The 72,089-nt window shown below is 39.3% G+C and overlaps 1 protein-coding gene across 1 annotated transcript; it reads left to right on the top strand.

Moving 5' to 3' along the window:
* The first annotated feature begins 3,097 nt into the window (after positions 1–3,097).
* SLC27A4 (solute carrier family 27 member 4) lies at positions 3,098–59,124 on the top strand. Its single transcript, XM_072431461.1, has 13 exons — positions 3,098–3,238; positions 19,476–19,640; positions 29,500–29,894; positions 39,942–40,100; positions 41,808–41,877; positions 41,954–42,045; positions 48,117–48,226; positions 48,327–48,536; positions 49,194–49,320; positions 55,507–55,644; positions 56,338–56,502; positions 56,629–56,775; positions 57,461–59,124. Exons 2-13 carry the CDS (start codon positions 19,480–19,482, stop codon positions 57,616–57,618), a joined length of 1,932 nt encoding a protein of 643 aa, XP_072287562.1. The 5' UTR covers positions 3,098–3,238; positions 19,476–19,479; the 3' UTR covers positions 57,619–59,124.
* The last annotated feature ends 12,965 nt before the right edge of the window (positions 59,125–72,089 follow it).

Here is a 72,089-nt window from a genome sequence, read left to right on the forward strand (position 1 = left end):
AGGGGTGTAGGTGACAGGGCGTAGCCTATGACAAAGGTTAAGAAGGAGGAGCCCATGACAAAGGTTAAAGGTGACAGGGAGGAGCCTATGATAAACGTTAGAGGTGACAGTGAGGAGCAATTGACAAAGTTTAAGGTGGAGCCTGTGACAAAGCTTAAAGGTGACAGGGAGAAGCCTATAAAAAGAGTTAAAGGTGACAAGGAGGAGCCTATGATAAGGGTTAGGGGTGACAGGGAGGAGCCTATGACAAACGTTGAAGGTGACAGGGAGGAACCTATGATAAGGGTTAGAGGTGACAGGAAGGAGTCAATGACAAGGTTAAAAGAGGATAGGGAGGAACCTATGACAAAAAAATATTGGTGACATCGAGATGACATAGACATGAGTCTATGACAAAGGATAGAAGTGACAGGGAAAAGCCTATGATAAGGGTTAGAGGTGACAGGGAGAAGCCCATGACTAAGGTTAAAGGTGACAGGGAGAAGCCTGGAAAAAGAGTTAAAGGTGACAAGGAGGAGCTTATGAAATAGATTAAAGGTGACAGGGAGGAGCCTATGATAAGAGATACAGGTGACAGGGAGGAGCCTATGATAGGGCTTAAAGGTGACAGGGAGTAGCCTATGAAAAGGGATAGAGGTGACAAGGAGGAGCCTACGACAAGAGATAACAGGGAAAGGGAGGAGCCTGTGACAAAGGTTTAATGTGACAGGAAAGAGCCTGTGATAAGCCTATGATTAGGGTTAGAGGTGACAGCCAGGAGCCTTTGACAAAGTTTAAGGATAAGCCTATGACAAAGGTTAAAGGTGACAGGGAGGAGCCTATGACAAGGGATAGAGGTGACAGGGAGAAGCATATGATAAGGGATAGAGGTGATGGGGAGAAACCTATGATAAGGGTTAAAGGTGACAGGGAAGAGCCTATGAAAAGGGATAGAGGTGACAGGGAGGAGCCTATGATAAGAGATAGAAGTGACAGGGAGGAGCCTAGGACAAAGTTTAAGGAGGAGCCTATGACAAAGGTAAAGGTGACAGGGAAAAGCATATGCAAAGGTTAAAGGTGACAGGGAGGAGCCTATGATAAGGGTTAGAGGTGACAGGGAGGAACCTATGATAAGGGTTAGAGGTGACAGGGAGGAGTCTATGACAAAGTTTAAAGAGGACAGGGAGGAACCCTTTGACAAAAGATCGAGGTGACAGGGAGGAGCCTATGACAAAGGTTTAAGGTGACAGGGACGAGCCTGTTATAAGGGTTATAGGTGACAGGGAGGAGCCCATTACAAAGGTTAAAGGTGACAGGGAGGAGCCTATGATAAGTGTTAGAAGTGAGAGTGAGGATCAACTGACAAAGTTTAAGGAGGAGCTTGTGAGAAAGCTTAAAGGTGACAGGGAGGAGCCAATAAGAGTTAAAGGTGACAGGGAAGAGCCTATGATTAGGGTTAGGGGTGACAGGGAGGAGCCTATGACAAAGGTTAAAGGTGATGGGGAGGAGCCTATGATAAGGGTTAGAGATGACAGGGAGGAGCCTATGATAAGGGTTAGAGATGACAGGGAGGAGCCTATGATAAGGGTTAGAGGTGACAGGGAGGCGTCCATGATAAGGGTTAGGGGGTGACAGGGAGGAGCCTATGACAAAGGTTAAAGGTGACAGGGAGGAGCCTATGACAAAGGCTAAAAGTGACAGGGAGGAGCCTATGATAGGGGTTAGAGGTGACAGGGAGGAACCTATGATAAGGGTTAGAAGTGACAGGAAGGAGTCAATGACAAAGTTTAAAGAGGATAGGGAGGAACCTATGACAAAAAGATATTGGTGACAGCGAGGAGCCTATGACAAAGGTTAAAAGTGACAGGGAGGAGCCTTTGACAAAGTTTAAGGAGGAGTCTATGACAAAGGATAGAAGTGACAGGGAAAAGCCTATGATAAGGGTTGGAGGTGACAGGGAGAAGCCCATGATTAGGGTTAGAGGTGACAGCGAGGAGCCTTTAAATAAAGTTTAAGGAGGCGCCTATGACTAAGGTTAAAGGTGACAGGGAGAAGCCTATAAAAAGAGTTAAAGGTGACAAGGAGGAGCCTATGACAAGGGATAGAGGAGACAGGGGGGAGCCTATGATAAGGGATAAAGGTGACCGGAAGGAACCTATGACAAGGGATAGAGGTGACAGGGAGGAGCCTATGATAAGGGTTAACAGTGACAGCAAGGAGCCTTTGACAAAGTTTAAGGAGGAGCCTATGACAACGGGTAAAGGAGACAGGGGGGAGCCTATGATAAGGGATAGAGGTGACCGGGAGTAGCCTATGACAAGTGATAGAGGTGACAGGGGGGAGTCTATGATAAGGGATAACTGTGACAGGGAGGAGCCTATGACAAAGGATAGAGGAGACAGGGAGGAGCCTATGACAAGGGATAGAGATAGGGGGGAGCCTATGATAAGGGATAGAGGTGACAGGGAGGAGCCTATTATAAGTGATAGGGATGACAGGGAGGAGCCTATGATAAGGGATAGAGGTGACAGGGAGGAGCCTATGATAAGGGATAGAGGTGACAGGGAGGAGCCTATTATAAGTGATAGAAGTGACAGCGAGTAGCTTATAGCAAGGGTTAGGGGTGACAGGGAGGAGCCTATGACAAAGTTTAAAGTGGACAGGGAGGAGACTATGACAAAAGATAGAGGTGACAGAGAGTGGAGCCTATGATTAGGTTCAAATGTGACTGGGCGGAACCTATTGCTATTTGCAGGAGAAAGCTTCTAATGGCACAAATCATAGGATAATTGGTAGCACATGGTAGGGAACAAAATGTAGAAATAGATGGGCATAAACACTATGTAGGAAAAGTGGTCCACACACTATTGTTTTGCATACTCCATTCTGTCACACAATAGCTTCCATAATGAGAGGCCTCACACTACTTTGCTGACACTGCTGGATGACACGCAACAGTACAGACCCAGTCACGTGACTGACATTGTACTCCACCGGGCTAATATGTAAATAGCAACATAACGACTTCTCAGCAGCGTCTCCCAGCGGTCTTCGGAAGCATTACGACTAAATGGTGGTGGAGTAGCTGCCGTCTACATTCCCCGAGAGTCCTCTGTGCTGCGCACACAGACAGGAGGGGGAGGGGCTTTTCAGCTGTAGACTTTCCGGGCGCTCCCGGAAAGTCTACACATCAGGGTTAGCGGAGCCAAAGCAGCCTGCCGGAGGAAAGACGAAGAAAGCAGCTGCAGGAGAGGGTCAGGTTAGTGTGGGCGTTTATGTGACAGCTCAGAGCAGCATGAAAGTACCTGTGGTCTGCCTATAGAATAGCATGTACTGTGTGTCCTTCCATCAATGTGTGCATCATACAGGGCAATCACCGGGGAGAGGGACCCCTAAGGTATAGCAGTGCCTGAATTACTGATCATATAAATCATTTTATACCAATTATATGTATATATAGGATCCACACTGACATATATACACATCTCATTCATCAGCGTCTTTATCTATGTCTATATAATAAATTATTCACATATCCTACATATCATTCTTTAGATGTTCAATTGTATGTATGTATTGCTCCCCATTGCCAGATATAAAGAAACCATTGGATAGGGTCAGAGCCCCTCCCCCTATCTACTTAAATAGATAGAGAGAGATAGTGGTAGAACTTAATAAATGGTATCTGCATATCTGTCTGTACAAATAGCATGTATGGAATTAATATTGTATACATATGACTGTGGATCATCATTTGCTTTTAGTGTACATTTAGGAGCACATCGCATATTATAACAATATCCTTAATATATCACAGCACCTGCCAAATTTGCTGGTGTTCAATAGGTTTCTGTCAGTTATTAATGTAATTTATTAGCTTATTTCAACAGTCTCTGATGATGTAGAAGACAGTCAGAACTTGGAGCAGATAGGATTATGACAATGGCAGGTCAACAAAACAGTAGGCAGTAAAAGCTTTGGTAGATAATTTGCATCATGATATACCCTTGAGACACCCTGACACACCCTTAGTACAGACCCCCCTTCAGTGGCACACAACTTCAGTACAGACCCTTCTTCGTGACACACACCCCCAGTACAGACCCTTCTTTAGTGACACACACCCTCAGTACAGACCTTGCTTCAGTGACACACACCCTCAGTACAGAACCCCCTTATATATTCTGTATTACATTGTTTAGTACAGTGTGTGTGTATGTATAAAACAGCTGTACTTTCTGTAACTTCAGCTTCAACAATTCTAATTACTGGGTTTCTTTCATGAAGCCTATATACCTCTTAGGCTGGGTCTACATGAACGGTTTTAAAAACGCATATAAACGTTCCTACTACGTTTATATGCGTTTTTATGCACTTTTACAAGCGTTTTAAAGCTTAACTTTAAAACGCTAAAAAACTTTTTTAAACCCCCTATGACGCGGTTTACCGCGATTGTACATAAGCGTTTATAAAAGTTTTACTTTTAACCCTTTCAGGGAATGAATACAGAGGTACAAAGAACCCCTTAGTCATTCCCTGAAAGGGTTAAAATATGTGTAAAAAATTGGACGTTTTAGAGGAGCTATGACGTGTTCTGTATCTGTAACACATACTTCAGCTTCTCTAGGTCTGCAGGAGTAATCAGGGGAGCAGAGCTGTCAGCATAGCAGAGCTCCACTGATTGCTCTGCTCCCTGATTGGCTGAGGAAAGGGAAATCCTGATGACGCTTGAGCTGTCATCAGGGTTTCCTATTTCTCAGCCAATCACAGAACACTAGAGATGAATGGGCACAAGGCTCCCCTTTCAAGTCTAATGCTGAATGGCTGAGAAACATAAAACCTCAGCCAATCACAGAGCACTAGAGGTGAATGGAGAGCCTTGTCCTCATTTAACCCCTAGTGCCCTGCGATCCCTCATTATCAGGAGGAGTCCCAGGGCTGTGCTCATGTCATGATTGAAGCCCTGGGAATCATCCTGTCATTGGCATAACCTATAAAAAAATTTTTGTTACACAAACACACACATTTAATAAAATAATTGAACATTAAAGCCTCATTTGATTTTCTACACATATTTTAACCCTTTCAGGGAATGAGTAAGAGGTTTTATGTACCCCTCTACTCATTCCCCAGGGTGGGATGGTGGAGATCTGCGAGTCTCCTTATTAAAGAGGGCTTCCAGATTCCGAAGACCTAAAAACGTTTTTAAAAGCCCCCATTGTTTTCAGTGGAAGCTTTCATAAAAAGCTTAAAAATGCTTGTACAAGCTTCCATTGAGATCAATGGGAGTGTTTTCAAGCGTTTTCATTTTTTAAACGTTTTAGATAAAGCTCAAAAACGTGCCTGAAGGAAACGTCCTGGTGTAGATTAGCCCATTGGAATGCATGAGGATTTCAAACATGGGCTTTAAAAGCCTCAGGTTAAACGCTGGGGATATTGCACATGAATATACAACCCAGTTGCAGTAGGATTAGACAATGATGTTATTGTAAGGAAGAGTAGTGCTAGGAGACACTGCCTTATGCTTTGGGTGTACAGCTCCCCTCAAGACTTGTTAACCTGCAGTGTTACATGGGGCCCAAAGATATATAAAAGCCTAAAACCTCCAGACGGGTGTTGGTCATTTTATATCTGTTGATAGCATTGGTGTCAGAAATACATTTACATGCTGAGTCAGGCTGAAAAAAGACACAACGAGTCAATTGAGTTTAACCATGAGAAAAATAAACATGTTTGAAAACATGCATATTCCGGACATAAACCTATACTCGGTTAAACATTTAGATCCAGAGGAAAGTGAAGAAATATGTTTGTGTTTTCCATCTATTTTTGCATTTTTTTGGTTTAACATTTACTTTCTACATGTTGTGGCTTGTAGTAGAGATGTCACGCTACACCTAACCGAAACCTTTGTTATGAGACCTTTGGTTTGCCCTGCAGTTACCACTATACTAGAATGAAGTCATTTTTGGATGGACAGGCCTGGACATTTACTCATGTGATCCATATTGACAGTTCCATAAATTTACATACTTCAGATTTTGGAGACTTCATTTTGCAGATATGGTTCATTTTTTTTGTCATTATATGAGTGTACCCCATACAATACTTTTATCATTATTAACACTACATTTTTACATTTGATTGGAGAAACATATTGCCTATTTCTAACTGCTGGTGAAAGTGGAAACATGGTAAGTAAACAAAAAAATTGCTGGCAGTTAGATTTTGTGAATTATTGTCATGAAACAATTTTTGTTGTATTTTTGTTGACCACTCATGTACAGTGCATTATACATTCTCTTTACAAACATTCCTCAGGTTGCCTTCTGAAAATGTTATGTTTTTGAAGAAAGATAACATTTAGTTGCTGTGGGTTAGTGGGTCTTGCCCCTTTTATGAAAGAGAATGTTGTTTAAAACCACACTACTTGTTTATTACTGATGAATGCCGTATGTCCAGGATTAGGCTGTCATAGGACAGCTGATATCTTGAGAAAGGGAGAGAGACTTGCTAAAGCAGAACAAAAAACAGGATACTCACCTGCCCCCATTCTTTTGAAGGTTACCACTATCTTTGTCTTTCTCTTCCTCTAAACAATTTTTTGGCCATACTTTTGTGACCACAATGACCTACCTGACTTGTACACGGCAGTTCATTTATTCCTGTCACGGGATTGACGGGCGTCTATGGGATTGAACACTGAACTGTGCATGTCTGATTGCCAATTGTTCATAGTGGGACTTTAGCTTTACTTTATAGTGGGACTTAAGTTTTACTTTACTAGGTCCTATTATCACAAACAATAATTGTTATCTTATTTTCAAGTAACAGCAAAAGCTGCTTTGTCCTTTAAACTATTAACATTAAAGTCAAGCTAATGACTCACAGAACTGTAAAATCTGGTCTGATATGAAAGGGATTTTTTATGTGGATCCTGAAGCTATTAAAGGGTCTGGTTTTTGGTTTCAATAGTTTTTTTTTATTCATTTTAACAAGTTTTTTATAACAAGAACAAATGAATATAATAATGTAAAAAAGGTCATATCCACATAGATAACAAGTGCAATAATCAGTTGTACAAACTAGAAAAACAACACAGAAAGGGATGACACCTGTAGTCATGACAAAACAGTTACAATGAAAAGAAAAAAGAAAGAACAAAACAAGGGGGAATACAAGGGCTATTTAGGTAAATAGGGGAAGGGATAAACGGATAAGACCGCATGTTCTGTGTTAAATAATCATAAGAAACCTGAGACAAAAGGGACTGATTTCAGCGACCCTCATATAAACAGAAGACAAAATTAGTTACCCAAGACCCACATTCGGCAAAGAGTATTGCTGCCAAGGTTACCATACAGTACAACAGTTTATCAGTTGGGATACTGGAAAGTTTTTCGTTAAGAAATGTATTATCAACCCGCTTTGAAACCTCAGAAAACGGTAATGCTTGGGTTTTCCAGTGTTTCGCTATATGTTTAACAGCAATCAGAATATAGACGCACAGTTTAAATTCAGCCTTGGTAAATCCATGCGGTTGAAAATGTAGCAATGCTACCCAGGGGTCCCTGCTAACTGGTTTAGAAATAACCGCACTCAGCATACAAAATACTCTCCCCCAAAATCTAATAGCAGATGGACATGCCCACCAGATATGATAGTCTGTGCCTAGGTCCTGAAGGGTCTGGTTTTGAGCTGGTGAACACTGGTGCATTTGGTCACCTGATTTTTTGATATCTGTGGGGATTCTTGTGGTGGAAGTCTGAATGTTCACTGACCGTGGATCCCCATCCTGCAGCTGGAAAAGTGTGCCATTTTATTTGGCCTGTTAAAAATGCATCATGAATCCCTGGCTTTCCATGGCACCTTGCCCAACCAGGATGTGTCTTGTCCACAGCAAACCTCTCTATGTTCCAGTGACAATTGGAATTGGATTTTTTTTGTGATCGTGGTTTGTCTTCCTTTTTCTGTTTGTCTGTCAGTCCACAATTTCCATATGCAGTTTTGAGCTAAGCAATGATAATTTCATTCCTGATTAATGACAGATGTATCCAGATTGCTTTATATCTGCAGTATGTTATTCCACCTCAGCGAACTAAAGTCCACAAACTACTAAAGTCCATAGATTTGTACTTGCATAATCTCTTTGTAAAGCCTTAGCTCCACTTTCTTTATATAGGAGTTGTATAGTGTCTGAAAAATAAGGCTAATTGGCACCAGAGATTGATTGTGCTGCCCACCATTTTGTAATCTAACAAACCTATTTACACATGCTTTCTTCTCTTGCTTGGCACAAGCTTAGTTGAAGATGTTTGTGATAAGTGAACACAACTCTGCCTGCATAGAGCACTGGTGTCGTAGAACAGAAAATGTACTTCCACTAAGAAACCTACAAAATACTGGTGTCACAGTCCCTTCCGTGACTGAAGTTAGAGGATCTGTCAGACAAGCAGCATGTGAGATTATCTGACAGTCTCTTTGTTTTTACTTGTTCCTGTGTTGTGGTTTGTAATGACCACTCCCCTTGTGTCAGGTGCAGCTGGTGGTCATTACTGCTCCTCCATTTAGTCTGGCCTCACATTTCATGCTATGCGGTTGATATTCACTGCTGGGATGTGAAGAGCTGGTGTGTTGTGCCATCCTGAGTTCCTGCTTATATATCTGCTATTAACCTCCCGACCGTTAAGCCCAACCTTCGTACGGGCTAAAAAAAGTTGCTGTTTTGGTTAACACCGAGATTTTCCGTACATTAAAATCCCCACTTACCTGGTCCCGCTGTGCTCATCCAGCGTCGTGTTGTGTTCCAGCGTCGTCCTCCGTCGATCGTCGTCTGTCGATCGTCGTCCGTCGATCTCCCTCTCCAGCGTTGGGTGCCTTCTCCTATACCAGTGGGACCAGTAAGTAGCCAGCCGGCGGAACACAAGATGCCGGCCAGCTTCTTACCTGGTCCCGCTGATCGTCCCGCGTCGTTCTCCGTCCAGCGCCGGGTGCCTTCTGAAACGAGAAGCCGCCGGCGGAGAAAAAAAAGCCGCTCGGCTTCTCCCTGCGTGCGTGATGACGTCGGCGCGTGTGTGGGAAGTTCAAATTCATTCATTTTGTATTGGATTCAATACAAACTCCTGTATCCAATCCAATACAAAATAATTAAAATAAATACAAAGTGTGTAATTGGTAAATTCAAACTCTCATTTTGTATTGGATTGAATACAAACTCCTGTATCCAATCCAATACAAAATAATACAAAATAAATACAAAGTATATAACTGGTAAATTCAAATTCTGTATTGGATTGGATACAAACTTGTGTATCCAATCCAATACAAAATAATATAAAATTAATACAAAGTACATAACTGGTAAATTCAAACGCTCATTTTGTATTGGATTGAATACAAACTCCCGTATCCAATCCAATACAAAAAAATAAAATAAAAGTAAATAACTTGGAAATTCAAATTCATATTTTGCACTGGATTGGATACAAACTCCCGTATCCAATCAAATACAAAATAATTCAAAACAAACTCCAATAAATACACAATCAAAGTTTTAAAAATTGCCACACTAGGGAGGTGTTTTAGAATAATATACTACTTTACAATATACAGAGTTATTGCTTTTTCAGTATTTTCAGTATTTTTGATTTGTTTATATAGTCATGTTTAAGCTGATTTTTGTGTTTTTCCTTTAATTTTATTAAGTATTTTTTTTTTTTTTTACATGATTGTGTCTTTCAAACATTTTTTATATTCATATTATCTACTAGACCCTTGTTCGGACATATTTCTGTAAGTTACAGGTCTACAATTTAAAAAAAAAATTTCATGAAAAACAGTGGAACACTTTTGGTACAGAAATCTAGACCTCAGTGTAACGCTCAGGTGGTTAAGATAAGTTGAATTACTTTAGGTGTTTTGTTGTTCTTCTGTTGTTTACTAGGCCTCAGGGAGATACTGGGTCTTTCATAAGGGAAGGAACCAGTAGTCTCAAGCCAGTCACTACTCCTAGGACTATGCAGGGCTAGTAGGGCCTAGGTTCCAGTGAATGAGTATTCCCACCATCAGGGGATACTCATACTGTTAGGAGTTAGGGCTAGGTTAGGGTGTCTGCAAGGGGTGACCATTCCCTTTTCCCTAGCCATTGGAGGCCTGGTACTGAGTTTAACCTTTCTGTTTCCCTCCTCTCCCTGTTATCCGTGACAACTGGCCATCTAGTTTACCCTGGAGATGATCTGCATTAGTGTTTGTGTAAATGAGAATACTCAAAGGGGTACTACATCTAGCAAAATTACTTCCTTCAAGTTCTTTGATAAAAGCTGTCATTGGTCATCTCCCTGGCAATATCTGTTTCTTGAAAGTATTCTGTATCAGATGCTCTGCTATGAAACTTGCATGCAGCTTCTAAATCTAAAAAAACATGTAGTGTATTGCATGAAAGGCAGTTCCACACTGGTGTTTAACTTGATGACAGCTTTAAGCCTTCATTTCAAAATACAGTGGTACCACGGTATAAGTACTTATACCGTTCCAGATCCTTGGACTTATACCAAACTGGACTTAATACCAAAAATATTTTTCCCATAAGAAATAAAAGGAAAATGAATAATTTGTTCCAATGAAAAATACATTGATGGGGTTGTATAAAATATTTTAAACACTGATTAATACTAAAATACAAAAAAATTTACCCTCACTTTACCTTGCTGGGAAGAGTCGCGTGCCTAATAGGATTGTGCTGAGCAGGGAGGAGGAGCAGATATTCTGTAACTCAGAGAGTTATAGTGCGGGTTGTTCACTGAATAGTACCAACTAGCGTACTGACGCTTGTGGGCAGTCGTGGCTTTGTCTCTAGAAAGGTAAACAAGGGTAGAGCGCGGTGTTTTTATTCATTTTGACCCATACAAGTTGTAGCACACAAGTCTTATTCCAAACAAAGGTTGTAAATCAAGCAAAATTTTACGTGTCCAAACAGGACATGTACCAAGTTGGACCTATTCCAAAGTGGACTTATACTGAGGTACCACTGTTTAGACAAATGTAATATAGGCTGCACAGTATGACACAAGCAATGGACAGGCGGATGTTCGTTTGGCAGATGACAGGTTTTAGACTTCTAAAGGCTTTGTACCAATTAGATCCTAAAGTGTTATGCATGCATTCCTAAAGGTACCTACTATTTGAGACTCTAGATCAGGGGTGTCAAACGCTGGCCCGGGGCCAAATCTGGCCTGCAACATCCTTTTTTTTTGGCTCCCAAAGGAATCCTAAAAATGAATTGCAGCAGGCCCTCCACTGCATTGAAAAAGCACTGCTACTACAATTGCCGGCATCACTCACGTCTAAAGACCAGCGAGCTCTCTGCTTATGCGTGGCCCCGCGTTGGACTGTTTTATAGATGCAAGTAATGCTGGGAATTGTAGTAGCGGAGCTATTTCAATGAAGAGGGAGTTCCAGCGGTGGGCCACTCATAGGATTTAGCCCTGTATTGGCTGCATCTGGCATTTTCAGCATTCCCCCTCAGCTACACGTGGGAGGTGCCAGGAGGCTTTTGGAGTTACAGGGGCTTCTTGGCGACCCACGGCTTTGTGTCATATAGCGGTGTCTCAGGATGTGCGTAGTCTGCTGTTATCCAAGTGTAGGACGCTGTGGGCACTGCACAATTTCCACGTTACATCCCTGACACAATGCCCCAGCTCTGTACCCAAGCTGCTCAACTGCTCTTTATGTTTGGCAGCACATATCTGTGCGAGCAACTATTCTACAAGATGAACATGAACAAAACATCACACAGAAGTAGGCCTACTGAAGAACACCCTCACTCAATCCTGAGCCTGAACATTGATGAACTAACATCCAAGAAGAGATGCCAGGTATTGTTATTAATGTGAGCCTGTGCAAAAAGGTTACCATTAAAATTTAACTCAGAAGGCTTCAAACAGAGAAAGGTATAAGATTTTTTCTTAAATAAAATTAAAAAAATCTTATGCCTGGTTCTTAATCATAGTCTTGTTCCAGATTGAATGTTAAGCAAAACCTCTTTGTTTTCATATGAAAAGGTTGTATATCTAATGAGAAAGAAAACTTCCTCAATTTTTTCAATACATTACAAGGTTGGACCACTGTGTATTTGAATTTGACACCCCTGTTCTAGATCATTCTTTCTTTTTAACATAGAGGAACCCTTGAAATAAGTTTGTCTTGTGGACCTCCACTAATAATTACCACAGCTCACATTATATTAACATGGGGGTCAGTAAGAGTAATCCTTTTTAGGCTTAGTCTACATGGACTGTTTCCCCAGCGTTTAACCTGAGGCTTTTAAAGCCCATGTTTGAAATCCCCATGCATTCCAATGGGCTTGTGTTGACATGTGTTCTGTATCTGTAGCACATACTACAGCTCCTCAAGGGCTGCAGGAGTAATCAGGGGAGCGGAGCTGTCAGCATAACAGAGCTCCGCTGATTGCTCTGCTCCCTGATTGGCTGAGGAAATGGAAATCCTGATGATGCTTGAGCTGTCATCAGGGTTTCCTATTTCTCAGCCAATCACAGAACACTAGAGATGTATGGGGACAAGTCTCCCCATTCAAGTCTAGTGCTGAATGGCTAAAAAACAGAAAACCTCAGCCAATCACAAAGCACTAGAGGTGAATGGGGAGCCTTGTCCTCATTTAACCCCTCTCAGGAGGTGTCCCATGGCTGTGCTTATGCCATGATTGCAGCCGTGGGAATTATCCTGTTATTGGGATAACCTGTAAAAAACAAAAAAAAACAAACACACACACATTTTTATAAAATAATTAACCATTAAAGCCTCGTCCCAAGTTTTTACACATATTTTAACCCCTTCAGGGAATGAGTAAGGGGTTTTATGTACCCCTGTACTCATTCCCTGAAAGGGTTAAAAGTAAACCTTTTATAAACGATAATGTAAAATTGTGGTAAAATGCATCTTAGGTGTTTAAAGTCAAGCTTTAAATCACTTGTAAAAGTGCAAAAAACAAGATAGGAACGTTTATATGCATTTTTAAAACCGTCCATGTAGACCCAGCCTTAAGCTGCGTACACACTTGCAATTTTTGTCGTTGGAAAGGATCTTTCACGATCCTTTCCAACGACAAGGGACTGCACGATGCATGAACGGTGCTGTACATACAGCACCGTTCATGCTCTATGGAGAGGGGAGGGGGAGAGCGACGGAGCGGCACCCTGCTGCGCGCTCTCCCCCATCCCTTTCATTAGGATCGGTTGTCGTCCATCGTCCGTGGATCCGGCAGGACGGTCGTTCTGACGATGGACGACACCGACTGTACACACGGCAGATTTTCGCCCGATATTTGGCTGATGCCGATTATCGGGCGATAAAAATCTGCCGTGTGTACGTAGCTTAACATTGGTATTAGTTATGGCTGTTCGTTATACTGGTTAATGGATGTCTACCCAGGTAAATGATTGTTATTTATTGTGTACTGGAGTTGTGTACAAGCATTAAATGTTTCTAAAGTTTGTCCTGCAGTGACCTTGTTAGCTGAGTGAGTCTTTTTTCATGTGCATCCTCCTCCTGTTCATGTTTCATGATATTACCTTTCCCCTTGTTCCCTGAAGTGACAGCTTGTTACAGTGTGACCCACAGCTCTGATTCATTAACCTCCATCTGCAGATTTTGTAATTTTGTCACACAGCACAAAGCCACAATGAACCTTCACCTAGTTTTTGAGAAACAGCTCGGGGTCATCTGCAGCACTGGCTAAAAATAGTGTGAAGTGTTTACCAGTTCTAACATGTATATTTAATCAGTTCTATTAGAGATTTATATTCACTGAAATAGACTTCACAAGTATTTTTGAACCCTTTATGTAGCCAATACATTCCCCAAGCAAGGCAAATTTACCACCCATATTCATTCATTGTTTTAAAAGCACTTATTTCCTCAAAATGTTTAGTCTTAGCAGACTAGAGAAGAAAGTAATTGCCTAGAGACCGCTTCCTTCATGCTAATAGTGTGTAACACATGTTGGCATAAGCAATAAACCAAAAAAGTCCAAGTGTACCCCTAACCCCCCTCCCAATGTCCCTTGCAAATCACATACAGTACATGCCTATTGCCACTAAGCTAAGATCTCAGTTGGGTGGCCTAAAAAGCATGACAAAACTTGTTCAAAATCCTTCTTCAGGCTCTGTATCCCCTGCATAGGTGCCATGATCTTCGATTATTAGAATAAAAAGCCAATAGACCACATCAGAGCCCAGATTCTGCAGATACACTGCATCACCAGACCCCCAGGTTCAGGGATTTGCTAAAGCTTTGAGTCCCATACTTGAAGTTGGGAGATCTGCTGGTGGAGTGGAACTGGTTTTGTTACCTAACTCCTCTTAATTCCTTATGACTAAACATTCTGGTTCCCCAGATTCTAGTGTCACTTTTGCTTAAGGGACTTATTTTCTGTTGTATTCTGCCAAGGAATGGAGTTGCTCATTCCTTGTCAGTTTATCTACTAGTTATCTTCTTCACCAGTCGTTTATTTGCAAGGGTTACACGTCCATTTGTTGATATTGGGTCATATTTTAAGACGCTTAATCATGTCATGACATTACTTTTAAAAGGGGGCTGGTTCTCTCTATTGAGGCATCAATAAAAAAAGACTTTCACTTACTATATAGATTGGGAACTGTGCTCTGAGATGAGCACTCCCAAGTTTCTTACAAGTTAGAAAGTTTGTTAAATTGGAGTTTACTGGTGACCACCTGCATGATATCCTGACTCCCTTTGTAATGGTCTAAAGCTCACAGAGGAACCTGTTAACCACTGGGACCTAAAAGCAGAATCTGGGTAGCTACTAAATAAGGTGGGGTTCACCTTGCAAAAAAAATGGCACAATAGAACACTATATTTACTTTAAATGCCCAAAAACCCACCCCCTATTAGCCAGAGCAAATACAGTTCTAAAATTCGATCTCTGGAATGGCTGATAGAGGATACTGTTAAGTTAATGTTTTAGCATTTACCAAACACTGAGATCCCTGGTTGTGGAGAAAATCTGCTGGAGCTAGGCGTCATTGATAAAAGCAGCATCCATCACCCCCCAAGTGTTTGCACTGCACAAATAACCCTTTTGAAGAGAAGGTGACAAATAATGCATTGACTTTAAAATGGGACACAGTGCTATGATGTAACAAAGACAAAACCATATTGTCATTTTTCTGGTCCTTGCTGGACAGTGGCCCTCTGTACACAAAGCCCACAATGATTTCTGCTGGCCGTGATGTGTTCAGGACCGTGCAGTGATGATGTGCAGAGAGGACAGTGACCTACAGTTACCCTTTATGGTATCAATATAAAGTCCATTTGAAAATTACATCTTTGTATCTTTACATTCTGCAGGCAATATTGATTTTTGCTTCTACAGCTGTGTCCTAGATACATATGACTTCTGGTGATCTCAAATCACCCTTAAGCTGCGTACACACGGCAAATTTTTCTCGCCCGATAATCGGTATCGGCCAATTATCGGGCGAAAATCTGCCGTGTGTACAGTCGTCGTTCATGCATCTTGCAGTCTTTTCTCGTTGGAAAGGATCGTGAAAGATCCTTTCCAACGAGAAAAATTGCAGGTGTGTACGCAGCTTTAGACATAAACATTCCTATGTAACAGACAGATCAGGAAGGATGGCATATCTTGGTGATACCCCAATCTGATCCCTTCAGGGAAGGGAATTTTTTTTTTCAGGCATTCATTTCTGTTCCTCCAAAAAAAAAAAAAGTTTTCACTTTAGATTCAGGGTACGATATGAATTCTTGGCTAATGTGACCATATGTGTTTATACCTTATTGTTCTACATTAATGCAGCATTCAGATGGTGAAAATCTGTTGAGGAAAAAAAGAGGCAGTAGTCGAACCCTGATTGGGATTCTAACTCTTTTCCTACACTCTTCCTAAAGAAAAAAACTTTAGAAAATATGCCAGGATAAGTATATAGATTGGATTTTTGCAATAATCCAGAATTTCCTTATTTCAATGCTTGTTCTGGGTGAGCATGTATGTAAACCCTAATGTTCAATTTCTCTTTGGCTGCACTATTATACTTCATGTTTCTTCCCAAAATCCAGTGAGCTTCTGCGTGTGCTGCTATGTAATCTTTACATTGTTTTTGACTGATTATATGGACTTTAAAACACTGTTTCTGTATATGGCGTGGCGAAAACAAGAGATGGTGAAAGGTAGATGTTCTGTAGTCCAAACACATTTACTCTTTCAGCTTGACAACACAACACTTCCACAGATAGAGTACATTGATTGAGCATTGTAGCTCTGACACTACTGTTACTATCGGGGTCACCAGGTGAAAAAAAAATATGGGGGTGGGGGAGACTGAAACTAGAAAAATAAAGCAGCCACCATATTTAAATTCTAGCAAGCTATGACAATTTTTTGTGAGTTTAGATATGACTTTCTCTGGGTTATAAAGTTTTTATGTACCAAGCCGTGTAAGGGTTGTTAGCTCATAAATCAGGAATTTGCCCTTCAGATATGGAGACTTTTTTAACAATCATCTATCAACTGTATTTGAAAAACTACCTTGAAACTTTGAGGCGTATGTGAAGGTCAGGAATCTGTCTCCCCACCCATGAAAGGACTTAATTAGCTGCCACTTAGGAACACCACCCTGGTGACAGTTGTTCACGTGGCTGTGTCAATGGCCAGAATAGAGTGGTGTGTTGTGTCTGGTGCACATGCTGTGCATTTAGGTATTGATTGCACATTGTGCTCTTCCTGCTCTTTGTACTGTTTCAGTGAAGGAAACATTGTCAAGAAGTGAATTTCAGGCAGCATATCCAGCCCAGATGAAAATGTCCTTTGATTCACTGCATACAATCAGAAATTATCCTGTTCTGAAATGACCAGCATAACCTGGAGAAATTTGTCCCTTAAAGATGAACTAATTTTAAAAGTCCCCCAAAACAAAAAAATACACTTACTTTCAATCATCACAATCAATCACATTGTCCCGGCATCTGTCTTCAGGCCGTTGCTCCGGGTGCCGCCATCTTCTCCTCTTCTTCCGGGTTCTTCTTCCTATGTCACCCAACCCAGGCGCAAGATCAGGTAACATAGATAGGGAAAAACTTGCTGATCTCACTGTGCATTCATGAGATCGGAAATTTTTTTCCTCCTTGATGAAAACATGCGCAGAGTGAGCATCCAAGAGCCCCCCGGGATGCGTGACGTAGGTATCCCAGGAGGCACTGTGCTCTCATTCACGCCTAGGCGATCGAGAATTAGGGTGCCGTGGTGCACTTTTACTTTTAAAAAGAAAATAAAGGGCGTTGCACTAAAAAAAACAAAACCAAAAAAAAAACAGAACTTTTACCTTACATAAAAGGGTTTCTGAGTTTATGTATGCTTTAAAGTAAGTACAGTATATATTATGGTTTGTCCTAAATATAAAGGGAAAAATTCACTCATTGGCTTGTGGACAAGTCTGTTCCTACTATTCTGAAAGCACACTTTCGCATCCAGTTTATTATAGATTGTTGTCTGTCCATTAAAAAAGATGTTATTTCAGTTTTCGATAGACACTCATTCTGTTTGTTATACTTCTGGGGGCTTTGATGTAAAGATCTTTAGTCAGCTGCACTAGCCAGCACTTTTCAGTAACCACCCGGCTGTTTTTAGGTGGATACTAAAAATTATTCAGGAGCTGCCACCCGCCTACAGCTTCTTCCCATCCAGCCTAAAAAAATTTTTGGGGGAAAATACTGTTTTAGTATGAAGAAGAACAGGATAAATAGACCTGTGTGGAGACACTTCCACTGTAGTAAAAATAGTAAGGATAGAAAAAAGTAAACTTTTTTTTTTTTAATTTTAATTAAAGGTGCTGCTGTGGAATAATTTTAAGTAAGGAAGAAAGAGCAGCTCACACTGCTGTACTTCCTGTTTGCCCCAGGAAAGTACGTGAACGCAGTTATTATGAATCTCCCCTCGATTGAAGACATCACTGTGTACTGGTACGGATATCAAAAAGTTAAAAGGACCCTCTGCATTTTCTGTTTGAGGGGTAGCTATGTAGGAGTGGTGAGATTAGAGTTAGTCTTGAATCGATAAGATAAGTTGCTCCTTTAGGAAACAATGTTTTTATTTGTCATATTCTATACCTGTCATTTTTGCAGTCTGTTCTTCTCCTGTGGTGATGTACATTCTATTCTTTTGAGCACTACTCTATATTGGTGACATGCGAGCTGTCCAGAACTGAAGCAAGGCCAGTTTGATAAAGTTCCCCCAGGGGCTTATCCATGATGGCTTAGGTTTATTGTGCAAACCTGAAGGTGGGCTTTTAAAACAAATACAGCACACTTTCAATGGAGCTGCTTGCTGACTTGTTCTTGGTGCAAGCTGTACTGTGTATATACAGTTAGGTCCATAAATATTTGGACAGAAGTTTTTCTAATTTTGGTTCTGTACATTGCCACAATTGTTTTAAATGAAACAATTCAGATGCAGTTGAACTGCAGACTTTCAGCTTTAATTCAGTGGGTTGAACAAAAAGATTGTGTTAAAAAAAGGCTTTAGCTCCTCACATTTTATGCAATCACTTCATTTCAGGGGCTCAAAAGTAATTATACAATTAACTCAAAGGCTATTTCAAGGGCTGGTGTGGGTAATTTGTTTGTTATGTCATTACCAATTAGGCAGGTAAAAGGCCTGGAGTTGAGTTGGGGGGGGGTTGCTTGTATGTGGAAGATTCAGTTTGGTACATAATGAGAAAGAAACAAAGCACTGGTGAACTCAGCAGCGCCGAAAGACCTGGGCGTTCACAGTCCACAGAAAAAAGTTTTTATTTATGGACCTAACTGTATGTACGGATCTGGTCTCCTATCACTTGAGTTCCTGCAGACTAGTTTTGGTTTATTCTCTCAGTAGACACACAAAGATGACCACATTAACAATTGCAGTTTCATTTTTTTTAATATTTGTAATATTTTGATAGGTAATAAATCTATTCTTTATCTCCCGTTAATATCTATACAACCATGTAGGTATGGAGCCCAGCTTCATGTAGTTGATGGTCTGGTATTAGGGAGCAGGTCCACCCATCATCTGCGGTCTATGTACTGGCATGCTAGATAGGAAGTGGCTGGAGGAACCTGTACAAGTGCAAAAAACATTGTATTCCCATAACTGTTTGTAAGTAATGCATGTGAACATTGTGTTCAGTTATTGCATTTTTCCTACATGTCCTATGTTAACACTCTCCAGACCAAGCTGTCCAGCAAGTTACAATTAGAACAAACCATAGCATGACCTTTTTTTAATTTAAAACTTTGGAAGTAAATGTTGACAAGTATAAGCACCTTTGTCATATTTGTAAACGTTGAGCTTTGCTCTGTATGTGGAATTGCTTTGAGGGACTCATCTGTGGGAGTGTCTAAATGACTGTCAGTATAAAGGTTTCTAGCTCCTAACTGCATGACCATGCATGTGTCTTCTCTTGCAGGAGGATGCTGCGGGGGGTGTCATGTATGTCTTTGCTGCTGCTGTTCAAGACGGTGGTTGGCCTACCCTGGTTCCAAACCATCAGTGCTGCCCTGGTGTTCTATATAGGCTGCGGAGGATGGAAATTCCTGAAAGTTTTCTACAAGACCGTAGGACGGGATGTGAGGTGAGAGGGAATTGTTTATCATAATGTCTGAAATTAAAGTGGCCCTGTCATTGTACTCTCAAAAAAAAAAAAAAAAAAAACAAGTAAGAAGATACACTTACAAAAAAAAAGATCCTTCTATAGAAATTGCTGCAAGGGGATAGGCTTTTTATATTCAGATACCTTTATGAAGAAAGCAATTTGTTGGACATTAAAACCCCATTGATTCACCTGGAATGCAATTGGCTGAATAAAACACAATGCTTTAGTTATTTCTGGAAAATCCAAAATAATTTAATGTACATGAAAATGTAATGTTTACACCTGCTGCTCCTGAAAGTTCAGTTGGAACATCAATGGCTGTGGTAATGATCGCAGGTAAAGTCCAAAATCCAGGGCATCCTCTGGCATCTTTCTGGGTGTGTATGCACTCGGCCCCTGCCAAGAACAACAAAGAGTACATGCAAGGGTTCACTGTGAATGTCCTCCACTAAAAGCATCTGCACCATCTCCATATCTTTTTCCTGCCTGTGGTATTTTCACCTAATTAGCTGTGCCTCTGCCAGTCACAGTTGATTTAAGGACAGAATGAATTTTGTAGAACTGTAACAAGACATAAGCCAATCAGATTTAAGTCAGCAGTGACACTCTCTGTGAATTAACAAATGTTTGTCCTGCAACAAACATATTTGTCTTTTATTTCAGATTCTTTGATAAATGAGTCCCCATGTTATGGTTTGGCTAGAGCAGGCATGGCAAAGAAAACTAATACAACTACACAATTTTCCTTTGTTCTAGTATTTTAAAAATTTCAATCTGCAGTCCAGTAGGTAGAGAGGAGGTATAGGTGTTCTTTAAGAAATATCAGCCCCCACACTATTGCTATTTGTGAATATGGCATGGGCCCTGAGCCAGACACATGAATTATTCTAATTTAAATTGATAAATAATGTTTGTTGTACTCCACCCAGTCTGCAACCTGTTTAATCTCATGCAAGCATTTAACTGTATGCATCTCATCTAAATACCTGTCTTGTCATTATGCCTATAAAAACTGGAGAACCTTATCATATGTGTTATTTGTACTCAAGGTATTTCAAAGGTGTTCATTATATTGTGAGTGCTTGCAAACTGTAGGGAACATAAATAATAAATGCAGCACCAAGGTATTCATTAGAAATAGCATTTAGTGTATTTTTTAACTGTAACGTTTAGGAACTAAACCCAAAAAAAAAAAAAAAAAAAAAACACACCTAAATTTTAATCCCGCAGATCTGTTGATACCTCAGGAGGTTTCTTTCATTTGGTCCCACATATCACGTTCCGATATCAGTCTTCGGCCCGGTGCAGAGGAACCGCTGGCTGCCAACATAATATTCTGTATTCTTCCTGTATGACCTGATCTCAAACTGCGCAGGCCCGAGATTTGGTGACATTAATTGGGGAAAAAATATTGCTGATCTCACTGCGTATGCGGCAGTTTGATTTTCCATTGATGAGGGCATGTGCAGAAGAAGCAGCTAAGAGCCTCTCTGGATGCATTATGTAGGTATCCCGGGAGGCTTTGCACTCCATTCTGCCTTGATCGTCGCTGCGTGTTGCACTTACAAAAAAAAAAAAAAACATTTTTACTTTGAATATAAGGGTTGTCTGAGTTTAGGTACGCTTTGATGTGGATCTGCTGTACTTTTGTTTCCAAATAGGTCATTATCTTGAGTCAATGGGATGTTGTGTGTGCACATGTACTGACATGAGAAAAGAGCAGAGTGATGATCATTCTGCCTGATACTGCTCAATCAATGTTCATTCATAATCTCTGTTCATAGCTGTCTGACTGGAAGTTAGCTTAAGCTTTTTGAATAAGGAAAATAAGTCTTGTGCTGTTCTCAAACTCTAGCCTTTTGCTATGGAAAGTGGATTCAATTACAGAAAAAATGCCCTGATTGTGTACAGCCTGCATTAAAACAAATCCTTGTTTCCCGTAATAACCAAATGCTGTATTAACAGAAACTATCACTTTAGTATGGATGTGCACCAAAAAATGACAATTGCACACTTCCAGTTGGCCAAATAAGCAGTGGGGTCTTTTAGTAGCTGTAATTACCAAATGAATCTCCAAGGCAATATACATATAGAAATATTATTCTCATTATAGAAGCCATTTACTAGATGTATAAGATAACTAATAACAATAGGCCCCAATGGCTGGCTATCTGTAGCAACCTCTCAGCCATACAACCCTTTGTACCTTTTGATTGTGTTATTTTGTTCAACGTCCCTGGACTTGATTTTTCCAATGGTGATTTGACCAAGGCAGAGCTGGACTATGGTCCCTGCACTGACTTTGAGCAATAGCTCAACACTAGAAAGACAAGAGACATAAAATAATATAGCTTGAGAGGCGCATGCGCGTAGCCTACCGGATGGTTACTTCCTAGTTAGGCTCCGTTCGACTTCGGGCTACTAGCAAGAAACACAGCGTGTCACGCGGACTCCGCAGCAATTCTCACGCTCCCTCAATCAGATAGTATCCCCGGGAAGAGATTGAGATGGGTCCGTTGTCCAAATCAAAGCGTCCCGCGGCGCTGCAGAACTCATCCGTCGGTGCGGCCTCCAAATCCAAGATGGCGCCGGCGTCCTCAGCTTCTTCCCCACCGCATCAATCGGCAGATAGCATGGATGCTACGCCTAGTCTTCTGAAGGAGACTGCCCCAAATGAAGATTCAGCCTTCCTACAAAATATGAGAGCTATGATCCGTGAGGAGCTATCCCACGCTATAACAGCAATAACTTCGGAGTTACGCCCGGGATATCCGCGAGATTGGTCACTGTACCGCTATTCTGGAAATCAGAATGGACGACGCCACGACAGTATTGGAAAGCCTAGATCATGATCTGGACGCAGCGAGAGATTCTTCTCTTAAAGGATCAATTGGAGGACTATGAGAACCGGTTGCACCACAGCAACCTAAGGATCAGAGGTATCCCTGAAACTGTTAAAGATTAACATGGCTATGTTACTGCCCTGTTCCAAGAATTGGCACCAGAGCTTCCACTCGAACGTCTTGAGTTAGATGGGGTTCATCGTTCCCTAGGCCCCAAGAAACAGAATGGCCGACCTAGAGACATTGTGGTGAAATTTAATTTTTTCCGTACTAAAGATGCTCTCCTGTTGAAAGCTCGGAATAGCACTTGCCTACAGTTCCAAGGCACTGAATACAGTCTGTATGCAGATTTGGCCTCCTCTACATTGGCAAATCGCCCATTCCTTCACACCCTCTCAGCTAATGGCATAAAATATCGTTGGGGATACCCTTTCAGGCTGCTGTTCCAGATGGAAGGAGGCCAATACCAGTTCACCACCCCGGAGGAAGCGCAAACCTCTCTTATGCAACTTTGTCTTTTGCACCCACCTGCATCTACCTCGCATCCAAGTCTCCAGAAAACAGGTATGTCGTGCCCGGCTTCACCTTGCCCCTCTAGTACACCTCAGCGTGGCCTCGAGCAACGTTCTCAAGTTCTAACCCGACTTGTCTCAAGTTTTTTCAACTAAGTCACCGGGATGACTTTTCGCTGGCAACACGGGATAATTAGAAACGCATATACAGGATATTCCAATATTTTTTGGCTTTTATTTTTATTTTTAGTTTAATCTCCGCTAACACTTTTCTTATTCTTATAGCCCGTCTGTTTGATACATGTCACCCTTCTGGATTACTTCGGATTCCCATGTTTGGATTGTGGGAACGGGTGATCCTGTTTACGGTTTGAAATTAAGGATTCCTCGAGCCATTTTGGCTCTTATGATCTTATTTTGTTCCCAATTATGGGTATTATTAGTTTGTTATTTTTGTGTTTTTATCTTTGTCTTTTGTTATGTATATTATGTCTGGTTGTACTCGAATGCCGATTTTTGAGCCTTTCATATTGTATCAGGTTTATTTACAATAGCTTTTCTCTACAACTGTCTCCATGATGACTTTACGCATAATGTCAGTTAATGCTAAGGGTCTCAACTCACCGGCAAAGAGGAAAACAGTGTTCAAATATTGTCATTCATCAGGCATAGATGTAGCATGTATGCAAGAGACACATTTTTCTGTGACTTCAGCTCCTAAGTTTATGCATATTCCTTATCCTCAGGTTTATTATGCTTCAGCTGCCACAAAACATAAAGGAGTGCTTATAGATTTTCATCAACACATGCCATTTAAGTGCACGCACCAAGTAGCTGATCCAGATGGCCGCTATCTGATTTTGTGTAGTAATTTGCAGAATACAGAGGTTACTTTTTTGGTATATTATGCCCCGAACTCTCCTCTGGTTTCCTTTTTTTGGCGGATGCTTGAGGAGACTCGGTCATGTATGAAGGGGACTTTGATTTGCTGTGGTGATTCTAATATTGTATTTAACAGTAAGCTAGATAAATGCACTAAGTCCTCCACTACCTCCTTATCTGAGAGTAAAACTATTCAGGACTGTTTTCGGAATTTGGGTTTGCTTGAAATCTGGCGTGAACTTCACCTTCTGTCCCGTGATTATACATTGTATTCCGCTTCACATGATTCTTACTCAAGAATTGACCATATTTGGGTTCCCAGAGCCTTGTTACCTGGTATACTGAAAGCCAGTATACCTGCTGTGCCGTGGTCAGACCATGACCCAGTGGTGATCACTTGTTCGTCATTGGTGACTCGGTCTTGTGCCAGACAGTGGTCAATTAATGATTCTCTACTAACATGTTCAGATATGGTGCAGAAATTGACAGATCTCACCAAACAATTTTTTGCCTTAATCACTGGTTCAGTAACTTCTCCCAAAATATTGTGGGAGGCTTTTAAGTCTGTGATACGTGGCCACCTTATCCAACTAGCCGCAGCCAAAAAACGGAAACGTACCTAAGCCCAGATTCAGTTGGAGTCCGCCTACTCGAGGCAAGTTCATTTACACAAACTGAACCCTTCTATAGGTACTTCAATAGCCTTACGCAAAGCTTGCACTGAATTAAATCTCTGGTTATCAAATCAACAGTATGCCAACTACAGCGCACTAGACATAAGTTTTATCACTGCGGCAATAAGCCGGGTACATTGCTAGCAAGAAGGTTGCGTCTATTAACACCGTAGTATACTCCGATTTCCCTTCGTAAGCACTCCACTAGCAATCCCTTGGATATTGTCCAGAAGTTTCAAACTAGATTGTCGGATCTTTATTCAACGCCTCCTGTTTTGGACTCCTGTAGAGCTGATCGATTTTTGCAAATATTGATTTACCCAATATTAACAGTTCAGATCTGGAGGGGTTACAGGGAGATATCTGGGATTTTGAAATCACAACAGCTATTAAGTCCCTAAAAACTGGCAAACGCCCTGGTCCCGATGGTTTCTCCCCATTGTTTTACAAAAAAACCGTCGGAGGTTTTAACGCCCCAACTGCATGTTATGTCCAATTTTCCCCCAGAATCCTTGAAATCATCTATTGCCATGATACCAAAACCGTTGACTGATCACACATCTTGGGCCAACTACCGACTTATTTCACTTTTAAATGTGGATTTGAAAATCCTGGCAAAAATTTTGGCTATGAGGCTGAATAAATTTCTAAGTAGCTTAATACATGGAGACCAGGTAGGTTTTGTCCCTCGGCATCAAGCTGGAGACAATGTTCGTAGGGTCCTCCAGCTTTTATATCTAGCACAGTCCAAATCAATCGAATGTATGATGCTCTCGTTGGATGTGCGGAAGGCCTTCGATTCTATATCATGGCATTATCTGTTTTATGCCCTCAAAAGATGGGGTTTTGGCACTCATTTTTGCATTGGATAGAGGCATTGTATGCTTCTCCCTCTGCTACTGTGAAATATATGGGTTATGTCTCGGCCCCGTTTCCGATATTGCGGGGCACCAGGCAGGGCTGCCCTCTCTCCCCTCTATTGTTCATATTAGCCCTTGAACCATTAGCAGCTGCTATTCGCACTAATCAAGATATAGCGAGTATCGAAGTATTTACCAGGGTACATAAAATCATGCTCTTTGCAGATGATATACTGTTGACATTAACGACTCCAACTACGACAATCTACTTACCCAATTTTCGGAGATCTCAGGTTTAGTAGTGAATAATGAAAAATCTAAAGCGCTAAATGTCTCCTTGCTAATATCGGTAGTTGAAGCATTGCAACCTCATTTTGCCTACAAGTGGTTAAGAGTTATCCCTTTGGGTATTAAGATTACTCCTTGTTTATCATCCTTGTATCAAGCTAATTACCCATCATTGTTCTGCGAGCTTTCTATCTTGCGTTCCAGATAGCAAAGTCTCCCATTGTCCTGGATAGGCAGGATACATGCAATTAAAATGACATTATCTTCTGAAATTATTGTACCTGTTTCGGACTCTCCCTGTTCCGGTTCCCATGCAAGTACTTAGGGCTGAGCAGAGGAAGGTGCTGCGGTTTATCTGGCACCCAGAGAGACCACGGGTGCCGGATAAAGTGTTGTATCGCCCTAGGCTGAAAGGGGGACTTTCAGTTCCTAATTTTTGTAAATATATGCAGGCGGCCCAATTAGCTTCTTTAGTGGCACTTCATCGTTTACAGGATCTCCCAATCTGGGCTCATATCTATGCAGAAGAGCTACCTACGGTACAAATACATATTCTTCTCTGGTTGTCCCCCTCAAAGCGGCCTCTTGTGGCAGATCCTACACTGTCTTATGCATTGGGAATCTGGGACTGGGTTAAGGGTCCGGCTGGTTTGATGTCTGTACATGCACCCTTAACTGGTATTATTACCTGCCCTTCTTTTCAACTGGCAAAAGAGAACCCGGCAGCTTTTCGCTGGTGGGCTCTGAGACCTGTTCGATACACCTATGATTTGTTCTCGTTTTCTGGGATCAGGTCCTTTGTGTATTTGCAGGAGCACTGGGCATTGCCCTCAGGTGAAATTTTTAGACATATGCAAATTAGACATTATTTAACTGATCTTCTTAGACATACGGCGGATTCTCCGCTTAAGCTTACGAGTTTTGAATCCTGTTGTTATCAAGGTTCTGGCTCTGCTGGCCTGGTGTCTTTGATTTATGATTTATTAATAAACGTGGACACCCGCCATCTTCCATATGTAGCCAGATGGGAAGTGGACCTGGGCACTGTAATGGATGCAGATGAGTGGCAGGAGATATGGCGAGCTATTGCTAGCTGCTCTCCAAATGTAATAATGCAGGAAAATGCGTATAAAGTGTTGTTTCGGTGGTATTTAACACCAGTTAGAATTTGCCAAATTTGTTGCTGGGAGCAATCCGCAATGTTTTAGAGGTTGTAATGTCCTCGGTGGCCAAAAAACTCTGGATACGGGTTTTCAATTATATACGATCAGTTCTGCATGTCATTATCAGGAGGGACCCTTGGACTGCTCTGCTACATAAATTGGATCCTACTTTTTCTAAAAGTAAGTGCAAACTGATTTTTTATTTTTCTAGAGACAGGTCATGGGGTTGGCGGTAGCTTGGAGGAAAGCCTCTCTCAGTTTTCAGGCAGTAATGTCTAGGTTGGCGGATACAATGGTTCTAGAAAAAATGTCTGCTGTGGCTAACGATTCTATATATAAATTCTATAAAGTATGGACACCATGGTTAGATCATCATGCCACCCCTGATATAGACCGTAGGCTCTTTAAATTATGATACCTGATTGTTCTTTTCCAATTGCACTGTAAGCTTCGAGTACATTTATTGGTATTGTTTTTTTTCTGTTAGTCTTTGGTTATTTGTCTTGGTATTTTATGTTTTGTCTAATATGAATACTATTGGCTTTGTTTTTTTGTTTTTTCTCTGTTTTTTAGTTCTTGAGTATTTTAAAAAAAAAAAAAAAAAAAAAAAATATATAGCTTTGTATTCGTTAATGAATCCGTAAACCTATTTTTACATGCATTATGGTAAGTACCTGAATTTATCTTGGCATCTTTATATTTCTGTCCTTGCTCAGCAGAACATAGACTAAGTAGGCAGCTCCAGGAATAAATCAAATGCACTGTGTATCCAGTGTCCCAACCAGTGGTCAGCCAGAAAACTTTCCCGACCCCGCGGTGGGGGTGGGGAGGGGGCACACCGGCACACCCGCCAGAGCTGCAAAGCATGTCTCCCATACGGATCAGAGCCTCAGCGCGATGGGCTGGTTGGGACCCACTGTTCTATCGCAGGCTCAGACCTGTGATGGGAGAGTGGAGGGGGGGGGGTCTGGCATCATGGTGCCACTATTGAGTGACACCTGGCTCCCTGTCTATGCATGGGCCGGAGCCTGTAAGTTTAGTGATCCGTAATTGATAATATTTTAAGCCTGTTTGCAGGCTTATTTATTTGTAGCTGAAAGTGTCCTTGTGTATGTATAGAGAAGGCTGGCAAATGTTTAGACAAAGGTCAGCAAGCTTCTGGAGGTAGGTATTTTGAATTTTAAACTGTTCAGAAACATATGTACTATAAGGGTCTAGTGGAAAAATATAGAGAATAAGGTAACCAAGGAAACTTTTAACTGCTAATATTATGGTTGCAAAGCCTATATATCATATATATTGATAAAAGAGATGAGCCAAAGAAAAGAAGTATCAAGGAGAAGGTTTTTTTGACAACAAACATATAGCATTTACTTATATGGACAAATTGTTGGATTGACTAAGAGATCAACTACGGTCATATAGAATAAATACAAAAGTATACCAAATGTATAATGACTATCTGACTACATATTTCTGCAGTTTCATAGTAATTGTCTGTGTATGCCCGACGCATTTCGCCAATATGGCTTCCTCTGGGGATTTGAAGAGACCAGCTATTTCAACATAAGGAAGAGGAAAAAAGAATATATATATATATATATAATTTTTTTTTTTCACCATGTAACTGTTGAGACAATATAGTTTATAAGACATCTATTTTTAGTAAATTCTTGCCTAAATAATTTAGCCAAAATGATGTTTCACTAACCGTTATTGCTTGTTAGAATCGTTTAAACATAATGATTACATAATGAGTTTTATGAAATTCTAACATCATTGTAGTACCCAAAAAATCCATATAATCAAACATCCTAAGGAATGGTGAAATACTCATATAATAGGATATCAAGCTGCTATTTACTCTTCTGTGGATCAGATAATATTTGGTGACCCAATTATTCCATGAAGGGGATTATTCCATGAAATGTGTAGGTAGCGGGGAGATGTAGAATGACTTCAAATGCAATAGTAAATTGATACTACTTTTCTTTGGCTCTTCTTTTTTATCAATAGAGTGGCAAATTGCAGGAGGTGCAACAAGGTAAGAAACAAGGATGAACCATGCAGAAAAAAAAATACAGAAATTATTAACAGATTAATTGTAATATAGCTTGAGTCAAACCTTTTCCACTTGGAGGCTTCCAGGCATGTTTGTTATGCTTTTTTATTTTTACTGAAATTGGTGACGCATGGGATACTCTTCCATTTTTGTCTTTCCTCGGCTGTCCTCTGATGCAGAGATTTGGGATGACGTGTATAACACACTGGGGTCCCTTGTGGGTGGGCCAATGACACTCCACACTCGCAGAATTTCCTTCTTAAATACATTGAACCTGTCAAACAAAAGTATTTTAGTTTAATTAGGGGACAGTGCTGGTGATTTTACAAGTATTGAAGTCAAAGCTGTTTTTTGTTGTTTAAACCCTCTGAGGAAACCTTTTGAGAAAAAATTATCTCTGCGAGTATTGTTTTATGTTAAACTGTTACTCCTTCATTGCAAACGGTACTCTCCTGGTTTTTTTTTTGTTTTTGTTTTTTTTATACATATATAGCATCTTGCTGGTCGACTTGATTCTATTTAAATCTTAATTTTTTTGTTTTTGGATTTTCTAGGGGTGCTATAACACTGGTCCGTGTGAAGTTGCAAGTTAAACGTCACCTTAGAGAGAAGAATACCGTCCCTATGATTTTCAAGGAATGTGTCAAGCGCCATCCACACAAAACCGCATTGATCTTTGAGGGGACAGGGGCTTTGTGGACTTTTAAAGAATTAGATGAATACTCCAATGCTGTTGCCAACTTTCTGTATGCAGAAGGCTTCCGATCCGGGGACGTTGTTGCTCTATTCATGGAGAACTGCAATGAGTATGTGGGCCTATGGCTCGGCATGGCAAAAATCGGAGTGGAAGCAGCTCTGATTAACTTCAACCTTCGGCTTGATGCTCTAGAGCATTGCTTCAGTGTGTCCAACTCCAAGGCTGTGGTGTTTGGTCAGGAAATGTCCCAAGGTAAGGGGAAAATGACTGGATTCAGCTGCCGGGCAGTAATGGTAATAAGGGAGGGGTGCATAAAGGTTGATGGAAAAAGTACAGTACTGTATAATATGACAAGTGCCCGTAGGGTGCAAGAGAAGTGTGTTTTTTTTAGTCAAAGTAGAAACAGATCAAAAAAGTAAATTGCAGCTATAAAGAGTAACTAGCAAGAGCTGAAAAGAAAAAAATGTAATTTATTGCTGCTTACTAGTCATTAAATGTGGCGGTTGCATTGTTGTTTAATTAGGCTAAGAACATTTTCAGTACAGAAAATACCTAATAGTGTTTGCCAGAAATTCAGTGTGCTTGTCACTTTTTGTAAGCCCAAAAAAACACAAATAACCTTATATTTCTTGTTTTCTATAACCCTATATTTCTTATATTTACAGGACCATAAAAGCTGGTCCTGTAAATCTGCCATGTAATGGTGATGGACAATAGCAGCTGAATTCAAAGTCCAGCCTGTGTGACAACTATGGCTCTCTCTATAGATGAAATAGGGAAATGAGTGTAGGCACAAAAGGCAGAAAGTGTCTTATCCACTGCATTACCAGGTAAAAGAAGGTGAGTGTAGATATGCACAACTTCCAAAAACTTCTTCCACTGCACATAGAAATAAAACTGAAAAACAGAAAAAACAAAAAACAGTAGTCATAGAGGCAAATTTTTCTACCACAGTGTGTCTATAGACAGCGAAAAAACATGCATGTTTCCCATACAAGACAATGGCCAGTAATAATATCCAGTATTTAAGGGTATAGGACCACATTAGGTGTAGCAGTGGAAAAAAGGAAATGTGAGTAGGTTCTGCTTTTGGGAAAGGAGAATTATTAAAGTGAACCTTTTTCCTGCATGAGAAAATCACAGGTTCTTATAAAGAATTAATTGCAGGTAATAGGAAGATGCTGTCAGCTGTTCAACTTTGGAGATCTTCTGGCTACGATGCTAATGTTGAAGAAAACTAATAGGGAAGGAAGGAAAAGGGGGCGGGTAAGAGAGAGGAGGCTTTTTATGGCACTAAATTGATACAGATAAAAAAATTACTTTTATTTCTTATCAAATAACTATAGATACAATTACTTACAAATGAAGAAAAATGATATAAAAATATCTTATAGCAGTTAGGATTAATGCAAGGTCAAATCAAGAACTACTCTTGACTTGTGTATCCATTTTGCTGTCCAAGTAGGAAGTTCACTATTTTTAATCAACACATATGATCCATTGGTGTTCATGATAACAAAGCTTTTGTAAGACCATTTTGATATTTTCATATTCTTCTTTAAGTTTTGTTGAGTGACCAATTGGAATTGAAGCATAGCAGTTGCAATTATGCAGTAAAACCAATTTCAAACTTTGAGTGGAACGGTCTATGAAAAGCTGCCAGTCTTCTCGGTATTCTGGTACTCCCATATAGGCTAGTAGTCCAGGGATGTTACAACCAGGGCTGTTGAGTCGGTAGAGAAATCCTCCGACTCCTCAGTTTCTGGTACTCCAACTCTGACTCTCCGACTCCTCTGTATTTACAGGGTTTCTCATTTTATCTTCACACTTTTGCAACCAAACTTCACAAAAAAATTTCGACCCCCTAATTATTCATAAATCAAAAAATTGTATTATAAAATATATATAACACAATATTTTTGCCATAAAAGATTTTCTGAAGAAACATTATTAAAAAGATCTGAAAATAAATTGATGAATTGTAATTAATATGTCTTTTTACTTTTATGTAATTTTAAAATGAAATATCTTTAATCCAGGGATTTATACTAAGTTTTAAGATAATAATATTATTCATCTTTTTATCTTCAAAATTATTAGCTTTATATTTAGTATTGCACTTACCCTTATGGCCAGAGAATTAGGTAATGCAGAACGTCGAATTGAAGTGATGCTTCCTAGATAGCAATGGTTTTGGGTTGTAATCGTACAACCATAACCAAAATTATTAGGACACATGAATCTTCCGGTAGAGTGGAAAAATTACCAAGAGGAGGTCTGAGAAATTCAAAGTTGGTTGAAGTACATAAGGAGGAGTTATGCAAGTTAATGACTGAAGATTGCCAAATAAGCCACAGGAAAATGAAGGATCAATTATTTGCCAAATTTGGAATTAATGTATCCTTTTCAACAATAGATAGATTAATTGATAAATTCCAATAGTCATTAAAAAGTGTGCTAAAAAGGCAACCTCAGCTTTTACTCCAGTCAGGTGCATGGGTCCCTCCAGAAAAGCGCCCAACTGGCAGCCGCATCTAGTTATTTCTGTCTTCTGATGACATTGTCATTAGGCTGCGGCGGAAATACACTGGCCGCAAAAGCCGGAAAGATGGCGGCTACACACCGTAACTCTGGTGCCAAATTTAAAAGTACACAAAACGTAAGAAAAACCCACTTACCTTGTTCCGTTGTCGTCCCCCGGCGTCCTGCTGGTCCCCGCAGCTCCTCTGGACGCGTCTTCTTCTGTCTTCAGCCGCCCAATGCAGAGACGATCTCTGGGGTTTCCCGGTGACGTCTGTGCATGCGTTGGTGTGGGCAGGAGGAGTGGCGTGAAATTCAAATTATTTTGTATTGGATTCAATACAAAATAGCTGTATTGAGTCCAATACAAAGATATATATATATATATATATATATATATATATATATATATATATTATGCTACTGAACATTTATTTTACATGTTTAATTATGTTTTTACTAACAGATTTTTGTGTTTTTATTTAAAGTTCATTATTAAATTTATTAAATATTGAACATATTTTGGTGAGCTATGCCTAAGAATTATTGGCCTACAATGTAAAATAAATTTCCATGCAAAAAAATGTAACGCTTTTTGCAAAAAAATACAGAGAGAATTAGAACGCTAGGGGGGCTACAGTGGTTGAATGCAGTACTGCTTTCTACCGCTTTCAGGCACTTATTCCGGACATCATTCTGCCAGGGAGGTTAAAGAGAATTTAGTGGTTAGGTATGGTAAGTAGCATACCTACCAAACCACTAAATTCTCACTATGGTATTTGTTTACCGTAGTATGGCTGTAATGGCCTTATTTTGCAATTTTATTGGTATTTATTTTGAATATTGAAACCACCTTCGGCTTATACTCGAGTCAGTCAGTTTTTCCTATTTTCCAAGGTAAAAATAGGTGCCTCCGCTTATACTCGGATTGACTTATACTCAAGTATATACGGTAGCTATGCTAACAAAATCCTTGATCTCATTGCTAAGAAAGATGGAAAAAACATCTACTTTCTTGATGAAGTAGGTTTTAACATCTCAGTTAGAACCAAAAGGGGAAGATCTCCTATTGGGAAAGGGGCGGTGCATGTTGTGGCTGGAGTGCGTTCCAGAAATTTTTTTAATTTGTTTTGTGAGGAATAAAAATGGGACCCTCCACTTTAAGTCACAAGCACGAGCATTTAATCAAGAACCATTCCTCAGTTTTTTTTATGAGGTTTTGAATGTTTCTAGTGAAAAAGAGTGTTCAGCATTATTATTATTATTATTATTAAACAGGATTTATATAGCGCCAACATATTACGCAGCGCTGTACAATAAGCATGCCATCCTAATTATGGATAATGTCCCCTTTCATAAAAAGGGACATTATCTAGCCAGGTAAAGAGCTTGGTTGAAAGTAAGGGACACCCAACTCTTATTTTTACCACTATACTCTCCATTTCTTAATCCTGTTGAGAACATATTCTCTAAAAGGAAAGAAATATTAAGAAGAAATAGGCAAATTAATTCTGGTACTTTTATTAGATAGCATCAATAGTGTATTTTTAACAATAGGCGAGCAGGATTGCTCAAAATATTATACAACAATGTTTATCTTTTTGCCTAAATACTTATGAGAAGAAAGCATTAATGAATTAATAAAGTCTAAATTTTTTTGTGAAGTTTGGTTGCAAAAGTGTGAAGTTTAAATGCAAAGGAATTTTTTGACAAGGGTGAAATTTTTTTTTGTGAAGTTTGGTTATAAAAGTGTGATGTTTGAATAGAAAAGTGTGAAGATAAAATGAGAAACCCTGTAATATGCTATTGTTTTTTTCACGGAAGGCAACATACACGCCATTTAACCACAGAACTACTGGCTAGGAAGCTGACACTCTACTGTATTTGCCAGTTTAAAAAAAAAGAAAACAGAAACTAAAACAATAAGGGTTTTATTTATTGTTTTTATCAAGTGGCTATAAAGTAGTAGCATAGCATGGATAAAATCAGGAACAGGAACTTTACCAGTTTAAAAATATGAACTACATTCTTTGGTAGTTTAAAAAAAATAAACAAAGCTTAACTACATGAACAAAAACAAAAGCTAGAAAACCTAAAACAGTTTATATATTAAACTTGGAATATAGTTGTAGAGTAGAATAGCTGTTTAATGCAGATCAAAACTAACTCAATGTTATGTTGTTCTAAGAAACAGAATTTCTTCTGCCAGATCCTTTTTCATAAAAGCTCTAAAATCTGACTTGATTATTTTTAGAGCTAAAAAAAATCTTTCAACACTGACTTGGGTGGGTGGCATTGCTGTTACGGTTCCAGCCACATCACTAATAATCTCAGGATAAACAAGGATGGCTTCTTCTACAGTCAGTTTCGATGAGCGATCATACTTTTCCACTTCTTTTAAATCTTAAAAAAAACTCCTGCTGGAAATCTCTTTATTTGGACATTTCCTGGTTGTTTATCTTTCACGTATATGCAACGTCGCTTTACTGTTAAAAGTTCAATTTTGTCCAAGTAGGAATCAAAGTCTAATTCTTCATTTGAAGAGGATGATCCTGTTACCAGTACTTAAAGCCTCATCCAGTGGTGGTGTTTCAGGTAGTAATCCCCTCATGCGAACTGGTACATCATAGAGGCCTTTTTTGCAGTATTAGTCTGGTTATCGCTCAACAAAATTCGTCTCATTGGATCAACATAAATAGCAGATAACAAGATTTGATTATCCAGTAAGAGATTCTCTCTTTTCTTCATTGAAGATACAATGTTCAGGCAATATATCAAGCTCTTCCATTTCAAGAAGAATTTACCAGGTGTTAAGTCTTCAGATTGCAAATTCTTGGTGACAGTAAAGGGATTAGAAAGTAGATTTCCCAGGGCTTTTACTTGGGTCCACTGGCTTTCAGTTAATAAAACATTTTCTTTGTCAAGTTCTTCAAGAAAGTCTTTTAGTTCAAGCAAACGCTTTACCATCAAATAAGTGCCTCCCCAGCGTGTTGTTTGATCCAAAATGGCTCCCTTTCCTGCACTTCTTTTCAAAATGGCATCTGTTTTAAGGGCCATGGCTGCAACAGTTACTTGCATCAATTTGCCAATTAGAGTAGCTGCATGACAATCTTTGAATCCATCTCCTATTGCAAGTTGCAGAGTATGAACAGCACAACGCATGTGTTGAATAGTAGTACGCTTAGATGCTTCTTCAACGTTATCCAAAAGGTCACTATTCTCTTCGCTTTCGCTTTCACTTTCTCCATTACTTGCAGAACTGTCCTCCTTTAATATCTGTCTGTCAATTTCTTCATCTACTTTATTAATTTCCTCAATTGTGCTCAACATATTAGAAGCATTATCTGTCACAATAAATAGAATCTATCCCTTTTTAATTTCAAAATCTTCTAGAACATCCTCCACTAACTTCTAAAGATAGTCACTGGTGTGATGTGCCTCGGTGTCCTTTACTCCCAAGGTTTACGTTATTGTTTTTAATATTTTCATCAACAAATCTAATATTGATAGCAATATAATTAACTCGGTGACATGTGCATGCATCCATTTTTATGAAGACAAAATGTCCCTTCAGACCTTTTCATAGTTCTTCCTTTTTACATTTGGCCTCTTCAATTATAAGTTTCCTTTACTTTCTCTTTCCAGAGAAAAACCAAGTTTTTTGGCCATTTCCCCATTTAGGCCTAAAAAGGCTGGCTGTGAAAAGTATAGTGGTACACTATTCTTTAGTACCATTTCAATAATGTTTTTGAATTGTTATGGTAACTTTGTCGGATATAAAAATCTTCTTAGTTGTGTTTGGTCTCCAGTAGATTTCTTAACATTTTTTTATCCGAGAAGTAGATGGAATATTTTCATTGATATCTTTCTCATTCACAACTTCTAACAGTTTAGGATAAAAACGCTGCAAGTGTCTTTTCAAGTTTGATGCTCTTGTAGGTGCATTTTTGTTAGACCCACTGAAACTCCCAATTTTTGCATCACATTTATTTTCACCATCATCTTCAAGAATACATTGGCACACGTAATGTTTCCCATCACTTGATAATGTAAAGTGCTCATAAACCGCAGACTTTTATCGTGTTTGTTTACAGACTTTTTGCCATTGTAAATAGGGTGCCACTTTCACTAAAAAATATAAAATGTTATACTAACTAGCATATTCTTTGATTTAAATACAGACGAACACATAGTCCTGCACTATTGCAAACATACATACACCACGGCACTATACACACAAATAGGCTAAACCCCTGCACTAAACTTAGACATAATTTATCCTATACGAAAAACATGCACTAACATATATACTATACACACAACAGAGGGCCCTACATTTTACTCAGAAACATACACACAATGTGCACTATACACAAACATTCATACATTCCTGCACCATACACACAAACATTCATACATTCCTGCACCATACACACAAACATTCATACATTCCTGCACCATACACACAAACATACACAAAGCCCTGCAGTTTTATCCAGAAACATGCACACAGCTTTCCATCATAGTACACACAAGCAGCCATGCAGTTTTAAAATAAACATGAACACTTACAGTTGAATCCAAAAAGCTGCTCCTCCAAGTTCTTCTAGGCTCTTTTAGCAGACAAAGGAAATTTAGCAGATGCTGTTTCCTTTATCTTTGATTGTTGATTTTCTGCTGAAGACAGGGCAGTGGGAGGCTCCAAGGCCAGAGGGGCCACTTAACTTACTTCCTAGTATTAGGTGGTGTGCAAAATGATCTTAAAGTTCAGCCCTGGATGGGAGCATATATGGGGAGTGCAGACAGGACACCTGAACACATATCAGGCCATAGCACTCACCTACACCTATATCATTACACTTGTTCACACAAATTAACTTGTTAAACTTATTATTTCTGAAATAAAATAAAACACTTTTTGTAATGTACATAATCCAGATTACAATAATGTGAATGTCAGGTTGTATAATAGCTCAGCTGAACTTCACACTAGTAGAAATACAACTATGCACTGGGCTTTATTCCTACATCAGAAAAGTACTTAATTATGACTATTGTTTGTGAATATCAGGAGCACATTTTTATCGACTTCGAATCCAGGTACCCAAAACTGTCCCTGATTTCGACTCCAACTCTGTCTCCACAGCCCTGGTTACAACAGTACACAAAGTCTCCATCTTTACTGAAATATGGTAGGAGTGTCACCTCTCTTGTCCTGTAAAATGTTATTTTAACTTCCGGTCTCTGACTGTTCTTTTCTTTTAGCCTGGATGCTAAGAGTTCAGATACTTGTTTTGACGGACTTAGGTCACGTATTAAATCATTGAGTTCTTCTTGGGAGAACTGCTGGTTTGATGAAACACTTCCTTCATATTCACTTCCACTTCTAACCCCTGGATTACACTCCAAACCCTGTATATCATCCATGTCAGATACAGGAATATCAGGGAGTGTACTGTACACTGGTATGGTAACATCAGCACCATGCTGCACAGGTCGTCTTGCCGATTGCAAATCAGGGTACTCCCACTTGTTTTCTTGTAATAATTGAAACCTTTTACATTCACAGCACAAAAATAACACGCATTATGATGATTTTTGGGCTCTCACCATACCATAGGTACATCAAATTTCAAACTTTTTAAGTTTTCCATTTTTCCACTGACGTAGACACTCCACACAAGTTTTGCATACCATATAGGCAGCCCAATACTTATCTTGGTCCAAAGATTGCTTGTTTCAAAAATTCTGTAATGTTTCTTCTCTGTTTTTGCTGAGAATATTCACCACAAATGTAGCAAAATACATTAGGGTCATTTAAACAACTTCTTGAAGAACTCATATTTCTGTAAAAAAAGAAAATATATGAGTAAAAAGAAGGCAAATGAAAATTTCATGAAATTAATGCTACATTTAACATATAAAATGCAAAACATCGGTGTAAATAAAGATTGATAATAATATGCTGTGTTAACATTTGTTGTTGGTAAAATCGTCTATTCTGATTCCTGTATCACAAGAGCTAGAGCCAATCCAATTAAACGGATGTAATTTCTGGATTCATCAGACCTGAAATACACTAAATATATCCTTCGCAAATGAATTTTTTTTTTTTTTTTTTGATGAGCTGTGTTATGTTTGTAGGATATGGCTTTCAAATATATACGTAAATCTGTTATTTAATTTGTTTGCTGTTACATGGTTTTTAGTGTATATTGCTTTATGAGGACTTTCAGTTATGTGTCCGGTGTTCTTGTATGATAAAATCGATGGAGGAATATCAGAATGGTAACCTGTACTAGCTGCGTTACTGTAACATCTAGTGGAGAGATGTTTATAAGGTGGTAAAACTGAATAAAACATCTTAAAGAGGAGAGACAGAGCTTACTTCCACTTGGGGGAATCAGAAAATTGGTCATTTCTTTACTTGTTGGGGTGTTCAATAACCCAAAGATGATACTAAGGTCCAAAGGTTGAATGTTATGCCCAGATGTTTTAGTGTTTTTTGTTGGAAATAAATAGGGAAAAGCTATGAAGTGGAGAGAGAGACATAAATAATTTAGGTAGTTAGCATCTAGAAAATCAGATTTGGGGTTATTTCAAATTTGGGTTATAAGTAGATCTTATACCTCCAGTTCTTTTCAATATCTTCAATTTAGTTAATATCAGTTATCCTATAAATTACCCAAATACTCTCAAGTAAAGGATTGATTTACTATGGCTTCATCCTGCAGTTAAAAGATAACAAGATAGTTAGAATGTTGACCATAATTATGCATTGCGGTGTTCAATAAAGCAACCTGTAGTTACATAAATCTCATTGGGTACATAAGGCCTATTGTTGCTTAGAGAATAAAGAATGAAGGGAAGCAAGAAAATAAGAGTGGAGTGAGCAAAATAAGATTCTAAAGGTGCGTACACACTTCCAATTTTTATCGTTCCAATCGAACGACGAACGATCGATTGGGCAAAAAATCGTTCGTAAAAAATATACGATCGTTCGTAGATATCGTGCAGGATCGTTCGTCGTTCGTTTTCCAACGATAATAATTGGAAGTGTGTACGTAGCTTAAGGGGAACTAAAATAATTAGTTTTAGTGGTGGGTTGTAAATAAATATTAGCTTAAACACAAAGATTATATGTCCGTATCAAATAGAGCATCCTTTAAATAGATATATCAAATAGAGCATCTTATCTAAATTAGACTTATCTTTACTTTGGTGATAAGTGGGAAGAACAGTGTGTCCGCAACAAGCCACCAGGGGTCTGAGGTTGCGGGGAGGCTGCTCCTATAAATTGTGGGAAAATTATTGGAGAAATTATTAGCAACATATACCATTGCAGTTGGTGCTTGTTTGCAGAGACTATTATCTAGCAAAGAAAATGCACTTATGTTGGCTGGGCCACTCATTTACAAGTACATCTTTTTGCAAAAATTCTGCATTTCATAGTATTTCACTTGGAAGGGCCAAACCCAATTTAGGAAGATGCCTTTAGATTCTGCAGCATTAGGTGCTTTTCTTCACACTGACCAAAACCAATCCACTAAATAGAGTAAACCTACTCTGACTGTAGTGGGGGCTGATGGAGATTGTTCCGTGGTTACTGGCCTTGTATGTACCCTGGTACCTTCAGTTCAAAATAGATTTATCTTTTTTGGAGGAGATAATGTATTATGGAAGAACATGCTGTTGGCCATTTGTGTCATAATGTTGTTAAGCATAACGTTGTGTCTGATGAAAAAAGGTAATTCTTTTTTGTCCTTTTTGTGCTCTCAGCCATGAATGATGTGTACTCTATGATGGGAAAATACATTCGCCTCTATTGCTTGAGCGACTGTGACCCCTTAACAATTCCCCCTGGAACAGAATTCCTGTCTCCGTTACTGCAGAGTGCTTCCCGCCTTCCTCCCAAAGATCCTGGGAGGGGATTCACAGGTACTGGTCAATTATGACACTGGAAAATGCACACTTTTTTTTTTTAGTATTATTAGTTATTTTAATTAGTAATTATATTAGTAATTATATGGTAATTATTAGTAATTATATATTTATTCATCAGTCGTTCTTGATTGGTCCTTCAATCTGCCATGTCGAATTTATCAACAACATTGGGGGACCACTGTATACTTGTCATATTTTCACCCAAAGATCAACAAAGATGTTCATCTCAGTCAAGATTCATCTGGTTATGTATAGCCTAATTCATGGGAAAACATCTGCAAAGCTAGAGCTTTTCTTTAAAAAACGTCCCAACCAGGTCCTTTTTTTTAGTATACATATGTCAGTGTAATGTATTTCTACAGGAAAGCTGTATTTATAGCATCTTCTAGCAGACCACCTTTTTTTTTCTTTATTTTTTCCTCAACCTAAATGTAGGTTTGCTGACTTTGTAAGTTTAAAATGCATTTGCATTGCTTACATTTTCAGTAAAATTGTCCTGTACTGTTCCCATCCGCACCATCACTTCATCCACTTCAGGGATGACAGGATTTGGTGATATAAAGACGAATTTATGTACCTTTTTTCTGATTTGAATTTAAAAAATGCATCTAATTGTTTTGAAAGGATTAACACAACTGCTTTAAATGGTGTTTCCATTCCCCAAATCTCATGAGCAGAAGCAACAGAGGTATCATATAGCGGTGATATAAATAATGAGGCCATGTACACATAGGTTGTAGAAAGATGTTAGCTCACCATACACACACCAGATAGTAAAGATAAAAAGACAGTTACATAAAAGTGAAGTAACTTTTCATATCTTGTACTAAGGGGGTAAAGCAAAGATTAACCCATCTGTGATCTGAGGCACAGGTCAAATTTAGCAGCATCCTCTTATGTCCTACCTGAATAATTTTAATATATGTCTTGGGATTCCTTAGGACATTTAATACTGTTTTAATATAAAAAAAAAAACTTCTGATTTTAGGATACTGTAGCTTCCTGCAGTGCAAGTTATTTGCATCCCTACTTGCACCTTAAAGGGCCTTAAAAAAAGAAAAGCCACCTTCCCTTTCCCAAATAATTCAAAAAGTGTGTGTGTGTGTCTCTCTCCAGTGAGACACCTGAAGCCAGGGACACTGGAAGTGCTTTTTACTTTCTGTCTTTGTAACGAAGATTATCAGGGCAAAAAAGGACACAGACGGCAATAAAAATCTAACAGAAGGTCTTCTCTTTACCCACTTTATCCAGAACTTAAATATTGCCCTTTACATACATTTTAATAAAGCTAAAATCAGTTTGCTAGGGCCACCAGAACAAATCCCACCAGTATATTGGCACATATACCAAGTAACATTCTTTTACAGGGTTAGACGAATAAAAGATTTTTAAAGCCTTCCTAGCCTCTGTTGTGTTCTCAGGGTCATGGTATCTGGGAACAAGACCTTATTTTTTCACCTATAGGGCTACAAATCAAAGTTCCCCTTTTATAATGCTTCTAAAAATGTATAATTCAGGTAATGAACTATTTTGATACTGACACTAATGCATAGGAATAAAATGATCCTTCTTTACTTCTGTAAACATGATGTATGCTTTTGGTAAATATTTGTGTCCTCTTGGATTTTTACCTGATTAATGATAGAATTCAGAATTAAACCATTGATACTGTCAACTAAAACATTTTTTTGCCTTTTATAGATAAATTATTTTATATCTACACTTCTGGAACAACTGGACTCCCCAAAGCTGCAATAGTAGTGCATAGCAGGTAAAGATATGTTTTTTATCACTTCGCTCAGCCATTAAGGCCTAAAGTCCAAACAGTAACATGCCTTTGTTTTCAGATATTTCCGCATGGCTGCCTTGGTGCATTATGGGTTTGGTATGCAATCTGATGATGTGATTTATGACTGCCTACCCCTCTACCACTCTGCAGGTAACCTTCCCATGTGACCATGCCTTTCAGGCTGTTAGTTGTGCCTTCATTTTGATTATTATTCTTAAGGATGTATACAAGCCCACCATGTGTGGTTACATAGCAGAATGCCTGTTTTTTCAGTTTCATTCTTGGTATATGGATATTCTAGAGAATAGAATGAGATCCCAAGAAGTGTTCCAATTTTATATTCTAAGTTAGTAACTGTTGCCAAGTCTTATGTGTAGAAAACATATAAATTCAAGAAGAACAGAATGGCTCTTTATGGCAACAAAAGTAGTATAGAAATCATTAAATTTTAACACCGTAAATTTTTCAGTCCATTCATAGCTCACTTTGTTATTTATAAGCACATATTATTATCTCAGTTAATTGCATAAACATAGGTAAGTCTCTTCCTGACATATTTCGCTGTTTGGCTTCCTCAGGGGATTCAGAAAGACTTATACTGAATAACGGAGCATAAAAAAGAAAATATTTACAATCTAATTTGCATACATTTATATCGTTCACAAATCAAAAACATCTACTATAGTATAACAGTATGTTTAAAATTATTAAACAAGTAATCAATGAAAAAAATAGTTAAACAGTTGTAAAATCTCTTTCCATATCTGCATAAGGTATGTAGGGATCAGTACATGTATATAATAGATAAAAGATAATAATTCACTTTAAATAGTATTGATTAATGAAATGGTAGCTAAAAGGATGAAAATATTCATTCAGATTGGTGCACAGGATATAGCAGAAAATATGTAGTGTGCTATAGTAGTCAATGGTATAGTCCTAGTGACCTTGATTTGAATAAAGGTACATGAAAGAGTGTATCTAAATGGGATAGAAGTCAATACAATATGGAGAATATTAATATCATATAGAGACTTAGAAAGGTATTGTAAGTTTTCAAAATAAATAAACAGGAATAGTTTGTGGATAAAAGTAAATACTCACTTTTACTTCCATAGGTAAAGATAGAGAAAAGAGGGGAGGGGGTTTAAGGGAAGAAAAGGGTTGATTCAAGGAGGGATACCAATTTGATTTCTGTCACGGATGGTGTTTAATTTCTTTTAGACCTAAGAAGTAATTTAAAAAGGGTTTGTAAAAAAAAGTTGTGTAAATATTTACAATAATGGTAAAGGTATTCTTTTTAGGGTATATCATATAGGAACTTACTGTTGTAGTTATCAGAAATAGGATCTCCTGCAGGAGCTGTTCTGCATGTCTCCTGCTTGTTATGGCACTTGCCAGGGTCTTGACAGCTGTGTTGCACATGTGCGGGTGTTGCACATGCGCAGTAGTTAATATGAAGTCTATAGCCGCCCTATCTCGGCTCATAGCCAATAGTTGTATTAAGGGGGTACTGAACTGAATGGGAGGACGGGGAAGGGTATGAATCCTGCCCCGCTCCTCCCATAGGCGGTGAATCGGGCAATAGAGCTTCTTCCTCCAACACACTCCAGCCAGTATAACATCACATACACTCTCTCAACATTCTCATATAATTCATCATACTAAAGTACTCCCTTATGTCCACTTTCAGCTTATATTCCCACCATTCATAACATATCTTACAGTCTTCCCCCCCCCTTAGTACCACCCTTCACAAACATTCAATTCTCTCTCTCTCTCACCTGCCTAGTGATGAGGAACACGCGCACATGCGCCACATCATGACGCTGGCAAAGTACCATAAAAAGAGGGAGACCTGCGGGACAGCCCCTGCAGGAGATCCTATCTTTGATAACCACAAACGTAAGTTCCTACGATAGGGAAGACTGGAAACCGGGGACTCCCCAATGTCCATATTGTTGGCAATCCATTGTTTCTACAGAACATAACTAATACAAAACATTCCAATTTCTCAGCCCAAAAGGCGATTTCATGCTACTGCGCTCCAAGAAAAACACCAGGTCCCAGAGTCCTTCCACCTGCTGCAAATTGCCAACTTTATAAGTACTAAACTAAGACACTCAACCCCAGGGTGCTCCCTATCTCCCTTCAAATGAATTTGTGCTCAAAATCCTTTAGCAAAAGGAATGGTTTCACTCCTCTATCATTTATTAGTGATGGCTTATATCTCAGCGTCACTACCCTATGTGCCACGTTAGAAGGGGGGGCTGAATCTGGCTGTGTCCCTGGGGCAGGAGGAGTGGGAACAGATATGAGATACCACGGCACACTGCAGCATCAATGCATTCGCTGTAGAAGTGAATTATAAGCTATTGTTGAGATGGTACATGGTCCTGATGATACTGGCGAAAATAAAACCTGACCAGTCATAGGTGTTTCCGTGGCAGCGACTCGCCGGTCACCCTGTACCATATTTGCTGGGGGTGTCCCAAGCTGTGAAGATTCTGGACGCCGGTATACCAAATAGCTTTTACTGTGACTAGAAGGGCCTTCCCCAAACACCCTGCGGAAGCCCTCCTTAATTTACAACCTGCAATGAGTACCTCAACACAGTTTCGTTTGCTGACGCACTTATTCACAGCTGCTAAAATGGCAATAGCGAGAAACTGGTGATCCGCCACCCCTATTATAGCGCAAATCAAACATAAGATGTCATGGTTTTTGGTGAATTAAAAACTGAGGGCTATTCTCACTGACACTGTTCCATGTTTCCAGAGAGTATGGTCACCTTGGATCAAATATATGCCGGTGGGCTGGGATCCTACATCCCTGACGCTTTAAGGAAGTTATATTGACTATGCCATTTATAGGTTACAAGGCATATAGTTTTTATGATATGGGTTGACCCGCTTAATTTCCCTTCCCCTAAATGTACCCTCTTATGGACTTTCTCCATTCCCTCCACTTCTTAAATCTCTTTTCCTCCTTTTTTTTCAGTTTTGTACATTCCACTGACGGGCAATTTTCATTTAGTGCAACTGTTGGAGCCGTATTTGCCCTACCTCATTTGACTGGTACACTTTTTGTTTTTGTTGAATCACCATTTTGGAATGTACTGTATTGTTCCTGTTACTTTCTTTGTAAACTTAATAAAAAATGTATTAAAAAAAAAAAAGTAACTTCCTGTATGATATATCCCTAAATAATACCTTTAACATTATAGTAAATATTTACCCAACTTTTTAAAAAACTGTTTTCCCTTTTTACATTACTTATTAGGTCTAAAATGAATTAAACACCATCCTTGACAGAAATCAAATTGGTATCCCTCCTTGAATCAACCATTTTACTCCCTCCCCTCCTCCCTTTCTTTGCCTATGGAAGTAAAAGTATTTGCTTTTATCCACAAACTAATATTGTTTATTTATAACTTACAATACCATTTATATACACATATATATTTATATTCCTGGACCCAACAATACTTGGGATCTTTCCCTATTACTACCAAGTCTTGCACCTAGGAAATACCAATTATTTAGCCTCGGCAGCTTTAAACATCTTTTCTCCTCACGAACACTTTAGAAGTAAGTGTCCATATGGCAGTGATGGTGAACCTTTTAGAGACCGAGTTCCCAAACTGCAACCTAAAACCCACTTGTTTATCGCAAAGTGCCAACACGGCAATTTACCTGAATACTGAGGTTTTAGTTTAGGAAAAACAACCTATACATTAACATCTATTATTTCCCTTTACCTAAAATAGCTAATACTAAAGAAACTAATAATCCCTAAATCAACAATCTACGGCAGTGATTCTCAGCTTAGGTACCTTTTGAATTTGCTGACCACCAGCGCAGGGGGGCAATGTTCACTGACCACCAGCTTTTGGCCTGCTCTGAAAAAGGCATCTTAGTGCATTTCCTACATTTGGTTCACCTCCACTGTACATGTGTTGGACCTGCTTTTTAGGGAATCTGCATTAGTAAGATGAAGTGGAGGTGAAGCACACATTTCCCATACACAAGAGGCGTGCAAACTTCTATCATCCAAACAAGCTCTTATTTTCCCATTAGCTGGAGCCCAGGTTGGTTCCTATGGACAGCAGCCACTACAAAGTTCCCCCTGACAATCCCAGTACAATGAGTGCCTTGTCTGTCCTGTCCTCCGATATAGGACACACATAGGCCATGGAGAGCTGAACCCTGCACACCAACCTATCCCAGCACACCGAGCATTACACGGGTCATGTGATGTCAGGTAAATGTAACCTGCCGCTATGCAATGACATTGTAACCTTTCATGTTTTGGACGCACAGAACAGATGTCAATAAGTGTGGATGTCATTCATGCAATGTACAGCAATCGCTCCCTATAACAGAACCAATCCATAAACCAACACCAGCAATGGGCACCAACCTGATAAGACTGATAACCTCAGTTATAGGAGCATAGGAAGAACCAGCTGGATCAGGCCAATGGCCTATCTAGGCCAGCCCCTGTATCTCACAGTGGCCCACATCTATAATAAAAAGGTAGGACATACCCATCAGGGCTAGTAACCCGTGATTAACTTTTTCTCCAGAAATGTGTCCAATCTCCTCTTAAAGGCATCTAGGCTAGATGCCATAACAACAGTGCAGATTTACCACCTTAATTTATTTCAGTAAGACATTGTCATTAACCCCCCTAGCGGTAATCCCCAGTGTGACTCGGGGTAGATTTAAGCTAAGAAAAACCCCACTTGCCTTCCTTCGTTGTCGTCCTTCTGGTCCCTGCAGGTCCTGGGGACACGTCTTCTCCATCCAATCTCAAGTCGCGAAGTGAAGAGCCGAGATCTACGGAGTTTCCCATGACGTCGGTGCTGGTTCATGCGGGTGGAGTGGCGGGAAATTCAAGTCATTTTGTATTGGATTCAATACAAAATAGCTGTATTGCATCCAATACAAAGAAATCTTCATATAATATAATATATTTATATATATTTTATATATGCTACTGTACCATTATATTACATTTTTAACAGAAGTTTATTATTAAATTTATTAACTATTGGACATATTTTGGGGAGTTATGCCTAAGAATTATAGCCTACAATGTAAAATACATTTCCATGCAAAAAAAATTTGTATTGCTTTTTGCATGGAAATTTGGGCAGAATTAGACCGCTAGGGGGGGTTAAGACAAAAAATGATTAACAGTAGGGTGCAGTCAGCAAAAATATTAATAATGTTAATAATAAATATTATTTATATCTCCCATTACAGGAATGCAGGGAGTTTTACTAAACGCATGCCAATTGCATAGCAATGCATTGCATTTTTTTTTAAAGCACTGGACAGCAACACACAATTACAGGGTTCCCATTCCATTCAACAGACACTTACCTTCTACCACAAGCTTTGTATTCACCCAGTTCTCACTGGGTAGAGCAGACTGGTACTCTTGTCTCTGGGCATACTGTATTTCCTTAAACTAGGACAGGGCAAAACAAGATCCCCCCTCATGTCTGACTACCCCTCCCTCTCCCCTCTGTACTTTCACCCCTTCAATACTGGATGAAGACAGATCAGCTTCAATACACAGGAGTTGCCTCTCCTCCCCACAGCCTGGTATTCTGAATGTTAACTGATGACTCCAGAGAAGGGAAATTCAGCAGACAGCAGGGTTGACAGAGTAACAATAGCACAGCCAATGGGAGGCCAGTGAGATGGGGAGCATGTGCCCACAGAGAGGCCTCTGAGTGCCCCCTCTGGCACACGTGCCATATGTTCGCCACCACGGCTATATGGTAATAATATTCTCCATATTCTAATATATTCTGTCCCATTGATTTAGATACACTCTTTCATATGCCTTTATTCCTATAAAGGTTACCAGGACTATACTATTGACAACAATAGCAATCTACATACTTTCTGCTATATCCTGTGCACCGATCTGGATGAATATTTTCCTCCTTTCAGCTACCATTTCATCAATCAATACTTGGTCCATTTAAAGTGAGTTATTATCTTTTATCTATTTTTTACATGTACTGATCACTACATACCTACTCTATTAATTAATTAGTTAACTAATACTACTCAATCCTTGAGTACTGGAAGCCAAGGCTGCCTGATTATGTTCTACTATGAAGTGGGTCCTTGACAGCATGGGTTTACAAAAGTGAGTTGAAGAAATGTTTAAATAGATATAATTTTTTTTGTTTTTATCAGGGAACATTGTTGGACTGGGTCAGTGTATAGTCCTTGGACTGACAGTTGTTATCAAGAAGAAATTCTCAGCATCACGATTTTGGGATGACTGCATTAAATACAACTGCACTGTAAGAAAACTTTTTTAAACTATAGCACAGGCCAATAGAAATGGTCTGCTATATTTGTTTTTTTGTTATATGCTAAAGTGTTCTATTTTTATCCCTTCAGATTGTCCAGTATATTGGAGAGATTTGTAGGTATCTTCTGAACCAGCCAGTGCGAGATGCAGAAGCCCAGCACCATGTGCGCATGGCATTGGGCAATGGACTCCGTCCCGCCATTTGGAAAGAGTTTATGACACGGTTCAGGATCCCTCAGATTGCAGAGTTTTATGGAGCCACTGAGTGTAACTGCAGCTTGGGCAACTTTGACAACAATGTGAGTGTGTTATGTGTGTTGACATTTTGTTGTTGTGGCAATAGGATTCTATTAGCCAAGATTAAAATTGTTTACCTATAATGTTTTTTCTGTCCATTCCACATTTTCTCAGTTATATTTGACATCCTGCTTCATCTTTTCATGAACTGCTAGCTGTCATAGGTACTCTACACAGATACCTTTCAACGATGTACAGTGACTATTGCCTTTTGGCAGAATTAAACAGCTATCCTTAATAATTAAAAATAGGCTTCTAGAAGTGTTTTCTGTTATGTGCAAATATACCCAGTGTATTGTTATGCCAGACTTACCTGCTGAAGCAAATCTCCCCAGCAGTGCAATGTCATCACTCCCTTTGCTTTCACATTCATCCTGGTCTTCTCCCTGGTTTGGAGTCCTCAGGCTCATCATTGTCCAGGATGAGATACTGTAACTTCAGCACATGTACACATATAGAAATATTAGAATCTCTCTTTTCTCCTAAAAGAGACAGAAAAGAAATCTGACAGGTAGACAGATTTTGGGCAAGAGACATTTTGTCTTAAAGTATAATTTCAAGCACAGCACCAAAGGAATTCCTGCTCATATTATGTGATTAGTGAAGCTACTTAGTTCACTTTTATTAATTAATATGTAATGGTATGGTTGTGTTTTTAGGTGGGATCCTGTGGATTTAACAGTCGCATCCTGCCCTTTGTTTACCCGATTCGGCTAGTGAAGGTAAATGAAGACACAATGGAGCTAATCCGCAATCCTGATGGTCTCTGCATACCCTGCCAGCCAGGTAAGTTCAGTGTGATACAATGGGGTTCTTGTCTGTAACAATAAAGGAGACCTGCAGGCAAAACGATAAATATACAGTTTAATGAGTAAATTGTATTGTAAATACCAAATTAAATTGTATGTAAATACCAAATATGTGTAAATGTGTTCTGCTCACTCAACAACATATTTTATAGCCTGCTACATTTGTGATTTCAATTCAGTTATTACAAATATTTTTATTTGATAGTATTTTCCCTCTACTTGTGCCATCACAAGATTTTTTGCATTAAATAGCTTCAGTGCTATCATAACATAGTGTCATCACAGAAGGAATTTATAGCATGCTGCTATATTTACTATGGTGGTATGTTTGTAAGGATAGGATATTAAGTACAGGGATCTCTATCTGTATCTGAACTGACAGAAGGCTCTGGCATTATAGCTCTTAATCTGGAAATGCTCTTGTAGTGCTTGCAGGTTTAGAGTGAAGAATATAAGTGATCAGTGTGGGGCGATCAGAAAGCAATGTTTTGGAAGATCCATGAGAGTGACATCCATGTAGAGGTTGGAGAGAACTGCATGGGGATGCAACATCAGTGTGGAGGACAATAAAGCTTGGGTTGGTGAATGTGAAGACAGTATAGGGGATAAGAGAGCAGAGCTTTGGTTTGTGAAATCGGTGAAAGGGATAAAAGAGCAGTATTTGGGGAAGTGACATTGGTGTGGAGAGATAGTTCAGCAGTTTTTGGGGATGTGACATGCATACGTAAGAGGGATTTTAGAGAGCATTATTTGGGATTTACCATCAGTTTGTGGATTTAGAATGCAGAGTTTTGGGGATGTGATATAAGAGCAGTATTTGAGGATGTGAAAATAGTGTGGGTAACTAGTTTAGCAGTGATTGGGGATGTTATATAGGTGTAGGCAGTGTTCTCCCCAGAAATTTTCTCAGCTGGGTGGAAGGAAGCTGTAGTTGGGTTGTTTAAAAAATGGGCTGGGCTAGACACAGCAAATTTAGCTCTCCCCGTTATTTATGCCACAGGTATCCAGTAACCCCTATTATAATGTCAGTGTTCTACCTACCCCCTATATCTTGTTCCAACTTTCTAATGCCTGGCTTGTTAAAATGTCTAATTTTTTCTTTTAGTGGGGGGGGCGGGGCGGGAGTGTCTGGAAGCGGATGGTTGCTTTTGCTTGAGGGTCCACAGCTCTAAGTCATAGTAAACCACATACTTATTGCAGCACAAATGTCCATAGTTAATATATGGAACCACTCTTTTTCAACAAAATTGTCAGAACTACTACAGAAAATTCATTCAATTTATCATTATGAACAAATGTTGGCATATAGCAGATTTGCTTATAATAAATTCTATGACAACTGGAAAAATTGGGAGAAGTACTTATCACCACTAAGTGATTTATATGTTAATCTTGCTGATATTAGTGATTCATCACTTGTAAATTGATATTGAAGTTTGATAGTTATGCCATTGTATTTTCCTTTGTTTTTGTCCTACATTCAAAACTTCAAATGCAATTTGTATCAAAGTATGCACATTTTCCATTTCTTTTTTCAAAAATTTGTGTGCGGTGTATTTTTCAACTCCCTAATGTTTAATGGTGGTGTAACAAGCTAGGCGTAGTTCACATTAGCAGTAAAAAAGTGACTGAGTGACTACTTGGCAACTGCTAGACACCTGAGTTTGGTAACAGATGGTGACTGCTGGGCTTTTTCAAGCCTAGCAGTTTTTCGAGCATCAGTGGTTTCTGGTGAGAGGAAAGTGAGGGGTAAACGCAGCAAATGCAACCTTACTGCCAATGTGAATTCAGCCTAACTTCAGATGTCCCTAAATGAAATTAAATAAAATGATAAATTTATCCACCCGCAGTGTGATAGCTGTGTGTGTGTGTAATGTCTGCTTGTCATATTCTTCAGCATTACAATTCACCGTGTTCAGTCTTTCAGATCTCCTAAATTGTTGGTTGTAATTACTTGAGAATTTTAGGGTACACAGGGAAATCTCATAGCTAATAACCAAAATTTCTTTAAAGATTTTCAAGATATGGGGATCACCAGTTTAAAAACTTGTGGAAATTGACCATTTGGGTTGCTGTTTTATAAGAAGCAGAGTGCACCTAACAGCCCAAAATGTAAAATGCAAATTAAGAACCACTGGGACCACTTACATAGCAAGGAGCTTTGGGGTGGGGCCCCTAAATGTTTTACCAACCTTTCACAAAACTATAATTTTAATACTAATGCTAACCTTTCTGCTTCTGTTTTTTGAACCCCAATTTATCTGAAGAGGGGAGGAGCAGAAAACTGAAAATGTAGGTGCAAGTGGGGAACAGCTGTATAAACTCACCTAAAATATAAAAAACCTCTGCCCATCAAACTGTCTGCTTCCCTACCTTGAACCCTAATTTCTCTAAGACAGAGAGGTGCAGGTAAACAAACATTTAGGTGCAAGTGGGGACACTTGTGGCTAACACCCCCTAAATTTTTATCACCATGGCATCATTACAACATAAAAAAAACCTCTGCCCACATGCCTTACACATTACTGTACCCCACCAGTACCTGAACCCTGATTTCGTTTAGATGGTTATTTATGAGGTATAATAGTAATTTATGTTCTAATAATGCCATAGTGAATAAATTTTGGGGGTGTTAGCCCCAGACAATCCCCACACATTTTCAGTTTCCAACACCTCCCTATTCCAGAGAAATTGGGGTTCAGCTATTAGAAGTGCGCAGTAATGTGTAACAGGGCAGTGTGTTTGCCATAGTATTTCAATTTTAGTTGGGGGGGGGTTAGCCAAAGGTGTCCTCCCACTACATTTTAGGTTTTGTACACCCCACCCTTCTAGGGAAATTGGGATTCAAAGAGAAGCAAAAAGTAACATATGACAGTTTTTAGATTTGTCACATGTAGGTATCAATTTTAGCCACTCCCCCCCCCCATCCCAATGGTTCTTTCTATGTAAGTGACCTCAGGGGTCCCTAGTTTGCATTTTCAATTAAAGACTCCTAGGCACAGTTGCTTTTGAAACAGCAACCCCAATGCTGTATTTTCACAAGTTTCTACAATTGTGATCCCCATATCTTGAAAGTTTTAAAAGCTGGGGTGCTTAATTTTTTTACTGTTAACTATAAGTGTTCCCTGTGCACCCTGAAAATTTCAATTTATTACAAAATTTGGTTTAGGAGATATGAAGGTTTATACACAGAGAGTTGTAAGACTGCAGAATATACCATGCAGTTACACACGTGTTTTTTTTTTTTTTTTCAAAAGAAGACTCTACACAACTATCCCCATTTCATCCTAACTGTGCTTTTCTCTTCCCGCCCGTACCTATCAGCAGCTGGATTAGAGTTGCGGATGAGAGCCGGGCGGAGGGAGCACGGCAGCTGGGCGGCCCGCCCACCAAAGGGGGGCTGGGTAGAGAACTTTGAGTGTAGGGAATAACTGAGCACTGTCTTGTGATGTGACCTCAATGTGAAGGATCAGAAAACAGTGGTTGTATATATGACAGCAGTGTGTGGAGATGGAACTTGTTTGGACTGTTTTAGGGGGATGTGCCATTAGTGTTTACTAGTTGGTAACTGGAGTTCAGTGTATAGGGATGTAATATTAGTATGCATAATAAGAAAGCAGTGTCTGGGGATGTGACCTTAATTTTGTTAATATGTTATAAATCAGAGAGCAGTGTTTTGAAGATGAGATTTGTGTGGGAAACTGGTTCAGCATTGTGAATGAGTTTATAGAGCAGTATGTGGGGATGTGACATAGATGCAAGGAGATGATTCAGCATTGTGTATTGGTTTGGAAAGTTCAATAGAATGGGTTTTTTAAGGGACAATTTGTGGAAAAGTGTGTTCATAAAGCATGTATTCCCTTAAGCGGGAAGTTTGACAACCTTGAAATATGGTATATATACACAAATACAATCGACAGGCAGGGCAAAAGCTATTTTGTATTAAACATAATTTTTACATATTGTAGGTCAAACAATATTTGCTTGCGTAGACAGTGTTACTTGGTACTACCTTATTCCTTAAAGCTAAGTACCTGTTTTGCTGGACAGGGATCACCTACTTGGTAGTTGTCATTTTTCATCAATAACATGTAGCATTGAGCAAACTGATATGTGCAAAGAACATGAGTTGTAGCATTGAGCAAACTGATATGTGCAAAGAACATGAGTTGTAGGAGTGTTCATACGTAGCCTTATACCCGTCGCGTTTTGCCCGGCTTGAGCTTCCTCAGGGGTGGTACGCTTAACGATGTTGAGTACACACGCTTGTAATTTGTAAATTTGCAAGGTAAACACATTCGCCAGCATTTTCCCCGTCTTGTTACCAAATCTATGAAATTTTAACTGCCACATGTTTTCATTTATATTGTTCGAACTTGTCTAACCACCCATCAAAATCTTTTTTTGCCTCATTCCATTTATTTTTAGCCGATATTGAGAGGTTGGCATTTAGTTCTTGTTGTGCTGTTCTCAAAACTTTTAAAGTCTGGAAATAATTATCTTGTTTTTTTTACGTTTAGCCATGAAAGCCAATATTGTCCCCCTAAGATAAGCATTTCCCGCTTCCCAGTACAGTATGGGATCATTTTGATACCCTTTATTGTGAGTTTTCTGTCCAGGCTGGATGTACTACCATCCACATTTCTGGGTCTTGGTGCAAGTGGGATGGGAATCTCCAAATACATGCTTCACCCCTTGGGAGATTATTTAACACACTTAACAATATTGGGGCATGATCTGAGGTTACCAAAGTCCCTATCTATGGGGAATCGACCATAGAACTCAATTGGGTAACGTTCCCTCCATACATCGTGAAGATGCATTGATTCTACAAAATCAGTTAAGTGGGTCGTCACTTTTTTTGGTGGGTGCATAAAGTTGGATTCAATAAAAATTCACCCTCTCCTGATTTCCTGTCTTCTGAATGATTCATGACCGTATTGAAATCTCCCCTAATATCTGATAAATATTATCATCCTGCGACATGTATCTAGTCAAGGTTTGGAAAAAATTGACAGTTGGGGAATTTGGATTTAAGCAACCTTCCCTCCAGATCCGCAGTATAGACCACTGTCTTACTTCATTACCCATTAATCATTACCCCAGCTTTTCTAGTAACGGCTGGTGACCCATATACTTCTCCCACCCACATTTTTGGCATCCTAAAGAAATCTGATGTATCTAAATGGGTTTCTTGTAACAGTGCTATATCAGTTTTCAGTCTCTTTAACTGTCTCAATACAGCCATTCTTTTGTGGGGTGATCTTAGGCCCTTAATATTCTAAGAAACAGTTTTTATTGACATTGTACATCCATAATTGGCTCCAATCTCCTGTCCCACTGACAGCTTTCTAAACACATTACTGTATCGGCTCTAATAATAATAGGCGAGTTATTGAAGGTCCTCATATTAATCAGGGTCTGTGTTCTTCCCATCACTTTAGGGATTAAAAACTCATTCGGTTTCATTTCCGTTTTTGGTTTGTAACTCCAGGAACAGGTATTACCACTTGTTCGCCTACACTGCACTAACACATAATGGGTATGCACATAAGACATATAAAACAATTTTTAACAGGTTGATCAGATTCCAGCTTTACTACGGTAATTTTGAAGTGGTAGAATGTAGCTTATCCTCCAGTGATGAGATGTGGGATTTTGTAGTAATTCTGGATGACTGTGCCTTTCACTCCTGCCTTAATGATTGTATTCCCTTCCCAATTGCTTCATCAATTGTCTTGCAATGTAGGGGTTAATATATCCGCCACTGCATCTGCTAATTTTGAGCAGTCCAGTCCTGCAGTACAGGTCTCCTCATCTGAGGGAAGGGGAGATTGCCTACCCGCTTGTGAGTATTTAATTCCAGACGTCATCTTGGATTCTGTCAGCTGTTTCTGTTGGGGTACAGGAAAGTCTCTGCTACTCCTGGCTTCCCATGAGGTGCCAGAACCAGATGTTCAAGGTCCACTTTTAATATCTAAAGTATTAAAAATTACTTTTGTATTTCAGTTAGCAACAACATAGACAAAAATTATGAATGTTTCATAATTGCTGGTATTGTCAATGGATGTATCAAAAGTTGACAGTGTTTTATAAGATGTCTTTCTACTGTGATTGACTGAAAATTAGACTTTACCAACATATCCATCTTTCTCTTGCATAGGAGAGCCTGGTCAGCTGGTTGGTCGTATCATTCAGTCAGACCCGCTGCGACGATTTGACGGCTATGTGAATGAGTCTGCAACTAACAAGAAAATAGCAAAAAATGTCTTCAAACAGGGTGACATGGCATATCTTTCCGGTAAGATTTAGTGTGGAATCTGAGAAGATAAAACATTGTCAGTGAGCCACCACAAGGCATATACATGTATGTCTGGGAAAATAAAATATTTCAGTACATCTATGTATTATATGTATATTTCATAATGTTTTGACTTCTCAAAATTCTCCAAATGTACTAAAATACTATTCAGTCCGCCAAATTCAGTGAGTTGACAATACTCTGGTACTCTATTGAAATTCTAGTAATCCTAGTCCTGTTCTGCTAGTTTGCTGCCCCCTCCCCACCTTTTTTTTTTTGTTTTGTTATATAGATGAGGAAGATGGTGGTGTTCTCCAATCTACTATAGGAGGACTCAGGCAGGGCTGACAATGTTGGTAAGGATTTCAGTGCAACATCAACCCCATTGTCAGCTTAAACAGAAAGTTAAGAGCTCACCTAATTTCTGACCATCTCTAGGTATTTTCTGTACTTGCAGCAGTTCCAAAACGTGAAAATAGGCACGTGCTGTAGAGATTTGCTGAACATGTTTTTACAGTCATACACTTTAATGTTCTCTTTTTATTTATTTGTTTAAAAGGAAAATTAAGTTTTTGATTGTTTTCAAAGGTTAAATTTGCTTATAATTCTGCTAATGCAATTAAATGGAACTCCAGATATTTCTCAGAGCTAGTACTCAAACATTTTAACCCAGGTTTGTCTTCTCTGACATAGGTGATGTTCTGGTCATGGATGAATACGGTTACATGTATTTCCGGGATCGAGCGGGAGATACATTCCGGTGGAAAGGAGAGAATGTGTCAACCACAGAGGTGGAAGGAATACTCAGCAGACTCCTTGGGCAAGCTGATGTTGTTGTCTATGGAGTAGGGGTGCCAGGTAAGACTGAGGTGATCTTCTGCTAGCATGGCCTACCTACATTTAACCCTTTTGTTTTTACAAAATAAAATCTGTATACAATGCCTTTCCTATTCTAATATTTATTGAACTCCTTGCTTTTTCTAGGAACAGAAGGGAGAGCTGGAATGGCAGCTGTTGCTGACCCTGATCATAAATGTGACTTACAAAAGTTTGTTCAGGACCTTAAAAAGTCTCTGCCTGGATATGCACACCCTGTGTTTCTCAGACTGTTGCCAGAGGTGAACAAAACTGGTATGAAGGAAAGACTTCTGTGAGACTTGCCTCAAAGTTAGCTTATCTGAAAAGGTTTAAATTTAAGTCCCTAACTGCATAATATTATCACTTACCCTGCATGTTATAGCCTAACTGCAGCCGCCCCAATGTTTTGATTGTGGATTTATTAATTTCTTCTCTGCTTCTAGCTGTAAAACTGGGTTGCCCCCGATGGTCAAAGGTCTCTAGTAACATTTGGGTACCACTCACCATGATTCCCAGTCTTGTTATCGCTAACAACCAATTATTGTTTTCAATTGTACCTTGGAGGTTTGTTGGTGAAGATTAATACCTTTATCCTGGAATTTAGTACTGTAATTTACAAAAAAATTACTGGTTACAAAATATTGTCCAATTGTTAGTCTTTCATTATTAAAAAAAGTGTGTTAATAATCAAACTAGTGTAATAGTGCCTTTATATTGCTTTACTTAGAAAACTGTTTGAAATTGTTTTGAGTAGGCCAATTAGCCATACTTTATGTCAAATATAAATGCTCAACACATGCTTAAGCTTCTAAAATTGGTTTGGGCATTGAGTCTAGAATGAATGGCCTTTGATCATAATGATCATAAAGAGTTAAATGTTCCTCATGCTTCTTAGCTAGAGGGGGCTTATTGTGTAGATACACCAACCTAACTTTTCTCTCTGCTTTTATCCAAACAGGGACTTACAAATTCCAAAAGACTGAGATGAGGAAAGAAAGCTTTGACCCGAATGTGGTAAAAGATTCCTTGTACGTTTTAGATTCAATACAAGGCAAATACATCCCATTGGACCATGAGGTGTATCAAAGGATCCAGTCTGGAAAGTTCAAGCTGTAGTCTCCCCCCTCTGTGCTGGGTACTTTGACTTCATCAATGAAGCTTTGAATCGCACACCAAAGTATTACAGCTGGAATACAAACTGGGATAACAAATGTGGCTTGTCAGGGAAATTAGGTTTGTGCCCTACTGTTTAAAAGGGACATTTTTAAATTTGTTTTTCTAATTTATTTTTTAATCCACCAGGAGAGAGTGAAATTTTTTTAGTTCTCACAAAACTTGTTTCATCATGTCATCTCTTTGAAAACACTTCAATGTTTTGACGTGGATGAGACCAGTTCTACTTTCTATTCATATGGGCAATCACAACTAGGAAACCACTTTCATGATTGTGACCTAAAGAGGGAACTGAGCCATGCCATACTGATTCCATCCTGAAAATCACAAAAGGGTATCAATATGTAGCACGTTTTAAATATCATATATCACTTGTTCAGCTTTCCCTAAAGCTTAAAATGTAAACATTAATGAACCAAGAGGACCTAAAGTACGTCAGCTATACTGTGTTCCATGTGCTGCCTTCTACAGTGCTAAAACTGTGCTTCATCTGTTAATTGTGTCTTTCGGTGCTGATCCCAGGGAGTGCCAAATGGCAGGTGAAAAAGACAGCAAACCATCAAATCAATGGCAATATGTTTGTTATTAACTGATGGGAAAGGAGAGCTCTGTGTTTGAGTACTGTATGCTATTTGTTTTTGCTAGCTTTTGTTTGGTCATCTTTATTATCAATCCAAATGTCATGCTATTGCTTCAACTATTGGCAATAACACACAGTAACTCAAATATGGTGTCAATCTGTGGCCTATAGCAGAGAATCCTGTGAGGAGCAGGAAAGGACTTTATGCACATATCATTGGCTAATATGTATAGTCTACATAACAGGACAGATATGAAGAATAGCTGTGGTGTGATACAAATTACAGATAGACATTTCCTGATGCTGTTGTGCTATATGTTAGGAGTTTCTGCAAGGATGGCGTGGTAAGAGTACAAGTGGTCAGAACCTGTTGGACCTGACATTGCTTCAGATGAGTTTGACTGACAACATTTCACAAAAAGCCTTGTCAAGTGGCTAAATACTTTGTTGAAATGAATATATATTGGAATTTGTAGTTCAGCAACATTTGCAATTCAAAAAAATGCCAACCTACAGCCGGTAAGATGACTTTTTTTTATTTAAGCTCTATATCTGTCACCCCCTGCCCGCTGATTGTATGTAAAGGTGCCAATTCATTGTCCACTGAGCAGGCCTAAGGTAGAGCGTAGACACCAGAAGCAGCAAAGCTAAACCAGAAAATCATGATTAGGTTAAAGGTTTATAAAGGCAGTAAAAAAAAAAAAAAAAAAAGTTCACATGTATTTTAAGTGTGTATTTAGTTTCCTGTTTGGAGCCCCACTTTAACTGTCTTAAAATGTGTCCCTACATTGCTGTCAAGTGGCATTATGTTCTGAGCAGAAACCAAGCTGTAGATTAGACTGTTCTTAATTAAAGGGTATTCTAGTGAAGACTGTTGTTTTTACTATATTTTTATAATTTAAAAAAATTGCACTATATGCATCAAAATTGCGCAAAATAACATTTCCAAAAATGAAGCAAACATTTTGAAAGTATATCACCTTAAAGCATTAGAGCAGTGGCCAACAACCTTTTGGACGTCACGGACCACTAAATTTACGAACTTCCCCCAGAGTGATGTCATGATGCCAGAATCTGTCCATTCTCCCATCACAGGCTCAGGACAGTGGGTGGATTGTGTCTGAGGACACAAGCCGCCAACTGCCCTGAGCCTGCGATGCATACGAGAGACATGGTCTGCAGCTCTGGCCGGTGCTATGTACAGCAAGCTTTCAAAAGCTTTTTCGAAGCATGGGCTAAGCTGTGAGCTTTCTCCTTTGTTGCTTTTAGAGTGATTGAACTTGTATCTTCAACAGGAGTTATGACTGTCACTGCAACAAGTTATTTGTAATGTACACAAACACAATATATTCACTAAAAGGAGAAAACTTATGAGTTACATAGTAGGTTAGGTTGAAAAAAGACTTAAGTCCATCAAGTTCAACCACTAGGGAAATAAACATATACCAGATATAAAACTCTATAGTTGGTCTAGAGGAAGGCAAAAAAAAAAAACCCTGGTACAATTTGCTTCAACAGGGGAAAAAAATTCCTTCCTGTTTCCGTGAGCTAATTGGATGTTCCTTGGATCAACAGCCACTTTTTTTTTTTTTTTACTTTAAAGCCTTAATACCCAGTTTCTTAGTACCCGTCTCTTCTCAAGGTAGAATAGATTCAGTTCAGCTAATCTCTCCTTATAGCTGAGCTCCTCCATTCCTTTTATTAATTTAGTTGCCCTTCTCTGCACTCTCTCCAATTCCACAATGTCCTTTTTGTGAACCGGTGCCCAAAACTGGACTGCATATTCCAAATGTGGTCTGACCAATGCTTTGTACAGGGGCAGGAATATGTCTCCATCTCTGCAGTCTATTCCTCTTTTAATGCAAGAAAGTACTTTTCTAGCTTTAGATATTGCAGCTTGGCATTGCATGCTGTTATTAAGTCTATGATCTACCAGAACCCCCAGATCTTTTTCCATTTCTAACTCCTCCAAATGTTTCCCCCTAGACAGTAGGAAGCATGCATGTTGTTAGCCCTCAAGTGCATAATTTTACATTTATCTATATTAAATGTCATTTGCCACTTGGCTGCCCAATCAAACAGTACATCCAGGTCTGCTTGTAGATTATAGACATCCTGTATGGACTTAATTCCATTACATAGTTTGGTGTCACCTGCAAACACAGAAATGGTACTTTTATTCGCAAGCGCTATATTATTTATGAAGATGTTAAACCGTAAAGGTCCCAACACTGAACCCTGGGGTACACCACTAAAAACCGTAGACCATTCAGAGTATGAATCATTATTTCCAACTCTCTGGATGCAATCTTTAAGTCAATTCTCTATCCATTTACAGACTGACTTTTCTATTGGCTTTAGCAAAGTCTAAGTACACTGTATCAACTGCTATTCCACTGTCTACCTGTTTACTTACTTCCTCATAAAAAGAGAGTAAATTTTTGTTTTTCTTGAAGCCATGCTGACTATCACTTATGATATTATTTTCTAGCAGAAACTCCTCTATGTGGCTCTTTATCAAACTCTCTAAGACCTTAAACTAATGGGTCTGTAGTTACCTGGTAATGACTTTGCTCCCTTTTTAAAGATAGGAACCATACTGGCCTTACGCCAATCCATCGGTACCTTGCCAGTGACTAAAGAGTCTCTAAAAAATAGAAATAATGGCCTTGAAATAACTGAGCTCAGCTCTTTGAGGACAAGTAGATGTAATCCATCAGGTCCCGGTGCTTTGTCAACCTTTTTTTTTTCCCAGCTGTTTCTCAGTCATATCAATTCTGAGCCATTGTGACTCATTTAAGGCAGTGACATTGCTATTATGAATTTGGACTTGAGCTCCGCCATTTTCCTTTGTGTACACAGAGCTAAAAAAAGTGTTTAGTAAATCTGCCTTGTCTTTATCCCCAGTTACCAAACATCCTTTGAGGGGCCTACATGCTCAGATTAGAACTTTTTGCTATTTATTTGAGAAATGTTTGGGGGTTTGCCTTACTTTCCTTTGCAGTCTGTCTTTAATTTTGAAGTTTTGCACATTTTATCTCCTTTTTACATCTTTTGTTATTTTCCTTATAGGTTTCAAATGATGAAAGTGATCCTTCATTTTTATATTTTTGGAATGCCCTTTTCTTGTTCCTTATGGCTTTTTTAACATCAGCTGTGAGCCACAAAGGTTTTAATTTTAGCCTCCTAAACATTTTACCCATTGGAATATATTTTTCAGTTTGCTTTTGTAGAACAGTCTTGAAACATTCCCATTTCTGTTCTTTGAGGACAATATTGTCTTCCAGTCCAAGTCACAGAGAGCCACTCTTAATAATAGAAATTTTCCTCTCTTAAAATTAAATGTTTTTATGAAAAGTCATCCCAGTGCTCTATGAACCCAAACCCTTCCCTTCTACACCAGGACTTAAGCCATGTGTTTAGGTGCCTAAGCTCCCTCAGCCTTTCCTGTGTTGCGCATGAACATAGCCTGGGAGGTCCTTTTCTTCAACTTGAAACCTAGTTTCCAAAAGGATCCTCCATCTTCCATTTATATTGTCATTGGTTCCAACATGGACCAAGACAGCTGGGTCCTGCCCTCCCAGTAGTTTGTCCACTCGATCCACCACATGCCGAACCCTGGCACCAGGGAGACAGCAAACTATTCGGTTGAAGGGATCTGGGCGACAAACTATTCTATCAGTCCTCCTGATGATAGAATCCCCTATGACTACCAATTGTCTTTTCCTTCCTGCGTTTCCCTCCCCACCACTACTATTGGTGCTGCTCCCCTGGCTGTTAGGGGTAGCAGTAACATGTAGAGTTGCCCCCACTGGGTCTGCCACCTGCAAATCTTCACATAACTTTGCAAACATGTTGGGGTGCTCAAACCCAGGGCTGGCCTTCCTTTTCTGGGTGCCCCTACCACTCCCTCTAGTTACATTAACCCAACTCCCTACATGCTCATCCTGATTAACCTCTCCACTCTACACATCCAAGCCATTAACTGCCTGCTCAGTGAGCAGGAGACCACTCTCAAGGTGATCCAGTGATTTCAGTGTTGCAATTCGCTTCTCCAGCTCTCCAATGCGGGATACCAGAAAGGTGACTTGCACACATCTGTCACAGCAGTATTCACCTAGGAGCTGTTGCTCCATTTGTGCATACATGTGACAGACTGTGCACTGAACCAAACTTTCTACCTTGCTACCACTCATTTTCCCAGTAACAATGTTTTTTTTACAAGGAGGTATAAATGTTTACTTACAGTTTGTGGTTACTATAATTATTTAACTCCTTTTGTTTTCAAACTCCTGTTCATAGTGTACAGGTGTGATGACTGTATAGAAGTCCATCATAGAGGTCCTCAGCTACCAGAAGCAACAGATGGGACTAAGCCCTGGATTGGGACTACTGTAAAAAGTGATTGGGTGGTGTTACAGCTACCTGCATCACTTCTACAAAACTGTGGCAGAAACATTAAATAAATATTTGCAGCTTCTGTAGTGTATGTTTGCACTCCTGTACTGCGGAGGCTGTGGTAGTTGCCGCAATGCAAATGTTAAGCAAACTGCCAGCAGGCTGTAGGTGTCTGCACTACTTTCCCCAGAGCACTTACACTTTATTATTTACATCTAATGTATTCTTTCCAAACATGGGGGAACCAATAAAATAACTTCCAGGTCTTGGGAAACCCCTGACAATAATATTTATAGCTCACCATACCTTGTTGTCGTGACTGGAGCAAAGATACATTGCTGGCCAGTGGGAAGAATGCATGGGCAGAACAGTTGGCTCACTGACTACCACACTTGCCTTCACAGTGCTAGGTCCCAGGTTCTTCTTCATTTTCATTGGGCGCCAGATCATCCACTGGGCAGTCCTAGGCAGGAAACTATAACAACAATTTTGTTTTTGAACCTTTAAATTTAACCAGTGTGCTTCCAAAAAATGAACAGCTAAATCTATATATTTACTGAATTATCTGTCTTTGAGTTCTGCTAAGATGTTTTACGGAATTACTTAAAATTAGAGATGAGTAAAACACACATTTAGACACGTTGCCTGTTCCCTTGGGTTGCTCTCAAGTTTGTGTGCATGTATTTTGTTCTTTTAGGTTATCCAGTTATAACCTACAATGTGAACAGACTTTAAGTGGTAAGAGGCCTTGCTGACATCTCTTGATAAAAATCTTAGTTGGTTGGCTCTCATGTTGACCCAGTGACTTCAATTTTTAAGTCATTTGAAAAAGGGCAAGTGTGCAAAGAAAGAGACTTATCATTCTGCATGCTTATTGCAAAATCTGTGATTGGGCAAAAACTAATCCTACCAGAAGTTGTCAGATGAACTTTTTCATTTACAGCTTAATATTGTTTTTAAAAGTTATATACACGGATGAAAAACATGTACTGAACATTTACTGTACATGAGCTGTTTTACCTGACAAACGATTTATTTTTTTATCCATCCACTTCTGAAATGCACACATCTCTTCCACATCACACAACTAGCAGGACAGCAAACCTGCAGTTTGGTTTCCCAGCCTGTTACTGGAGAGTGAAAGAAGCAGCAACAGACTGGTGATCTCTTCACTGTCACACTGCTTCATCCTATTTATCAGCACGCTTTGTACACTGCAGAACAACTGACTGACTCCCAATGCTGATTTTCCTTTCTTCCACTGAAATTTGTTGTATAGGGTCTTCAAGAGGCTGCTAATAAGTAAAATATGTACTTACCCTGTTTACATTAAAACCAATTTAAGGATGTAATAATGACCAAAACTGTTTTTACTTGTGTCTTTTATATTGTGTGGAGTTCAACTGTAAAAATGAATCGCGTGAGTGTTCTCATTTAGAATGAGATGTTTTCCATTGTGCTTGGCCCTTAACTTAGAAAAAAGTACATAGGAAATTGCATCATGAGATTTTTTCAGCACATGCTGTGATATCACTAAGCTGCTTGATATGGGTTTCCGAAATATTTAAACCTTAACTTCAACTTTAACCCAGTTTCACCACAACAAAAATTGAACACTGCAATATAGGTGCCTGAAATGTTCTTCTTAGAATGAGAAAGAGAAGGCCCATGAGCCAACCATCGTGTTTCATTGCACAGGGATAACACTGGGAGCGTTTCTCTATGAAGGGGAGAACACAAGGATATCATCTGTCAGTCAGCAAACTTTGTTGAAGGCAACAAGGTAATCTGTATATGTTATGCTGTGTGCAGTGTTTTGGGGGTCAGAAAAAAAGTCAGAAAAAAATTACCATCAAATAGAAGCATCCATGTCTAAATATTTCCACTCTTTATTTTGTAGATGAGCTGGAGTTCTACTTTAAAAGACAACAATCTTAGATAAAAGAGTATGAGTTGGTTTAGGTGTTGGCATTGCCAAGATCAGCTGTTGAAGGGCAGGGGCTTTTGAGTGTAGGTTTGCATACCCAATAACTAGGCTTTACAAAAAGAACCATGATGTGCTCTGCCCCTACATTTTTTAGAGTACATTGCAACTTTATTTGCTCGTTAAGCTGCAAAAACCCAGCTGCTGCTACCCATAATACGTGGCCGATCACCAAGTTTGACCACTTTAATGTGGCAAGCTGTTGCAACTGACCCCTGAAAGTCATCTCAAAAGTTTCAGGAGAATAATGTTATTATTGAAAGTGTTGGGCTGGGCAAATTATTTAACAAATGAATGCAGTGCAAACGCATATTTCCACATGTTAAATAATTTAAATGCAACTACAGAAAAAAAAATTAGTGTGCTCCTAACCTCCTGCAATGATCTAAATCGGTGGTTGCCAACCTTTTTGATCCTGCAGACCACTAAAATTACCGGCTCCTGACAGCGCATGCGTAGGAAGCCGGTTGTCAATCGAAGGGGAGGAACCCCCATAGTGACATCATAACGCCATAACCCCGTCCACTCTGCCATCACAGATCTGAGCCTGCGATGGGAGAGTGGGCGGGTTGTGTCACGAAACACAGCCTGCCCACTTCCCTGAGCCAGGGATTTACACAGGGGATGTGGTCCGCGGCTCTGGCTGGTGCGTCCCCCCGGCAGGGTTCATTCTTCTGACCTCACTCCCAGGTACACCAGCCAGAGCCACGGACCACCAAAATCTTCTCACACTTACACTGAAATCCCAATCGGTGGTGCCAGCCCTTCCCAGTTCTTTGCTGGTGGACTACCCAACTACTTCACCAAGGCAAGAATGGAGTTGCAAAGTGTCCAGTAATACATGGCCTTTTATGAGAGAAAGGCTGTGCATTTGAATGGGGATGGTTAGTATAAATTGACACTACAGTGGCTTGGACAGTGGTGAATATGTCTGATAAACTGATGAAAATTATTAAAATACAGCAGTAATTGGTGACTAGAAATCCTTTACTTCCTGACACCACTAGGGAATTAAATATTCTCAGGGTCAATTCAAACCTTTTTATTGTGGAAGTGTGTTACCATAATGTAACATAAAGTCATTAGTATGTTGCAGTCCCCAAACATTCCTATTGGCGCTAGCAGAATTGGACTACTGTGTAAAGTTTACCGTAAAGCTTATCTTTTTCCCTTTATTATTCATAGTTATTTTAATGAGTTATGATCTTATGAGTGCCTAAAGTACCTTTACTGACGGATAAGATTGAGCAGGTCTGTTTAAACATATGTAGGAAGTGTATGGTTATTTCAGATGAATTCCAACTTCATGAATCATTTACAGTTAAGAGATCTGCTGTTATTTGTACCTTTTTGCACAATTGCAGCACAAGCTATTTTCAGAATGCTGAACCTTTTCTGCATCTAAAGTGACCACTTGAGGCCGCTGTTGATGTGTTGGCACTATCTGGCCAATACTCATGAAGGCATTCTGTAGACAGGGACCTATAGCAAATAATGAAAGCTAATCAGTTTACAGAATGAGTGATCAATAATATTATGTAATAATAGTTTCTTATAAAAGGGTTTTTATTGTGTGTAATGTATAAAGCGTATAAAACTAAAATGGTTTCTACAAACAGTCAAGAAGTATTCCTGTTGCTTACAAAATGAAGGTCTACACGCTGTGCAGCAGGCTAATAAAAGCGAGAATCTTTTCTAGGGAGAATAATTCTTGAAGCCCCTCCAGTGCCAGTCATATAAAAATAAACCTGAGCATTTGATCATGTAATCCCTGCTAAAGATAAGTTTAACTCTATCTGAACTCTTTTCTTTGAAAACTACATGTTAGTTTTAAATAACTTTATTTTTCAAACAAACAACAGAGGAATTTATATACCATCAATTATAACATGACAGAAAATATCAACACAGGTGAATCTGCATACCAATTCCTGACAAATTAACAATACTGAGATACAGACATTACCTCAACAATACTTAACAATTTTTGTGCAATTGCACTCAGGTAAACAAAATCCTACAATAGAGAATACAAGAGACAATCATAATTCTATGTGAAACTTATTACAAGACTACAGGTGGGTCATTGTCCAACAGCCTGGTGACATACCAGGAAGTCTGCTTAAACATGGGTATTTACACTGTTTAGTAGCCAGTGGTGGCATATTTATATATGACTTCCATAGCTCAAAAAAAATTGTGTCTATAAATCTTTGTGAATTGAGGCTTCTATTCATTCCATTTGGAAAACGTGTCTAAGCTTTACTAAAAATAAATGCAAAGTAAGGGGGTCTGCACTTATTCATTTATGTAAAATTGCTTTCTTGGCCACCATTGATATAACTGCGAGGAGTCTACTACATCCTCTGGCTACCGGGACCTGTTCAGACAAGACTGCAAACAGAGCCCAGGTTGGAGTAAGCGGGAGGTGTGTTACCAGGTGGTTCAGTGCAAACCAAACTACCTGCCTCCAAAATCTTTTAACTAGGGGACAGCCCAAAAACATGTGAAATGAATCTGCATCTGCTGCACCACATTTCAAGCAGTGGGGCGTCTCACTCAAACCCTTAAAAAGGAAGCATTGTGGAAAAAATTTAAACACCATTTCTTTGTACATGGAGGAGGGAATCGCTCTCCAGGCTCTACGGTAATCGGACAGGATTTCTGTTGGGGACCTAGTTGGAAAAAAACATGCCTAAATAACAATTTATCCAGACCAATCTTTATCCAAAAATCTCCGTGTTATTGTGGATACAAAGGAGCGGATTTGATGGTATGCAAAAACCTTCCTTTCCATAAAAGGGTGAAGAGACACTGCAGCTGTGTAGGAAATGAGCTTCTTGGTCAGATTATTAGTGAATGATTTAACCGTCAGTTGTCTTATCAACCGTCTCTGCTGAACCGATCTACCCTGGATTACCAATGGTAGGTCTGGGTTGTGCACTATCGGGAGGTGAAGGGTACAGTGACAATTTAGTTGGAAAGATCCCCTTTTTTTGTGCCACTCTTGCCACCCTGAGTATAAAGTGGATTTGTTATTACCTGTGCAGATGTAGCGTGTATTTGAAGGGCGTATTTGAGGGGTGCTGCTGCTCCAAAAGCGTGTCAGCATAATTATTTGTATCGTGTAGCCAATCCCTAGGATATCTCGTAAGCCCAGTTATATAATTCTACATCTGGGAAATTTAGCCCTCCATCCTTAACAGATTGGTGCATAATATCCATGCTTACCCGAGCTCTCTTGCTTCCCCAAACAAAAAAACAAAATAATCCATATAATTCTTTAAGATCTGGTTGGCTAAAGAGGATTGGTAACATTTGAATGGTGTACAAAAGCTTAGGGAACAAAATCATCTTAATCAGGCTCACTTTGCTCAGACAGGAGAGAGTAAATGAAGACCATTTGTGTAGTTGGGTCAACACGCCACGGTTTGACATTGGCATTGTACAATTTAGCTGTTTTTTTGGTGATTTGAACTCCTAGGTATTGCAGTTTCTCCTTGCACCAAACTATAGGATATAAAGAACCCCAGACAGGTCTAACACAATTAGTCAGGTACAGGGCTTTGGATTTATCCAAATTAATAGAGTGTTCGGAGACCGAGCCGTACTGGGTAAAAAGATTCAGAACAGTCCTTGGGTCAGTGATAAAAAGTAATAAGTCGTCTTAAAATGCCATTATTTTTACCCTCTTGGTACCTATTAGTATACCCACAAAATCTGGAGACCAATCAAGAAGTCTCAGCAATGGGTCTAAAGCCAGATTAAACAGCAGTGGTGAAAGTGGGCATTCCTGGTGGGTACCTCCGCTCATCCCCACTGGGGAGGACAGAGTACCATTAATAAACATGTCCTGTTTGCGGTAAACTATAGAGATATTGAAAAAAAGTTGAGAAGTTATGGCAAAACGCCTGTTGAGCCAGCACTACATGTAAAAGTGGCCATTTTTACATTATCAAAGGCCTTCTCAGCATCTAAACTTAATAGTATTGTTTTAGGGAAGCTGTGGGCAGATGCCGCAACTGTTGCTGCTATTGCCGTGCAGACACCTATAGTAGAGTGTTTGCCCCGGACAAATCCCAATTGGTGTTTGGTAAGCTGGGAGGGCAGAAAACTACATATTTTAGGATTTTGTTACTGTTCCTGATCTTAGCAAGACTTCTAAAAGTCCACGTTACCTGCATTCACAAATGGCTTCTTCCGTCCTTAGTTGCCACGTCTTTTCCTCATCAATGTGACTTCTTACACTGCTACTTTTCTCTAATGCTGATCGCATTTCTCTGGAGCGGTATCACTTAATCCTGTGCCTTCATTCTAGGGCTGCCATTTTCAACCAGGGTTTATTCAGAGCTGGGGTTGGCAAACTCCGGCCTTTAGGCCAGATACGGTCTAGTCGGTAGTTCGTTCTGGCCTAATGTCCTTAGCCGAACTGGCCCAATGCCGGCCGGCCGGCAAAGCGCGGCTCTGGTGCCGCAGGTTGCTGGCGGATCGGCCAGGGGGCGTTAGGAACTACCAGAGACAGAGCCGCCGGAGCTCAAGTGCCGCCTCCTTGCTTTTGCTCCCCTATTTACTGCGGCCGGCGTTGATACTTCCACCAGCGTGGTAAAAAGAGAAGGCTCCGTGAAGGGAAATCCCTCCCCTCCGCAATGCATACAAAGGAGAGGGATTTCACTTCGGGGGGGGGGTTCCCTTGTGGTGGGCGGGGCTTAGAGTCCAGCCTAGTGTACTCTCGCCCACCCCAGAAATGGCCTATTGGCCATGAAAGTTTGCTGACCCCTGATCTAGAGGTTGCTAGAAGTTCCTCAAACTTTGGCTGATTGAACTCCTATTTGATAATGCCTGAATGCCTAATGAAGAGTTCTTCAAAACCACTTGATAGAGCCAGCTGCATGACTGTTGATCTTTTTAGGTGTTTATAAAGGTGTTATTTCTAGCCTCCACTGTAGGGGTTGGCATTCTTTCCGCCGACCACCAATTGTTAACCTATTGACCGCCAAAAAATTTTTTTTTAGTAGGGGTTCCTCAGGACATCAAAGGTATTTTTTTGCTGGACACCCCCAGATATGCATTTTCCTTGTATAAACTGCCATATTGTCCATATAAAATGGACTTACTTGCTTAAGTTAGACTATATTTAGGTAATCCTTAAATACTGTTTCTTTTTTGAGACATTACACCACTATACCACTTATTTTGGTTGAAATAAGGAGGACCATGAACCCAAAATAGTAAATTGAAAGAGAGATTTAAAGACTCCAGGTCAGCCTGGTTTAACAGCTAACAATGTTACAGTAAATTATTCACAGAGGAAGCCTTTTGTAGATGTGGCCAACACTAGAGAGAGCCGAATCCAGTATTTTCTCCATATTTTAGTACTTCTAGTACAGGGGTGCCCACACTTTTTTGGCTTGCGAGCTACTTTTAAAATGACCTTTCAACAATAAAAATCTATATATATATATATATATATATATATATATATATATATATATATATATATATACCAAGTGGCATTGTACGGACAGCATTTGCTGGTAGCCAACCTCAAACAGACTTCCAAATGATCATAAGTCATGGTGGAAGGGTATTTGGACTTAATAACTCCTGTGTGCGGTAGAGTTTATTTTGAAAAGCAGGGCACTCACTTTGCCTTTGCAATCTACCTGCATATGAAAGAGTTTTATCCCTTTTAAGTTCTAAAGAAAACTACTACAGTAGTTGCCAAGCCATGGCGAATTATAATATGTAGATAGAGATGAGAAAAAGATGGCTTTTTTTCTGGCAAACTGGGTATTTGTATTACTACATACAACAATCAATATAAAAGCCATATCCAACATTCTCAATAAGCATTGGCATGTATTCACATCAGACCCTAAAACCTCAAAATTTATATTACCATACCCAAGTATAAGTTACAGAAAGTCACCATCGCTGAAAGATACATTAGTGTATAGTCACAATTCAGGCCAACAATAAATTCAATTACAACTTTTACCTCCAGGATCCTTTAAATGCAGTAATTGCTCCCAATGCCCTTGGCTGAAGGAGCAAAGTGAATTCCAACTTACAGATAAAAAAATACATAAAATACATAATCATGTCGATTGCTCCACACCTGGCATAGTATACCTAATTACATGTATCTGTGGCAGATACTATGTGGGAAAAAGCAAACGCCCACTAAGAAATATGAACATATATATTCCATAAACACAGCCAAATGGTGACCCCTATTAGTCTTCATGTGGGTATGCAACATAATTGTAATAGTTCGGTCATTTCTTCCTCAGTGCTGGAGAATATTATCCCTAACCCTAGGGGTGAAGAGTTTGATAAATTAATATTACAATCTGAGGCTAAATGGATATCTAACATTAAAGCTACCACCCCACCTGGCTTAAACAATGTACTGTCGTTTAAACCTTTTCTGTGAATAACACCATTCAAGTTAAATATAACTCCCTAGACCCTTCAGGTAACTGCATACATCCATTAGGTCCTATTCATTATATCAGTTCAATTAAATTTTATCAACTATATTTATATTATTTATATCAATTCAATAATATCAATAATTATAATAATTATATCAATTATATTATTAATTATATAAATTCTGTATCAAATCTTGCCAGTGTGATGATGGTGACATATGATAACCAACAGTTATTCTGCTGTCAGTATCATTCCTATTAACACATAGGAAGATATTGGATTTTATTATGTTAATATGCTGACTATATTAATAGTTGTAATCAATTAATGTAACATTTGTGCCACATCTATCTAATCTAATGTCAGAAAATATTGTTAATGTATTTTCTTATGATAATCTTTCTGACTACAATGTATGTACCTCAATCATTTGATTATATTTAATATCACTTCTGTATAAATATCTGTATAATTAGAACTATTATAAATTAATTGTACTTATTGTGAATATAAATCACAAGCGCGGTGACTCCATACTAACTAAATCTCATTATACAGCCGCTTGAGAGAAGGGCGGAAGTCATCCGCCTCAACTACATTATCATTGGGAAATCCTGCGCAGGCGCCGTTATATGCAAATTTTTTTTATTAAAGGGCAGGCCATGCACAGCACCAGCGATTGTCTGGACGGCTGCCGTTGTGTTGTCCTAAACAGACCACAAATACTAAACTAGTAAGCTTAATTCTTCATGGGTATTTCTTCAATACGATGTGTTAGTATTAAAACCATCAGTCTTTTATACTTTTTGCTTTCCTTCCAGATAAACACTCTATATTCATTGATTCATATTTGGAAGATTAATCGACAATATAGTTCTCATCATCTTATCTGGTATTACTTGTTAATTCAAACTCATACTGACATACCGTATTTTTCGGACCATTAGACGCTCCGGACTATAAGACGCACCAGGTTTTCCGCACAGGAAAACAAGAAAAAAAAAATTCATTTGA

Source organism: Pyxicephalus adspersus, chromosome Z (genome assembly GCF_032062135.1).
Source record: "Pyxicephalus adspersus chromosome Z, UCB_Pads_2.0, whole genome shotgun sequence".
Taxonomy (NCBI): domain Eukaryota; kingdom Metazoa; phylum Chordata; class Amphibia; order Anura; family Pyxicephalidae; genus Pyxicephalus; species Pyxicephalus adspersus.

Coding starts and splice junctions, on each gene's coding strand:
- SLC27A4 (XM_072431461.1), top strand. CDS start 19,480: ATGCTGCGGGGGGTGTCATGTATGTCTTTGCTGCTGCTGTTCAAGACG. Junction 42,046..48,116: donor ACCCCTCTACCACTCTGCAG/GTAACCTTCCCA, acceptor TGTTTTTATCAG/GGAACATTGTTGGACTGGGT. Junction 48,537..49,193: donor TGGGCAACTTTGACAACAAT/GTGAGTGTGTTA, acceptor TTGTGTTTTTAG/GTGGGATCCTGTGGATTTAA.